The 72,089-nt window shown below is 39.0% G+C and overlaps 1 protein-coding gene across 4 annotated transcripts; it reads left to right on the plus strand.

Moving 5' to 3' along the window:
- Positions 1–579: 579 nt before the first annotated feature.
- Positions 580–38,535, plus strand: LOC124596124 (H/ACA ribonucleoprotein complex non-core subunit NAF1). Of its 4 annotated transcripts, none has more exons than XM_047135142.1 (6): positions 580–745; positions 7,626–8,192; positions 8,297–8,448; positions 18,552–18,798; positions 26,985–27,105; positions 36,612–38,535. In XM_047135142.1, the coding sequence occupies exons 2-6, from the start codon at positions 7,657–7,659 to the stop codon at positions 37,614–37,616; spliced, it is 2,061 nt and encodes a 686-aa protein (XP_046991098.1). In that variant the 5' UTR covers positions 580–745; positions 7,626–7,656; the 3' UTR covers positions 37,617–38,535. The 4 variants fall into 4 exon arrangements, with proteins under 4 accessions (XP_046991098.1, XP_046991100.1, XP_046991097.1 ...); XM_047135144.1 differs by having other exon boundaries at positions 580–739; XM_047135141.1 differs by having other exon boundaries at positions 580–732.
- Positions 38,536–72,089: the final 33,554 nt, after the last annotated feature.

Here is a 72,089-nt window from a genome sequence, read left to right on the forward strand (position 1 = left end):
TGTATCGGACATTTGTAAAGAGGCAGAAACGTAGGTCAATAGGAATTCAAAATTGGTTTCCTGATTCGAAAGTGATTTTCGGAGGTGTTTTCGTTCTCTTCCGATAGTTCTTTTAACGTTGTGTTTAATAGCCACTAATGATTTCTATCAGGAATGTATTTCCGTGTCGAGTATTTTTTGTGGGAGAGGGGAAAGAGAAGTTCTGTCTTGTCTTCATTGACCGTAACGTACATTACATTAATACTTGTTCCATATATCGTGAATACAACATTTCGTAATGATGTGGAACCTGTCAGTTTAACATAAGTTTTCATTACACAATTATTTTTCTTTTTTTTTTCACAGTTACTACTTCACATCTAAAAATTCGTCTATTGAGCAGGCTCTCCAGCTATCAGTGGTCTCACTGTGCTAAGAGAACTTCCAGTTCCGCGTATGGAACTCTTACTGGCCTCCGAAGCGTTTAGTGCGGTGGATGTATGTGCAAGTTTTCGTTGCCTATGGAAACCCAGCTTTTATCCAGCGAACTCTATTCTCGGATTGGATAATCTTTGGCGTTGCGGAGTCGATTTTCATCTTTGATAGGTATTGGGGAAGTGGTAGGCGCTACTGTATGCGCATTTTATGATGTGATTTGGTTATGCGTGCTTTATGTGTAATAGTGTAGCATTGTGCTGCATTTCTTATTAAGTTGGAGAACTGAGACGAGCATTATCGTAATTTGGATGGAAGGCAAGTAGTACGTGTATGTACGCTTGTTTATTCAAATACACATCGATTTGCATCGTAGTGAGGACTGAAAAGAACCGATGCTCTTTAGTGTTTGTTTTTGACAGGGGATTATGAATATTGAAGGAAAATTCATACAATGTCATAGTGTTCTTGCTGTTTCAGTACAGTCCAATTCGGAGAGATTGTTGTTTTTCAGGGTTTCGCATATGTCGCCATTACCGGTTAATACTGAATTAATGTATTGAGCGCATTTCCAAGATTCTTTCCTCGTTTTTTTTTTTTTATATATATATAATTAGTTTTCGGGTCTTGCTGTATGCTATATCTTTTTTTTATGTTTCTTATTTAAGGCCTAATTAACCCGACAAACATATCACTGAAGATCATTCCTGAATAGCAGTGTCTGTGTAATCTCCGTATGGAATAAAAACGCCTAAGCAGAACTTCCCCGCAACTCAAAGATTGTTTTTAAGAGACACTTTCATATTCAACGTTGGCCGTGTTATCTTACGCTTTATGTGCGTAACTCGTACATCATTGCTTATAAGGAAAGAGCCTTTGTCTAATACCTGTTTTGGTTTAGTCCCTGCGATATCTGGATAGTGAGAGATGTGGCGGTATATAGACTTGAGAAAGTTACGCGATGTCTGTTTTATTAAAGTTGAAATTTTTCTGACAACATTCTGAGCTAATTAAAATTTTAATGTTGTGACAGTACAGTTTTTCCATTACTTTTCTACATAACTTGAAGTAGGCCTTATTAGTTATGCCCCCAAGGACAGACTTAGTAAATAAGTAACTGTAATGCTTGTGGGTGCGTTTTGATGTTTGTTAGACTTATGTATGCCATAGCAACATAAAAATGTCAATGGAATGTGTCACTTCATAATTTATATATATTATACAGTATGTCATCAGGTTATTCCCTCAATGGATTTACTCATGCTGATAAGGTGATGTCTTTTGGTCTGTTCTGAAACAAAATATTCAGAGCCATTCCAAACAGTTTTCATGCTGTATCCAAATTCAGCTCTGATATGTAGTTTGATTAAATGGAAAGTGTGAAGGAAGGAAATTGACATTTAATATCTCATCAGAGTATTGTCATTAAACTGTAGATTCGCATTTGACATTCATATTTTCATAATTTGAAATACTGTCGTTCTGTTCAGGTATCAGTTATATTTTATGTAATGAGATTTTTGTGGGCAGCTTACACTGAAAGCCAGAAAGCGAGCTGATGTTCCCAGTTATAGGGCAATAACGAGGATTGATTTTCGTCTAATGCCTTTGTTTTCAGAGGCTTGGGAAAGGAGGTGGGTCACCTTTCAACCTTTCCAGTGTATCACAGGAATCTCAAGTTTGGTATAGTGTCAATGTTCACAGTATAATAGGTGAGAATTACTTGCTCTCCATTACTGATTTATTAGGAGCATTGCTATCCAAATTATTTGGTTCATGCTGTGCAAAGCTAAAGCTGATTTTTGTTTTGAGCACTATATTTTTGTTGCAGTAATTAAGGGTCATTGCATGTGTACACACACACACACACACACACACACACACACACACACAGTCTCAGGCAACTGAAACAACACTGTGTGTGTATGTGTGTGTGTTTGTTGGCAAAGGCCTTAATGGCCAAAAGCTTTATTCGTGACAGTCTTTTTGTTGTGCCTATCTGTGACTCAGCATCTCTGCTCTATGTTGAGTAACAACTTTCCTTTTCATGTAAGTTATAACAAGGAAATTGAGTTCATTTGAAGTGTTTTTAAACAGCTTTCATGTGATATAAAACATAATTAGATGAAATTATATATTCATTCAATAAATAAGAACATTATTATTCAATTTTCTGAAGTTAGAAAAAGCTGTATTTTTAAAATTATCAAATTCTGTTTTCCTGTACATATTCTGAAAGTTTGGACTTGGGATGAGCATGGATCACTATCAAAAGTGATTTTATGTTTAAGCTGGTGCTGTAAAACACCTTCAGAGATTAACTTATTTAAAATATTAGGCCACTTTGTATCAGCTATGTGTTGTTGTAAAACTAATCGAGGACATCAAAATAAAATAGAAGAGGTAGTAAAAAAAAATTGCCTAATCAATGTTGAATTATGAAGTAAAAGTTGCAGGCATTGAAAAATATCAGTACAGCTGGAAATCAGAGATAAACTGAAACTCAGTTATTTATTAGTTCTTGTTGATTATTTAGATGAGTTATATTTGTCCAGTTCATCCCGCCGCCAGTCAGTCAGTTAGTTTGTTACATGTCAGCATTGTTGCATAGCATAATTTATATGTTCACCTTGTAACAGTCTGAGGGTTCAGGATTGCCATTAGTTCCCTGCTACTTATTTAAAAAGTGTCTGCATGACTAAGGAATGTGAAAGATCTGAAGTTCCATGTGTATGCAAGAGGCTAACAGTTATTTATTTTTTCCAACTACAGAGCCTAACCTCAAGTGTCCATTAAATTCACAAGTTGCAGTATATCCTCTGATGTCATCAGACAATATTGGATCACTTCCAAATACACTTTAGTTATTATTTTTCCATGCTTCCAGGAATAATGCTGTGAAGCTTTTGTGTCCCCCAATTGTGCAACATTTCTCAAATCTCCCTGTGAGTTTCAACTCTTCCTTTTGATAATGTTCCATAGTAGTATACTTTGGCGAACACACAGTTATTCGTGTGTCATGATTTGATCGGTGTACAGGTGTTGCAGACTTTCTCGGGCAACCAGTCCTTGACTGTTCCCAACACCACCAGCTCCATTACTATGAGAGGTGGTTGACAAATGCCATTGAGCTTAAATTTGGAAATCATCTTCATGATGGTAAAGGTTGAAGTTCTTTCTATTTTTGTACGAAGATGCCCCTCCATCAGAGAAGTAATATATTTTATGATATTTTATTAAATTTTTGGGTCAGAAAGTCAGTCAAGTAGAACTGGAACAGATGCACATCAACAGTGGCATGTGTGAGGCATTATGATACAACAACAAAGGCTTGTGAGCTCAAGTTTATCTCCATCTTCTTTAAGCTCATTTTCACTCTTTCAAGGATTTAATTCGTCAAAGAAAAGAATCAATCTTGTGTCTGTGTGGTCGGAAAACTTAGGGAAATGATTAAACCACAGTCAGTTTTTTACATCCACAAGCACCATTCACATCTTTCACATTCCCCAGTCATGGAGACAGTCTTTCCATAAACAGAACGGGTCTGAAGACAATCTTGAATTCTCAAACTGCTACCAAGTGAACATATACACCGCATTGAATAGGACTGGTATGACTCGACTAAATACATAACAAGAACTAGTAACTGACTGACTTTAGGCTTACCTCTAGTATTCAGCTGCACTGTTACTTTTAAAAAAAGATTAGCAACTTTTACTTCTAACTCAACACTGATAAGGCAAATTTTTTTTCTGGCTGTCTGTTCAAAGTCCAAAATCCATGTCCACATTTAGCTAGACAATAACATATAGCTGATGAGAAGTAGGCCCCATATTTAAAATAAATTAATTTAATTTTTGAAGATATGTTACAAGACCAGCTTAAACATAAAATTACGTTTGATAGTGATCCCATGCTCATCACAAGCTGAAGCTTTCAGAATATGCAGGGGAAAAAAGAGTATCTTTCACATATATTTTTTTAAGAATTTTAAAAATAGTTTTTCAAAATTCAGAAAATTCAATGAGGATATTTTTATAAAAATGAGTATATAATTTCAGCTAATTATGTTTCATACCATATGAAATCCCTTTAATAAAGCTTTCAAATGAGCTCAGTTTCAGCTTAACTGGAGTGCAAGTTGTGAACAGATCAACATTGTTCCACATGCTGAAAATTTGTGTGGTTTTTTTTTTTCCCACCCATTATTCAGCAACATTTCATCAGAGAAATGTGAAAAAATGTTTTGTGTTACTAGTTACGAATATTACTTGCATACTTAATTTCAAAAGGGTCAGGTTGTAGTACTTGTTGGTTTGAAATCAATTAACCCTTAACATTTATTGAGACAAGCAAGTATTATCATCCAATTAAAAGATTCTGCATATAAATATACTATAAACCACTTGGAACAGTCTCTAAAAGCATTGCTTCAACCTTAATGGTTGTACATAGGGCAGTTTTCAGAAAACCCATTGGGGTATATTCCAACACTGGTGATACTTACCCCAGTAAAAAAGTTCATTTAAAGAAAATACATTACAGTATTGAACGAGAATTTCATGGTATGAATAAGTGGTTTTCTTTTAGATTTGAATAACGTGATGTAAGCTTACAGAATGAAGTATACTAAACTGGAATTGAGTGGAAATTTAAAGCAGAAAAGATGTGTCATTAGAAGTGCTGAGGATCCGAATGAGTCTGTAAAATTCTTTATTTTACAGATTTAAAAAAATTGACTCCTCCAGTTGATCTTAGGCCGAGCTTTCATAATTCAAAACCATCATCGAAAAATGTAATCATTCAAAGTGTAGACCAATAATAGGCCTACAAGCTTTGTGGTTATGTTATCAAAAGTTCAAATATGAACTGTGGACTGACAAACCAGTATCCCAGCTTTCATATGAATTGCAGAACAGTGGGGCTACATCACACAAAGTAGTTGGGATGCAAAGAATGCAACTTTAATTGATGTGTCTAGGCTTTAATTAGACAGCACAAACAGCTCACATTTTGAAAACCTGGAAATACCAGCTCATCTAGAGTAGCAGTTTTTACTGCAGCAAAATCATAGATTCTCCCTGCACCTGCCCACCCCACAATAATGAGAGGTATTCATTCAGTTGATTTTTTAAAGCACCAACTTGGATGAGACAGTAGTCTCAGTCATACTTAAAACACTCAGTGTTTGCTAAGTTGCCTAAAGTTGTATAGATAGAACATGGTTCATTGAAGTGTGAATAATTGTCAGTGGTTTGTGACATGAGTCCCTCTCCCCAGTATTTGTATTTATCAGGTTGACATTCTGTGTTATTTAAGGCACCTGAATGTTGTTTGGTCTTATTCAACAATCCCAGAAGCACATGTATGACCGGCACCTTGTTTCAAAAGTAATAATACCTACATGCAGGCAGTGTTGAAGAAAAGAACCAAGTTAATTGTCTGAGGAACATTACACTCTTGATACAATACTGTGTCCAAGGGAAAATAGTAGATTGTTAATAATGTAGTCTGTCTTCACTCTAGTTGCAGCTCTGGGTATAGGACTATCACGATTATTTTGGAGAGGTCTAAATTAACTTAGCCAACTCTGTTTGCAGTTTTTATCATCAGGTGCTGCATTTTTTACCTACCCATAATGTCATTATTGGGTGTTAAATCAATAAAATACATTTGGGGGATGAAAAACGTTTAAAGGTATCCCATCTATGGAATTATATTTATAAAATACTTTTGGCCAATACAAAAGAGTTTAAAAGTATCCCAACTACTGTTGAAAAGTGTCATCATAGAGATAAAATTTAGCAATTGTATGTGTCAACTGAACTGTTAATTTTGTTCAGTACTTTATTCCTAGCAACAATTTGTATTCTGAAATTTGTTGAAATGTGCCTTCCTCTCTTATTATTTGACATACGGTAAATTGTATTTTTAATATATTGTGTTAAGGAATCTAGTTTTAAATCTGTCAGTAAACTAGTCTTTAATTGGAGAGGGCAGGGTCTAAACAGTAATACTGAAGGTACAAATACCACTGATCTGCATTGAGCCATGTTCTCATCAAAATGATGGACATAAATCACTCCCCAACATCCAGTATGCATAAAATTTGCACCATAACAAGAATTATTAGTTCTTATCATGACACATATGTTGACTTTCCCATTTCAAAACCACACCGTCACCTTTCGATCGTGACTAAACCTTGGACAATGTTGTAGCGCAGTCTGTTGCCTCAATCTGCATTTCCAAAATAATAATATGGACACAGAATAGATATTGTCAGTGTTCTGTTCATGCTTGTACGATATCACACTCTACAAGATCTATATCTAACAGGTCACGTGGTATCATTAGATTCATTTGATCCTTCAAAACGTTACTCTAGCCCATTTTTGTCCCATAGTTTTTAATTTCGCAATGACTATTTACTTTTTTTTGTTTCTCATTAGGATCATTTTAGGTGGATAGTTAGTAGTAGAGCTAATCTCTTATTAAATGGGTGCCAAAATGTAATGCATACAAGTAGCTATGGTGTTGGAGAAAGCTTAAAGGAGGACAAATTCACAAAAATTTGCTGATAAAATGTCAGTTGTTGCTCTGGAGCAATGAACTGCAATACAGATCATTACAATTCTCAAAAGCATTTTATCTTCTGGGTGGAGGTCTGAGTGAAGATGAATCTTTAAGCAAAGAAAATAGTCAAAATATTTCTTGTGTATGCTCTTCTGCAGCCTCAAAAATGTGTGAAATGCATATTATTGTAATAGTAATCTTCCAGGGCTCCTCTTTTTATATTTTATTTACCGCTACTGTGAGTAAAAAGTACACTCAGAACCACTAGCTGTAAATAAAATATGAAGAAAAGCAATCTTGGAAAATTCCTCACAAACTGGAAAGTTTTCAGTAAGACAGCTGAACAGTTGTATTACTTACTGAAAGCTTTAGAAAATAGGTCTTCGTAAATTACTTGTGGTATGAATTGTGGGGACCAGAATTTGAGCCAGTCAAAGAGAAAACTGTAAGCATGTTCTCCTTCTAAATACTGTTATTTCATACACATTTCTTACATCAACTTTCCTTATAATTCTAATTTATGTGTGATTGAGGTAAAGCATTTTGAAACTTGGGGTTTTAAGGGATTAACATGTTTGTCTATGAAATCTTGTTAAAGCTTCAAAGAAAATGCAGTTAAAACTCCTTTGTTACAGGTTACATGTGTGTTGGAAGCATTTAATAAATATGGATTGTGCAATTAAACTTGAACAGTCATCTAGTAGTGAAAGCACTTCAGTGGTCCCCAAAAGTGATGAAATCTCACTGAGCAGTGAGCCTAGCACATCCCTGAAAGAAACTGAAACAACTGATGACACAAATAATCTAAATGAAGGTCAACAGGCAACTGAAAAGAGTGAAACTGACGCATGTGCACAAAATGCAAATGCCACAAATGAGAGTAATACAGAGTCATGCACAAATAATTTGAATGGTGACCAGAATGAGAACAGTCTCGCTGGAAAGCCTGTTAAGAGTGAAAGCTCATGTTCATCTAATGTCATCTGTAATATAGAAGCAGATGTCCTCCCTGTTGTTGATTCCAAGGCTGATTACAGAAGCAAGTGCAGTTTATCAGAAGATTCTGAGGATGATTCGAGTAGTTGGGAAGATGAGGATTCAGACAGCAGCACAAGCAATAGTGATGATAGTGATAGTAGTAGCAGCAGCAGCTCAGTTTCAAGCTCTTCTTTGGCCTCTGGAGAAGATTCAGATTTTGACATGTAAGTGCATTTTCGCATGTGGCATAAATTTCTATATCTGAATTTTCTGTTCATAGATGTTGTACAGTACCACTTCTTTAACTACAAATATATCTTGTTACTAGCTTCAATACTGAGACAACCAGTAAAGGGCCACCAAGAACTAGAGGAGAATTGACATTAGATGATCTCCCACCAATACAGAATCTGCACATTACTGTGCCAAAGAATGAATGCTTGGAAATTGGAACAATAACAAGTATTGTAGAACAGCTAGGTAAGCACTCCATAGAATACTTACATCCAACTATATTGAGGTATCCTTCTGGTTTACATGTGGGTGTTGTGTGTGCCAGCAGTAAAGTGCCAGTCTACAAATCCAATTGGCTTGAGTTCAATTCCTATTCAGTCATAGAAATTTTGTCACTTATCACTTCTTTCAACTCTGAAAGTGAGCACCGGCCACTTAAGATAAATATGGTGCCAAATAAACCAGCCATTTATGCTATTATATAAAGTGTCACTACCACATATGTAAGTGATATATCTTCAAGAGTGATACACACTAAAAAAAAGTCCAAGTTTCAAGATTTATTTTTTGTTTTTACATTAGTTCTTCAGTAAATTACAAATTTTAAAATAATGACAGAAAGTATAATTCTTTTAAAAAAATGAAGTATGAGATGAATTAGACAGATAGCAAGATGTCCATGTATTGTTCTCATATGCAGTGAGTCCAGTTTTTGAGCAGTAGATGGCTTGCATGCAGAGAAAATTGCAGTCCGTCTTGTACTCAGGTGCTGGCTTTTTTAACACAAAGTTGTGGCCAGAGCTGTGACCACAAAGTGTTAATGTTAAAAATGTAATTAAGTGGTTTAGAGTCCATCTCCTCTTGTATCTGGCTTGATGATTGTTTGTCAGTCAGAGAAAGATGAGGGCATACTGCCTCAAGTAAGAGGATCCTGCCTAGTAAAGCATGATTCAAACAAACCTTCTAAGTCGAGGACATTGTTGTCTTTTATGAATTTATAAAGGTAAGTTAATGCCAGTTGCTATAAAAGAAACACTAATATTGTCTTACAGTCATATAAATGTTACAACAATTGAATAATTTGACACATGGAGTAATGATGATGATAATGAAAATTCTTAAGCTATTTAATTTCGGGATACTAATAATGGAAGGAAAGGAGGACAGGCAATGTTATTAGAGCCATGCCAGCAGTTCCTTAGATTGGTTTGAGAGCTGAATAAGATGTAAATAAGTGTCTGGGCCAGAAAATTTTCCTGAGTCCCTATAGTGAAAAATGTATACCTTATATTCCATTTATTTTAGTCAGAGGACAGCACTTACCACTTGGTAATTTGCCAAGTGAAAAATTCTTCAGTGGAGGCTTGAAAATTGTGCTTATCAGTAATGGCTTTCAGCTCGTGTAACAGACCTGTTGAAATTGTGTGCTGCAGAATAAGTTTTCAGAGTGACATTGCGAGTGGTCTGTGGACTATAAAAGGGATGTGGAAAATAAAATTCTCGGTTGCGTCCAGAGATATGAAAGGGCCTATAGAAACAAATTTTTCAGTGTTTCTTAAAACCCGATGAAAAGGTTGTTGGGTGCAAAACTAAACTATACATGGCATTCAGTCCAAATGATACCTTTTTCTTCTTAGATTTCTCTTTCTCACAATAGGATCAACTAGATGCTTTCCACTTTCCTCTATTCTGTGCCTCGTCCTCAGTCTGCTGGCAATTTCATGAACTTTAATGTTGTTCAGCATTTTAAGTCATCTTCCTCTCTTTTTAGATCTTTCCTTCAATTCCTCTTGATTTGCAGAGAGTTTTTTTTCGCAATACATGCCTCAGGCAAGATGTTTTTCCTAATTATTATAATTTGCATATTCTTCCCTGTCCTATTCTTAGAAGCACTTCATTTGTTATTCAGTGATTCCGTTTCACTTTCAGCATTTTTCCATCGTAGCCACACTTCAAAACTGTCGAAGTATTCTTCTCTTTCTTTTTGGCCATCCGTTATTTGCTGTCATATAATACTACACTCGTGACAAAATGCTTGGCAAGCCTTTCTTTTAATTTGATTGGAATTCTTTTTTTGTAAACAGACCATTCACCTTTTCTAAAGTTCTTTTGTCCATAGAGATTCTAATTCTTGTTTCTTACACATTTTCTATCATCAAACTTCCTGAGTACCTAAGATTTGTTGCAAGGTCTTTCATTCCAATGATTTTTTTGTCATGTTTGCTGATTCTTACCACTTTGGTCCCTCCTTCATTTACTCTCACTCCATAATCTTTTTCTGATCCTGTGCATAATAATTGTAGTTCTTCTAATTCTGTTAATGCCACTTTATCATCTGCATACTTAATTTTGTTTATGCCATCTCCTCCTCCTCCTGTTATATTTCTTGCTTTTTATTGAGCATAATCATTGGAAAGTGTGGATGAGAAATAATACCCTTGTCTTAACACCTTTCGCAGTACTTGTCTCACCTGTTTCCTCATTGCCATTCTGTAGTACTATTTGTTTCATTTAGGGTTCCTTTTTTAGGCTTCTATACTGCTAGTCCACACCAGCAGTTTTAAAGGTCTTCCTTCATAAGGGGACTGTAGACAATTCTGTCAAATGACTTTCCCAGTCTGTAAAAGATGTACATATCTCTGTTAATTTTGGCTCTCACCACATCACAAATCTTTGTTTCAGTGTTGTTTTCCTCACATTCCAGGTCTTGCTCCAATGTTCTAGATTCTTTTCTGAACACGCTGTTATTGACATTGACATGAATACTTTGCAATTCACAGATAAGTGCTTGACAGAGGGTTTATCGAACTACCTTCGTTATTATTTCTCAGCTGCTCCTTTCTCTCTCTCTCTCTCTGTCTGTCTCTCTCTCTCTCTCTCTCTCTCTCTGTCTGTCTGTCTCTCTCTCTCTCTCTCTCTCTCTCTCTCTCTCTCTGTGTGTGTGTGTGTGTGTGTGTGTGTGTGTGTGTGTGAAGAAAAGATCATGTACATCTTTCCATGCTAGATTTGATCTCTATTATTCTGTTCGATCATTTCTCCCTATGTAGGTTGTGTCAGCAAAATATTTTTACGTTTGGAGGAGAAAGTTGGCGACTGAAATTTCATTAAAAGATCTTGTTGCAACGAAAGATGTCTTCAATGATTGCCACCCAACTTGCATACCTGTGACTTTCTGTCCCCCCCCCCCCCCCTTTTTTTTTTTTTTTTTTTTTTTTTCAGCAATACAATATGAGCTCTCCTCCTTTGAACCTTTTCTATGTACTGTCAATCCTATTCAGGGGACAGGTGGATGAGCATAGTCTACGCAGTCTCTATAGTAGTTATATTGCATCTTGTGTGTGTTCCAACAATAAAATCCAATCTTTGGTTCACCTATCTTTCCATTTTTATTGAAAACACTCTGTTTGCTAACATTTCTGTGCTCTTTTGTTCAATTCCTAAATCTTCTTTACTTTTTCTAATTTATATTGTTTTATTTTCAGTTAGATTTCCTCACACAATTTTTCGCTTGTTTCTCTCTAGCAGTATTAGTTATCTTCATTGTTCATAATTGTTTATATGGTTTTTTATCTGTAGATTGGCAATTCTTCCATTTCTACGCTACATTCATCCATTTTATGTTATATGATGTAATCCAGTCTTCCCTTCCCCCCCCACCCCCCCACCCCCATTCATTACTTCTCCAATTTCTGCTAAGACTTTCAGAATCGCATATTTAAATCTTATACCAGTTTTATAACGTCTTGGTACTTTTTGTTGAATTGGCCAGTTTTTCTTGGGTGGTTTGAGAGGAGGCATTAATTTTCCAGGATTCAACTTAACCACATCCTACACTGTTACTGGTTGCCTACTTTTCACAAGATTCAGATTATTTGTATTGCTGCCAGCAAGTTATAGTCTGTTTCAGCATTTACTGCAGAGGTTTTATTCCATAGTGTCTTGGCTTTGAATCTTTGGTTAGTTACAATACAGTCTAGTTACTATCTTGCACAATCACAAGGTACTTCCCCTGTATACAAACTTTGACTGCTCTTAAAGCAAGTAAGAGGGGTAATCAAAAAGTAACAGGAATTTTTAATTTCTCAGACTTTGTACGTCCGATTTTCATAATTCTTTTATCTTGTTGATACACATGTTCCTGAAGTTTTACATTTTCAGTTGGTTTGAGTATTTAGTTTATTGTTGGAAGTCTAATGGGGTGTGTGTGGGGGGGGGGGGTGTAACAGTGCTTGATGAATTTTTACGTTTGAAAAAGATAGATCAAAGGATTTGCATTAAATTTTTCATGAAAAAGGCATAAAGTACAGCACTGCATTCAAAATGTTAACTGTGCCTTCTGGCAAATTTACATTTAGAAAGACAAGACTTAACAAATGATATAAACATTTCAGAGATGATTGAGAACAGTGTGGAAGAAGCAAAGATAATGGTTTTGGAAAATTGCCAAACATCCATCAGAGAGGTTGCTGGTGTTATCGGCATATCTTTTGCCTTATGCCAAGCAATTTTTTCAAATGTTTTGGGCATGACATGTCGCAGGAAAGTTTTCTCAGATATTACTGAATTTGGACCAAAAACACCACCACATACACTGCTCAGGAATTGCTGAATGACGTCAAGGATCCAGAACTCCTAAAGGAGGTGATAACAGGTGATGGAATGTGGATATACAAATAAGATGCGGAAACAGAGGCCCAATCGTCCCAAATGGGAACTGCCTGAAGAACCAAGGGCGAAAAACATTAAACAAGTTTGAGCACATGTGAAGGTTCTTCTGTTTCCTTTGATTACAGTGGGATAGTGCATCATGATTTCCTGCCTTATGGTCGTACTGCCCATAAGGAATAGTACCTGGAAGTTATGTGCCGTGTGCGTGACCAATTGAAAGAAAATGATCAAAGTTATGGCAAAACCACTCATGGAAACTGCATCACGATAATGCTCCCAATCACACCTCAATGCTTATTCATGACTTTGACAAAAAACAGAACTGTTATGTTGCCTTAGCCACCATATTCGCCGGGCATTGTCTTATGCGACTTCTTTCTATTCCCGAGGTTGAAGTGAACCATGAAAGGAGGTAGTTTTGTCACCATTGATAATATAAAAACAGATTCACTGAAAGAGCTGAACAGTGTAACAAAAGGTGAGTTCTAGAAGTGCTTCCAAGGTTGGAAAAGGTGCTGGCACAAGTGTGTTATATCTGTGGGGGACTACTTTGAAGGGGACAAAGTTGATGTTGATGAATAAATAAAGATTATTTAAGAAAAACGAAGATCCTTCTGGTTATTTTTGGTCACATGACATATTTGTGATCGTCAGATTAAAGCAATCACAGGAGGCTACTAGTTTTTTGTCCTTACCATTTATGTTGCCAAGTCCATATTCCCCAATGACATTCTTCTGTTTACCTTTCTCTGCTGTGCTATTCCAGTCTCCCATCAATGATCAAAATATGCACAGGGCCACTCAGCATTTGTATTGCTAACAATGGTGTAACTTTCATATTGTTAATATCATATTTCTCTTGCATATCAATCAAACTTTGTGTGCTTTTTCCTATTTTCTTTTTTAATATTATTTTATAGTCTCCTACTTCAAATTATCTTCCTCCTCACTGCATTAGTGTTATTCTGCTGATTGGTAGGATTCTTGCCCAAGCAATTTTATGTGCCATTTAAATTTCTGTTTCATTGGATTTGCGGTTCTTGTCCACTGCAACAGTTGTACTGTTGCCTCTCCTATGAGTTTCTTTCTATATACACCTAAATTCACCCCAAAAATCTCACTGCTGTTTGGATTTGGTTTTAACCAGCTATCTATAGCCAGTATTATGTTATTTCCACTACATTTCACTCTAATCGTGCCACAAAGTGTCTGTCAGTGGCGAGTGACATAAGAGGAAAGTACCCTGTGCTCATGTGCAGCTCAAGTAGTGAAGTCCTAGCAGCAACATCAACTATGCCTAGGGGGCCAACATTGGCAGTTCAGATTGTAGTGTTGACACCAGCCGACAACCACAAGGTATTGTGACCTTTCATGGTCCACGTGTAGTAAGAGAATGCTTTGGTGGTTGATCACTAGGATTTTGATGGTTTCTGTCAGTATTGTTGTTTTGGTCTTCAGTCCAGAGACTGGTTTGATGCAACCTTCCCTGCTACTCTATCCTGCACAAGCTTTTTCATCTCCAAGTAACTATTGCGACCTACATCCTTCTGAATCTGCTTAGTTTATTCATATGTTGGTCTCCCTCTATGGTTTTTACCCTCCACACTGATCCCTTGATGCCTCAGTCTTACACTAATACAATGGTAATTGTATGGACTGTATGGAGTCACCTAATCTAAAAAGAAACCTCATGTGCACCACACACTTAACAGCTATCTGGGTAGCAGCCTCTGATGTTTAGTACATCCCTAAATTGTTTAGCATAATAGTGCAGTTCACAACTTATGCTCCAAGTCTGGGAAGTTGCAGCCTACCACATTACAGATTCTTCAGAGTTTTGGGTTCAAGATTTCAGCTGAGCTCAAAACCAGAAAAGCTACCATCAGTAATGAGGAGACACTACAAATTGTGAACTTCATTGAAATTGTGAGATCAAGGTGGATCTTCTCGACCTCCTCCATGGAATGATCGAAGTAGGGCAGCAGAGCCCAGATAGGTACCACAGATTGCAACATGATTCACAATCAGCAGTTGGTTGCAACCTATTCTCTCTGGTGGTTGGCACAGTTTCTTCAAAAAGTTAATTGCGGCCTCCCGTCATACACAATAAGTGCACAAGGGGATCTGTATCTGTTTATGCCATTTCCTTAAGGGGTACTATTCACCATATGTCTGAACTGCTGACAATTAAGTTCCACTATCCCTTTCCCAGTATAAATCAGGTTTCCGAACAGATGAAATTGGGTGCACTAACTCAGTTTCAGTGGGAGGCTATACTTCAAACTTAGAGTCTAGGGGATGGGGTGTAGTACCCAGAGTCTTCTCTGGCCCCTGCCTCCCACGCACATGGTTTCTTGGCCTAACATTGGCATGCTGCCCACATTAGAATCGACGAGTGGTGATAGGTCCTGTATGTCCTAGAGGGAGACAGTATTCACAGGAGCGTAGTGTATGTGAGGTACATTTGGTGTATTTGCTATGTAGCTCCCAGTAACCCACACAATGCCATTCTTTCTCTCCTGTTTTGCATTTGCAGTCTCGTTAGGGAGCAGATATAGAATATCACTGTAAGAATCCCCATTTTCAAACTAGTTGTCTGTGAGTAACGCCACATATTATCCGAATTGAATGTTTGACAAAAATATGTGTATGGAGCAATTTGTTGCAAAGTATTATGTCATATGAAATCAGGGTAAGCATAGTAACCTGCCAGAGTCTATTGTCGTTAACAGTGGAAAAATATTGTGAATGGTTAGGGTAGCTGTATTTAACTTCTGTAAGTGACACAAATATGCATGTTTAGTTAGCTTCCCACCTATCCTCAGTTACAAAATTTTCCGCTTCCATTATGTTGCCCCCACTGTAATAGACTAGCATATTTATTTGCTGCATTCGTTTTAAGAATTAAATGTATTGTTGTATTCTGGTTGTGAATTTGCCAGCTGTGAATGAGGGACTGATTCCTATCAGGCACATTATTTGCTTTATTAGTTAATTACTGATATGAATCTTAAGTTTTGTTTTTATCTTCTACAAATAATATTCTTGGGTCTCCTGACAAGTCAGTTCCAGTTTTACTCCAAATACTTAATTACTGATGTAGTTTTTGGGTGCTGTGTGCAGTATTGTGTGTGCTTTCATGTGGAGTGCAACCAGACTGAGGTATTGCCGGTACCATGAACCTACTTATTGGAGATTTAAATGTCTAGCACCTGCCAATACATTTTTATATGTATATCATTTTATCCCTCTGGTCCTTAGTTCTGTGAAATGTAGATCCACTCTGGTGTTTCCCATCTCTGACTGGTAATATTGATGCCAGGATCTTACTTAAGATATCCAAACCTTAACTTAATTAAATTCTCATTTTCTGTTTACTTTGTTTACCAACAAACTTATTTTGCAGGAATTTGGAGTCTGCATCGTAATTCTGGTCTTGTCATATTTCATGATTATATTATAGGCTGTGCTCAGTGACTTAAGATTTGTGTGCATTTTAAGTTAGTGTTTAGGCGCTTCAAAAATTAGTGAAGTTTTATTAGTGTTGCCATGTACTCACAGTACACTTGTTGAAGAATTGTGTTTTTTTATTTTTTGTTGGTGTAGCGTACAGTACTATCATCAAATAATTGCATCAGTAAATAACAACAGTTTGCCATCATAAATTTCATCTACATATCATAGAAAAGATAGTGTAAAAAAACTGATAAATACGAGGCAGAATTTCAGCCAATTGTTATCTTCAGATGGCAAAATGTTTAGTGCTGCCAATCCACACACAAAGGTAAAAGTGATGACATTATCCCAGCTTTCAGAACTATTAGTTCCTTCCTTGGTGAGAAGAGGGGAATAGTGGGAAGGCAGGTCACTCTGACCCCAGGATAAGAAGACTCTAAGGGGGCTACTTGTAAGCAAGTGTGGTTTTCCAGATGCTTTCGTGTGGTTTCTCGTAAATGCCAGATTTTTCTGCATCACATGTGTTGCGTAAGACTTCATGGCAACTGTCGTTGTAGGAAAGCTCGATAGGAGAAGAAATAATGAGTGAACAAGTTAGCACAACAAACAGAAGATTAATTTAATTTGTACTTCTCCAAACGTATGAAGACTCAGTACAAATAGTGCAGCAAGAAACAGAATCCAGCTATTACAACAGCAACAGTGAAGTGACAGAGCAGCGTCTGCATGGCATTCCATAGAGATGTGGTTCTGAGCATGAGTGGTACAAGTCGCTGCTGCCGGCTGTCCTATATTGTGGCAGCAGAGGCTCCTGTAAGTATGGAGGCGTGGCTCGGTGGGCATGCACAATTGGGTCCACCAGGTCCTTCACGAGTACTACCAGCATCAGGTGGAATCTTGCAATTTCATTGTTATGTTGTCCACGGGGTGATATCGATATGCCCGTGGGGTGGTGATCAACAACAAGATTCATGTGTTACATAAGAGCTTTGTGTAAAAACAACTCATCCAAGCTGTCTGTCATAAAATTAAGGATAATTAGGAATGCGCGATCAAGACATGAAATAATATTATGCTATACATGATGACAGAAGTCCTATCAAATAAATATTCAACAGATCTGATGACACAGAGTAAACATGGTGGCTACAAAGATATTCGTTAACCATAAAGACAGTGGGTTAGGCATACTGCGTGATTTTTGATTTCGATAATTTTAGTATAACTGAAAATAATCAGGATGTAAAAAAATTAAAATGAGAAAACTGGCATTAACTAGAACATTTGCTCTTCAGTAGTGCATTTTTTTACATTTTAAATCTGATGTTGTTATGTGGAAACATTGTTTTATCATATTTGCAAATACATATTCATTTTTCATCATGCAGGTATGACTGTTTCAATATTGATGAGATGTGTGCTGTAACTTTTTCCTACTGGTATCTGCCTATTTTATATACCTTCATTAGGTAGTATTGTATTGGTAGCAGTACGAAGACTGTGGTCTGCTATCATCAGTATTGTAGCACAGTAGCAGCAAATGTACAGCTGTTATGCTGTGTGTTGTTTATTGTACTGCAGTTAAGAATATTCTTTTGTGGGGAGGACTAATGAAGCTCAATGGAAGCATCATATCAGTGGTTGGCAATGAAAACCTTGTAACTCCATTTTGTGAAATTTTGCAGGTGAATCAAAATCAGTTTCTTAAAAAATAATGCAAAGTGATACAGAAAGTTACTACATGTGTAACTGAGTAGTAGAAGCATAGTTATAGATAGATAAGGGAAATGCATGCACATGCAAATCTCTCTTTGATTATAGAGTTAATGGTTACGGTAATTGAGAGTTTTCAGACAGATGGGAGTTAAGAGGTTTTTCATTGCCTACTATCGATATGTTGTTAAAAATACTACATGAGCAACTTGATGACGTAAGACTTTTTTTGCTTCTCAGTTCTTCTTGAGGATACATGGACTTACTTGCTACTCCGCACGTTTCTAGAAATGACAAAATTTTAACAGTATCTAATGTTAATTTTTATGCTTTGATTGTCAAGTAGTTTTTCATCAGTTGATATACTAGTTTATTTTGTCATATATCTGTTGGCACACACCGTTATTGTATCGCTTTACCTTCTACATTGGATATGCATTAGAGATTTATGACATACATAATTTATTTATTTAAAAATATTGCTGCATTTTATTGATTTTGCTTTTTAATAGTTGTTATACAGGCATACAAGGACACCCCTGCCCTAGATCTGGACAGTGTGCTATTTCTGAAGGAAGGAGACCTGATGTTGGGCCACATTTTTGATGTCTTTGGCCCAGTGAAGGAACCATGTTACTGTGTGAGATTCAATTCTCCACAGCACATTATAGATCATGGTGTGAAAGTTGGCATGAAAGTGTATTGTGCCCCAAGTAGGCAAGAACACTCCCGCTTTGTATTCCTCACTGAACTGTTGCGGTATGTAGAATGTTTATTAAGAATCTATCAATTAGTCACAGCTTGGTAGCTCAATTCATTAACTTTGATTGGTGATCTCGAATTCTATCATCATTTCGTTCTTTGATTTATGTATCCTTGTGGTGCACGATAGGAGCGGGGATCATCATGATAACATAATTTGTATATGGTACTCATGCAAGTAGTCTGCGGAATGTGTGGTGTAATTGAATTTTCACTGTGATGATTGTATGTATAGAATACAGTGATAAAATGGAAGTGTGTGTAAATTAAAATGGTGAGTGGTTATCCACTGAAGGTAATTCATTGCCAGTATTAAAATGATGATGTGTATGGGGCAATCACTGTCTGGTGAAAAAGTACAAGCACAGTTGTGAACAAAAACAAAAATTTACAAAATTGTAAGGAAGCAACATTGTGAACAACGTCCAGTTCACCCACAGAAGCATAACTGTGTGATGCAATAGAGAAGGTACATATCTCTAAGAGAACATATAATTATTTCATCAAGAGTAGCAACAAATCATCCTCTACATCCACATACGAGGGTTGGAACTTAAATAGTGGCAACTGTTTATTCAGAGCTGATACAAAAGAGTCACATGTTTGCACCTGTTACTGTCGTTTAAAGTAGTCACCAGCATTGTGTAGAATCCATTGCCAGTGATGTGGAAGGTGTAGTATACCGTTAGCAGAGCCTGTTCTGCTGATGGTCCGAATGGAGCGGTCTAAAGTTATGGTGATTCTCTTGTACGACTGTGATGGTGTTATCCTAATGCATTATGTTCCTCCACAGCAGACCGTCAGCGCACAGTATTGCTGTTCATTTTTGGACCATCACCTGTGACCAGCTTTGCGAAAGAAGCAGCGACACTTTCTGTGCAACCCACCCATAATTTTGCACAGCAGTGAGCGGCCGCATACAGCGCAAGCTGTGACTGCTCAGTTCGGTCAATGGGACTGGAACCTCCACCATACTACCCGGACTTAAGTCCTTGTGACTTCGATTTGATTCCGAAGATGAAGGCACCACTTCGTGACATTCGCTTCAGAATTGTTCCAGAGATACGATAGGAAGTAGACCACCATCAACAGAACAGGCTCTGCTGGCGGTATGCTACACATTCCACATCGCTAGCAATGGGTTCTACACAGTAGTGATGACTACTTTGAAGGACAGTAACAGGTGAAAACATGTAACTCTTTTGTATCTGTTGTGAGTAAATAGTTGCCACTATTTAAGTTCGAACCCTCACACATATTCCAAAAGTGCTGTAGGATGCATACAACTTGACATGATTGAGTGTTAGAGATGGCCAACACAATAGGGGCCAAAGAATTTACAGCTTCTCATAGTTGGATTAGTCACTTCCAAAGATCACATAAAATTGTGGCAAGAAAAATAACAAAATTTGTAACGAGAAACAGATCAGAGGATGAAATGATTCAAACCTAAATGATAGCTTTTATTACGAATACAAAGCATAAGATAATTACTTTTAGTGAATCTTACATTTTCAGTGCAAACAAGTCCAGTTTTCAAGAAGAAATACATGCTAAAAGAACACCATCATTCAAAGGGGGGGAAAATGTAGAGGAAACTGCACAGTCCACAACTATACTCGCACATTCATACACTATAATGCCCATAATTAGTTTGGATGGTTCATTGCTGCCTAAATTATATGTATGTCTTCAAGCATCAACTGGACATTTTGGACCGCATGTCAAAAGAACAATGTTCTATGCGAACAATTTTGTGTTAGACCCATTGAAGTTGGGAAAAGTGGGGAAATAAAAATATTACAGTTGTCGTGCATCATCCTTTTCTTCTGTTCTGTGGGAACAACTCTCTTCTAGGGTTGTGATCAGGTCATGCAAGTTCTGAGTCTTTAAAAGCTGTATTTTGAGCTCTCACCCTGAAAAAGAAGTAGAGATAATTCAAATTCTAACCTAGACAACGAATGTAATTCAACCATTAGAAAGAGGATTTCTCTGTCAGTGGAAGGCATTTTACAGGAAACTAAAAGAGAAAGTTGTGTGCAGATCACTACAGTTTCCAATCTACCACAGTGATGATATTCTCAAGTTGCAATTAGTTGTAAATTAGCAGTTTTTCCCACCACGGTTTCAAAATTTGATTAAATAAGTGTGACACTTCTCAAAATATACTGATGTTAGGCCTGATTCATTTCTAACACTGGCCCAGTTTTGTCCAATGACATCTAATAATGTCTATGACTCACAGGGCTATTATATGTCATCTTTGCACGTTCTTCGTGCATAAAAAAAATGTATGTTGGGAATATTGCATCAATATCTGACATTTTTGCGGTAGTTACAAGGAATGAAATTAATGTTGACATGTTCTGAACCATGTATTTTTTACTCCATAGCAATTTGGAAATACTGTTGTAGACAACATATCAGTTGTACTTGTTAATGAATGTTTAATTATTGTGCAATTGCTTTCACCGGGCGAATAATCTATTACATTGCTGTGGCAAAAGAGCAGCACATAGTTAACTCCACCTTGACCCTATACGTCATTGGCATAACAAAGCAAGGGAGATCATGACTGTACAGTAGGCAGTTAAAAGCATGGAAAATGTGCAACAAATGTCTTACTTCATAAAGGTGTTTTTTTTTTTTTTTTTTTTACGTCCAGGTTATGTCTGCAGCTAAAATATTGTGTACTTATTTTTTTCAACGTTAACTCAGTGGTTAAAAAAAAGCAACACAGATTTCATCATGGCAAGTCTGACCGTTCCCTTGGAAGTCATCTTGTCTCCTCCCACAGTCACTGGATGATGACTCTCTCCCTGATGCCCCAGCACCCTTGGCAAACAACTGCAGATTGCTGCCCTCCCCACCCACCAGATCATCTGCGTTTATAGGAAACAATAATTGTTCCATCAAACTTCCTTGGGGCACACTTGATGATACCCTTGTCTCTGGTGAACACTTGTCATTGAGGACAACATGCTGTGTTGTATTACTTAAGAAGTCCTCGAGCCACTCGCATACCTGGGAACATATTCCATATGCTTGTACCTATGTTAATGGTCTGCAGTGGAGCTCCATATAAAATGGTTTTTGAAAATCTAGGCACAAAGAATCTGCCTGTTGCCCTCCATCCATAGTTGGCAGAGTATCACATGAGAAAAGGGCAAGAGCCAAGTTTTGCACAAGCAGTGCTTTCTACAACAGTGCTTATTGAGGGTCAGAAGCTTTTGGATCTCAAAGAAATTTATGATATTTGAACTCAGAATATAGTCAAGAATTAATATTGATGAATTGCCGTGTGTGTGTGTGTGTGTGTGTGTGTGTGTGTGTGTGTGTGTGTGTGTGTGTGTTGTTTTTTTTTTTTCATTAACAGAATGGCAACTTGCACATTGCACAGTGTAGTAACTACAGCAACGGGACAGTTATATAATGAAAATTGTCAGTGTGAAAGTGTCCCAGGCTGACTTCAGTATGCTGTGGGCGAGCCGTTTCACAGTAAGGAAGATAAAATTAAACCATGTACCTGCTGTATTTACTACTCCATAATATTTCTTTTGCATGGTGGATAGCAGTGTATTTGTTCCATGTCAATCACATAGCAACATGCACTCGTAATTTAAAGCCGTCTTGTATGGTATAGCGCATAGTTCTATTTCATTTTTTCATTTCTGAATGGTATAAATGATCTTCCACATGTGTTGTCAGAAGATGTGAATTTTGTTGTTATTGCAGAGAAGAGTATGTGGATACAAAACAATACCTATGGATGCAAAATAATACTGGTCTTTTTTACTGAATAGATGGCTATTGAAAAATTAGAAAACATCAACAGATGATTTATAGACTAATGTATTATTAATAAATTTTGGTAAGAATTAGTACATACAATTCTGTACCTCATACAAATTCCAAATGTACTACAAACAGTTTACTTGTACTATGAACTACTAGTAGCAGTGGTTAGATTTTGGGATTATAGGTAGCCAAAACCCTTAATTCGTTTAGCCCAGAAGTAATGAAGTATCTGTGTTCATACCACATCTAAATGATTTCAGGCAGAGGACAATGCTTCGGCTGGTTGGTGCGGGGTTTCAGCTTTAGCTAACCTTTGTTCAGTTACATTAACAGTATGCTTGTTTAAGGTTAATAGATGATATGAAAATAAATAAATAAAATTAGTTGTTCTGTCTTTATCCAGTGCCTGATGAGTTAGTCATATATGAAGAGATAAGGCTTACAGGGATAATATATTTAGAATACATGTTACAAGAATTGCGCATTGCATTACTTCTAGGACAACCACTTCAAGAAATTTCAGAGTTTGATAACTGTTGCATAATAGCTGTATTCGTTAATGTCTTTTGTCATTAGCTCTATTTCCCTTTCTTCAAAAAGTAATGAAAACCATGAATATAATATGAGGACCAAAATGTTTGCCAAGACTTCGTGGGTTTAACATTGAAACAGAATGTAACCTAATGCACAAGTCCACATATACACTGTATGACAAACAAGTAAAGCACCCAGACAAAAAAAGTGAACAACCCAGAAGGGGAAGAAGAAGTGAAATTAAACTTCACTGGTTAGAAGGGTAGGTGACTGTATTTCAGTGATTATAGAATAGCAAAATTTACAACGAACTTGGCAGTACCGGCGTACTTGTCAGTATAATGTTGCACCTTCTCTGATCTATACACATGCACTGGCCTGGTTGTGAAGGACATCATATAGTTATTGTATCCTGTCCTGCTGAAAACTGGCCCACAACTCTTGTAACTGGTTCATATCATCCTGTGTACTGGCACTGACAGAGTTGACATCCGAGGTGGTCCCACGTTTGTTCTTTTGGGGACGGATCTGGGGATCTTGCTGGCCATGGGAATAGCCATCTCTCTGGCACTTCACAAAGAAGTGTTGTGTGTGAATGAGTATTGTCCTGTTGAAAAACAGCACCATAATACTGCCACATGAGAGGTAACACATGAGGACGCAGAATGTTAGTGGTATACAGTTGTGCCATTATTTTCCTCAATTACAGCTGACCTGAACTTTTACCCAATGGCTCCCCATACCATGATGCCCAGGAGTAACACTGCTGTGCCTCTCTAAAACATCAGGAGAATGGGACATCTCCCAGTTCACTGCTGTACTCGATGACAGTGGTCATCTGGGGTTCTGAGAAACAGCAATTAGACACTGAACACAGTGGTGCCATTCATCAGCAGTTTGAGCTTCCTGCTCATGGCCCCACTCCAAATGAAGCTGTTTGTGTTGTTGTGTTAAAGGCAGCCAACACATGGGACGGTAATTCCCGTGTCCAGCTGCTGATAGTCTCCAAAAAATGGTGCAGGGAGACACATAATGTTGCAGGGATCCATTATTTATTCTCGGATTACAGGCGTAGGTGTGAAATAATTATGATATCCTTGGTGCCCCATACAATGATCCTCCCTTGCAGGGGAGCAAACGTGTTCGACTGGAACCTCAACGATTAGTATGTTTGCCCTCACATTTTCCCGTGCAGTTAAGTGTAATGCCACTCTCATGTCCGAATGCCCCACAAATCTGGATATTGCACAATTCAATGAGCTGTTCGAACGTAGACTGCCAGGTGCTAGTAATCCTGTCCTTCAGGAGCATGCAGCATCTTCATATATCTCAGTGATCACTCAGCATCTGATGCTTTTCCTGCATCTTACATACCATACCAGGTCTATTAACACTAAACACAGAAAACGATAATACAATCTGGTGACCATTATGTCACACAATATTGCAACTTGAATCATGTTCATGCCTATCAATGTATATGAAGTTATGTAGGCACCCGATTGTCTTCTGGGTGCTTCACTTTTTTGTCAGGCAATGTACTGGGTGTTCCATTTATCTGATAACCACTGTGCAGTGCAGTAGATGCGAGCAGCGAGCTCTCCTTTGCCCAGCAATCAGATGCCGTGTCACCCGTCTGCTGCTGCAGTACGACATGACTACATTTAAAATATAACCAAATAAATTTTGTACTCACCCATGTCACACAAGGAGATGCTGGAACTGCCTGCCATTATTTTTCATGCATTTCTGAATCTTCTCAAGAAATTATCAATTACATGATGTAATTCTCTCTGAGATGTTGGATTAATTGATTTGTGGATATTGTCCTTGAGTTCCTCTACCATGTGAAGATTTGTTGTGTACACTTTGTCCTTCAGTACTTTCCACAAATAAAAATTGTCTGGACTTAAATCAGGACCTCAAGGGTCCAGATATTTTTACAACCCTTTCATCAAACACACCATGAATTCTCTGCAAAGAAACATTGACCACGTGAGTCCTTGCCAAATCCTGTTGAAAGAATGTGAAGCTTCATTCTCTGTCACTCAGTTCATTAAAAATGGTTGCAAAGTGTTTGGCATGCATCTTTCACTAGTAACTATGTCATTAAAAATAAAATGGGCCTATTCTGTCACCAATAACTGCACACCACACCCCTATTTTCTGATTGTGAAGGCATTCTTCACAAAACACAACAGGTCTATCTGTGCTCCAGTGTTGACAGTTCTGGAAATTAACATACCCGTGTGAATGAAACCAAGCTTTGTTTGAAAACAGAATGAGATAAGGATCCATTTCACCATGTACTTGCTTTAAACCAATTTGCAAAACTTAACTGTGTGTGCAGGATCACCAGGTCAAAGTTATTGTATTAATGATACTTCATAGGGCCTTACCCCAAGCAGCTTAGCATCTCTTTGTATAGAGGTGCACAGTATTTGTTTGCTGCGAAAAATGTCTAAGAGACTTTATAGGGGAATTTTCCAGGCAGTATGCAATTTCATCAAGATGAGATTCTGTGAGCACTGTACGTCATCATTTATGCTGCTTGTCTTCAACACTTCCCATTCCACACAATTTATTCACTAGTTTATGAACTGCCTCATGACTCGTAACTTCAACACCTCGAAATTTCTGTTCAAACAATCTCCGGACAGTACGAGCGGACTCAGTATGCACATACGAATCATAAATGAGCACTCGTTGTAGAGTTGAATAATTTGCTCGTGCCATTATTGTGTTCGCAAATTTCACTGTTACACTTTTGATGCCTGTTTCACCGGTTGAATGACACTGGCCAACAAGGCGCGTCCCATGGGACCCATTCGACCGGCTGGTGCGGCTTCCATGGCTGGCCTGCAATACCCAGGTAGGGGTCATCAGATAAAAGGAACACCCTGTATATCAGTACCCTGCTAAAACGTACTAAGTGTCCTGTAGGTAATACGGTTTGCCAGAATGAAAGAACTCCCTTTTGGTTAACTACTCCTATTCTGTTGAAGAGTATCTTCACAGAAAATCTTAAAATTACTGCTTTTATTATTACAGTGCTAATAGTTACAACAACTTAAACACTTACAAAATAGTTACTTCATTATATTTCACAGCAATAAAAGGTACACCATAGAATGTGGGTATGTAACTCAATGACATAACCACTAAGTTTTCTTACTAATTTTGGCTGAGAAGTTATTTTACTTGGAACAACAAATGGGAAGACTTCTTAATTTCGTTATCAGTGAATTAACAAGTATTTCAGGAAATATGCACATAAGAACATATTCCCTAACTTTTCATGTGCTGTAATCAGAATTGTCAAATTATGAACTTCGCTTTCATACCTGTTAAAGTAACACTGGCCTACTACCTGATTTGTAGCCTAAAACTTACCGTTTTGGTGTAGTTTCCCTTGCAGGCTGTTGAGGTAGCATGGTTGAAGTTGCACAGTGTGACACCATTTCTCAAATTTAGACTCCAGATGTTTTTTGTATGTAATTTTTGCTAAGTACATTGTCATATCTACAACTGCTTCAAGTGGTAATTAGATCAAAAGAAATATAATGACATACAGATTTACAAGGCAGTTCTGTATTGACACCATCAGTTATACAACTTTGGATTTTTTTGGTTAATGTTTGTTAGACAACATGAAAGCTTTGCATTTTTATGCGTGAGTTGCATAATTTGTAAAAATTGAGGACAGGCAAGCACTTGTCTGCAGGTGAATGAGGAGTGGCACACACAGGTAAGTGGTTGCTTACCTTCAGTTACTGTTTACATGTTCAAATTTCTATTGTCACAATTATATAGTGCATGTAGTGAAGTAACAGCGAACATAAAATTTACAGGCAAAAGGGTTGTGACGCTTCATGGGAACATAACAATGAACCACCTCCAAATGTTATGGAGTATTCAGATGATGAAGAGGAAAGGAAGGCTAGAAGAATGGCAAAAGAGCAAAGGAACCAGGTAGGTAAAAAAGTTGATTGTTGCAAAGTTGGAAATATTTGTGTGGTAAACTTTGCTCTGATGTGGAAAATACTTTTTTCTATATATTAGGATAACAAGGTAATTGATTGCAAATTGAAATAGCGATAGTCATAATAAGCATAAGAGGTACAAATTATGATTTTGCTTCATGAAGTTCCACACACTAAATCTAAGAGTGTTTGCTACATTAGTAGTATCCATAATTAAGTGCTGAATTTCCAGTTTGTTGAACAGTGTATATTGTCTTATGAAAAATAAATGTGTTAGAGGTAAAAGATAAAAATTTCAAGAAGTGATAAAGGAAAAGTTTGTAAAAATAGTTACCAGGTAAGGTAAAACATAGTAACACACGAGTTATACATGTTCAGGAATTTAGTAGCTCATTATTACAGGAAAAAAGCACAAGAAAAAGATGGGATTTGCAGAAAAAATGAGTCAAAGCAAGTTAAGGAACTTAGAATTATGTAAATAATATAATAAGAAACCTTAAAAGAAAGAAAGGAAGAAACCAAGAACAAACACGATAGTTGCAAAGAATTGAAAATGAGAGTTGTAATACGTGACCCGATTGGAAATTAATTCTTGAATCAGGCTGAAAGCAGCTTGGCAGTGTTCCTGAAATACAAATTGGCAGCTGCCCACTAGGTTACTGCTGACAGACATTAAATAACAGAACAAGACACTAAGAAAAAGACATATGCTACACATCAAGCAACAAACCTACTGTAAGGTATAATGATTGTAGGCATGGTGCACTTTACAGAAGATTTAAGCATAAAAATTAAATGCAAGTGGCTACTAGATGGACACATCACACAAATAAGCATCAGATGTCGCATAAATCATGATAGCTGATCATTTGGTGTGCTTAACCGGACATTTAATTTCTTGCACAGCCACACTGACTTGCCGTGTGTGGTTCCAACAGGTATAGCAGAAAAATATTTAACAGCTTAAGCAGCTCCACATATGGCCTGATAGCGCAAGGCACACATTACAAAGAAGCTAGAAAGCAAGACACTTTGGGGAATTGGCAGAAATCTTCAGATAATGCCAAACTCGATGCTCCTAGGTAACATTTGCACTGCTTTGAGAAAATAATTCTATGCTGTGGTTAGTGCCGCAAAAATGTAAGGTGCTGACTGCAACAAACACGAGGCAGGCCAATCACTTCCTTCGCACTCAGCTGTGCACAGCCAAGGAAAAACCACTGCGGCTAACATGACTCACCAGCAGTACTGAGTGCCTCTAGTCAGACAGTTCAATTGCCTGCCCAAACCAGTGAGCGCACAGCCTTAAATCACAGCATGACCATTTACCAGCCTGCCACCTCGTGGATAGTATGGTCTCGTTCCTAGGCAATGGCCAAAGATATGCAAAGCAGTGCTGCAGCTATCAATATTTGATGTGTATGACAAAGTGGCATGTGCATGACTGATTTGTGACCTGTAGAATATTGAATTAAGATTTTTTCAGTTGTAATTTTTTTTGGGTGACGTTGTGATACCTAAGGGTCAACTGAAGGAAATCATGCTAAGGTTCCCTTTAATGGCTGGTAAATGCTATTGCCCAGTCTGGTTTTTGAAGGAGAGTTTGTTTTAGTATAGTTCAGACATGTTTGGTAACAACATTGTTGATGTAATAGCTAATTACAGAATGTATTATTCGGAAGAAAAAATGGGGCTAGCTATTATTGAAACTATAATTTCTGTGGAACTGTACATTTGACTTGAATGTTTGGTAGCTGTACTTTTGAATTATCTCGAGACATTGCTGTTTCGAGATAGTGTGTTCCAAGGAACTATTTGGTATGTCAGATGGAATTTGACATTTTGCTTTGCCCAGGAATGTGTCTGAATGCAGTTTGTTCTCTATGGCCATCCAATCAATGGTATTGGAGAATGGTGTTGTTAATGTTACCTAGTGATCAGTACGAGTCAGGTGTCAGTGTCCAATCATATCTAGAACACATTAGTTGGAGGACATGGGTGCAGCATATATTTTTCTCTCCCCCCTCGCAGAAACAGAGGACTCTTAGTATGAGGACATGTTGATTAAAGGGGTACCATAATGCACAATAGTGACTGAAACTATAATTATGTGATAAAATTCGAACCTGTGTCTGGCCGTCCTGATTTAGGTTTTCCGTGATTTCCCTAAATCGCATCAGGCAAATGTCGGGATAGTTCGTTTGCCAGGCCACAGCAGACTTCCTTCCCCGTCCTTCCCTAATCCAATGAGACTGATGACCTTGCTGTTTGGACCCCTTCCCTGAATCAACCAACCAATCAAATTTGTGGTATCATTTAGACATATTGAAGGCAATTTCAGCGAACTGTATTTAATGAAATTTGGTTGTATTTCTTACAACCTGAGAGCAAGAACAATCAGAACAGACAATTTCTCATTGTGAACATCTACCTGAGAAAGGGGATACTGTTCCATCAGCTGGAGTCATTTTTTGATTGATTTTGTGTGATATTTAGATTACCTAGAAGTGCAGGAATATTATTGTAGATCAGAATTGTTTCTTTTTAATTGCATTAATTTTATAGTAAATTATTAAAAAGTTACTGTTGAAGATATTTTTTCAACAGGACAGTGCCTCTGTTTAGCCCTTTAAGTTTCCTTTTGTTGGTTTCGTAGTGGTAAGACACCAAACCTGGATTTAGACAATGGCTATCCACATTGTTTTCTGTGGTTTCCCTAACAATTTAAAGGCAAATGCTTGGATGATTACCTTGAAAAGGACAAGTGTGATGTCTTTCTCCATCTAGTTCTTGTGCTGTTATATACTCTTCAACAATTGTTTAATTGCATTGAATTTTGCACTGCTACCTCACGCACTTCTGCACCAACATGGTGAATTAGGTCAATTCAGTGGAAGACATTGTGATAAAAGTTCATATTTTTCAGTGCTCAGTACACATCTTTTGCAGAAGGCTTAAAGATTCAAGAAAAGTTGTGGTCAAAAAAGTTACTGGTGTTATTGCCACCTTGAAATGAAGGTGATGTTGAGACAGTGAGTGGAATAAGCAACAACAAAACTGGAGAGTGTAGAGGATGCTGCTGCTGATTGTAATTATAATGATGTTGAATGCCAGAGCACTGGCTCTAGGAGGCACATTGCACCTCGTTCCAGGAAAGGAAAAAAATCCCAAACAGTACCAGGAGTGGAATCCAGTCCTCTGCAAAGCAGCCAGACACACTGACTACAAAAGGACCATCACCTTACAGTGCTCTTCCAATGCTGTAACAAGATGCTTCTGAAATAATTGGTGCTATAAAGTTTTGTATAGAACAGAGTGCAATTGCCATATTGGGCTTGGGGATATTTCGACCAGGAGAACGCAAACTAAAAGATCACATCAAGCTGTGGTATGCAAGACTGACTCTGGGAATAATGCTGTGGGGCTAACATGATTTTATATTTATTGTGTTTAGGGTGTACCAAACAGTGCAGAATTAATCTGGGCAATCATCTGGCCCATTATGTTGCTTTTCTTAAGAGATGGAAATGTGCTCTTTCAATAGGACAGTGCCTATACACAAACTTCTCTGAATCTCTTAAGATTTTGGGCAATTTAATGTGTTTTGAAAACTTTATTGAAGTTGTCAGCAATCCTATTATAATCTTCAAAAATAATAACAGCAGTCTAGATCACAAACACACTTATTCAGAGTGACCAATTTCATTCGTTACATGATAATCTTCAGACCTAGCCATTTTGATGGACAATGACTGTGCGTGTAGCAGGAACCTCAGAATGATGGTAATCAACTGCTACCCTGTCATTCTGAGGTTCCTGCTCCATACACAACTATTGTCCATCAAAATGGCTAGGTCTGAAGATGATCGTGCAACGATCTAAACCAGTCACCTTTGAATTAATGTGTTTACTACCTAGACTGTTAAGGAAACAACCTTGTCATGGACTTTTCATAAAGACTGGAAGGTGTGTGTGTTTGTCAAACATGGATGATTAAGGTAGCTTTAGATACTTAAATTTTGAGTGCTTTTACAAAGTAATTTCCATATGTGTAAGCACTAAAGATCTGTAGTGTAATGATGCGAACAAATGAAACTTGTCCGTGCGAGGTAGCCGAGCGGTCTGAGGTGTCTTGTCACGGTCCGCATGGCTTCCCCCATCAGAGGTTCGAATTCTCCCTCGGGCATGGGTGTGTGTGTGTGTGTGTGTGTGTGTGTGTGTGTGTGTGTGTGTGTTGACCTTAGTGTAAGTTAACTTAAGTTAGCTTAAGTAATTTGTAAGCTTAGGGACTGATAGCCTCAGAAGTTTGGTCCCATATTGTTAGTTGTGTGGATGCCAGTGCTCATTTAGAGGCTTAGCATGTATGGACATGTGAAGATCAGTCTCTGCATAAATGAATAGACTGATTGTAGGTTATGGCCAGCAAGAAAACTGAATGCCTAATGTGTACTTTGTCTGAATAATGCAAATAAGATGACCTAAATAGATTCTTGAATCCATGGTTGACTTCCCGAGGCTGTGTTTTGATAGGGTCATTCCATATCAAATCACCCAATAAAAAATAAATTTTACACCCACCTCCTTATATTTTCATGAAATTTGGCTCAAATGGTTCTAATACCATCCTGACAACACCTGCAAATTTTTTTTGCTGTATCTCTTACAGTTTTATTTTTATAAATTTTTAAAGTTTTTATGTTTTGCGTTTTCTGAACCTTCGGAAACGGTCAGTTTAATTTGTATTCAAAACTTTAAATTTGCTTATCTTAAAAACTCTTTTAGATAACATCATGAATTTTTGCAGCAAGTTTATTTATTATACATATTTGAAGATAAAAATGATGCTATTAAAATATATTAATATTTTCTATGAAAAATATATATATATATGTATTTTTTTCTTTTTTTTAACGGATGTTTTGTTTTATAAGAATTGCAATATCTCGAGTCTCAGACCTGATAGAATGCTCAAATTTGTTTTAATTTACTCTTAAACATATAGGCTACTTGATAAAACAAAAATAATGATGGCTTTTTAACATGTTTATTAATTATAGTAGATTACATTAGAATTATGTACAAAGATATTGTACTTACGACACTTATGTATAACCCAACTGATTGCTTGAAACATTGAATTTTTTGAGTAATTTTGTCTTTTTAATACACATTAATGCTGATTCAACTTGTTTTTCCACTTCATCCAAGAGCTTTCAGTTCTTTTGATACAGTCTTTTTTGAAGTAATACATTCTCCCAGTGCTGCTTGATTGAGGTGCGTCTACTACACAGAATATGTGCTCCAAAGGCACTATGCAGGAATCTTCTCTTTCAGGCCAATAAAATGATGCAGCGGGTCCTGAAGGATGTAGAAATAGAATTTCTGCATCTTCTTCATCATTGAATATTGTTTTTACCAGTCCAAAGTACCAGTTACCATCATAATTTGCAGCCACATAGCAATTTATGGGTGGTTCAACACGAACCCAATCAGAAGATGAATGGAAAGAAAAGACTAAGGAGGGTTTTACACTATCTGTAGTCCATCTAATTTCAAGGTTGTTTGTTGGAAGTGGTTTGAAGTTATGAAAACTTCTAGTTCCAGGAATGGTTCAGGTTGCTGAAAAACGTTTTTCTAGTTTTAACCGTAGCAAATCAGCTTCTTTTTTGTCAATAAAGTAAAAATGAATGTTTTCAATATTTTTTCACAAAACTTATACACATCGATTGCTGTCATTATTTGTTCTTTGTCTGAAATCTGTACACTGGCTTTCCTTAAAATTCTTTTAATAGTTCCTCCTAGGCCATCACAAATTGACTTCCCGTGACTTGTTGCAAAAAAAAAGTGTTGGGCCTTCAAATTAAAGTCTCTCAAGTGTTCAGTCAAATTTTTAAAATTGTTTCTATTTTTGTACTGCCCAGCACAACCATCTGTAAAGTAGTGAACTGTATCAATGTCAGTATGATGTAATGACAGCCACTTTGTAATTTCTTTTTGTACAAAGTTAACAAAACCAGTGTCATGTTCTTGGTCATCACTAATAAAACAGTGGTTGGAAACAAAAACATTGTTTTCCTCATTTCTTAGAAAAACTCCAACTGGGTGTAGAGTACAACCACCTCTATTCCAGTGGTAACTTTGGATGTCATTTTGTATAACAAAGGAATAATTTTCACTGAAATCCATCACAATAATTGCTGTTTTGGGTGGTGGGTCTTTTAATCTTTTAAAGGCTGCTGATTGGGATTTTGCTATAAACGAGTGTGGGGTGAGTTTTTCCAATGACCTAACCAATAAAGAAATGTAGTCTTCAACACTGATAGACTGTTTGATCATTTCTGCCCCGTCTGTGTTAACCCACTGACTGATTACAATTTTTTCTTCTAAATCATAATCTTCACTTAGTTTTTCAGTTAAGCACTCTGTTAGTGCTGTATTTGCAGGACAGCTGTTGCAATGATGTAGCATGCAGTTTTGGTTTTCTGTGTTGCACACAAGCATCTTAATTAGGTCTTTATAAGATTCTTCAATTTTCACAGCATCCAGTAATAGTTTAACATTCTGCTGGATACTGCATACACATACAGTGTGTGTGCCTGCAGCACCAGCAAGGATACACCATTTAGGTCTCAAGAAACAAAATTTTGAAAATCCTACTTCTACCTCAGGATTCTCCCATTTGAAAGAATAATAGAGTTCTCTCAAGTTACACAAAATGAGTCTTTTTTGCATGTACACATTTTTTTGAACACTTGCTTTGTCTTTTGTTCCAGGTAGCACTCTGGAACTTTCATCCTTTTCATAAAAATCTGTTACAAGTCTTACAGTATTTTCAGAAAGAGTTTTACCTTTTTTTGGACCAGGAGTTTCCAAAATACCATTTTCAGGTTTTAGCTTTCTAGCTAGTCGCACCATGTACTCACTTACATTAAATTCTTTCATCACTTTATTTCGAGTCCAAGAATCTGGAGCCAAGGTCAGAATCTAGATTTTTCTAGACCTCCCAACAGATGAAATCTTCTCTTTCATAAGAGAAATCATTACATCAATATCCTTTGCTTTCTCAATCACACTTGTATCTTCTTCGTCATCATCAGAACTTGGTGCATCATATTTTAATGCTTTTGAAACCGCCTTTTTTGCAGTCTTTTCAATACTGCTAACCTTCCTTTTAAAATAAGACCCTTTACTTTGTTCTGACAAGCCATGAAGCTTTATCGGTGTTAAACCTAAATAATCAAGAGCAATGTTTGTTTGTACGAGGGATTCATTTCTGGATTCCAATGATTCTAATTCAACCATGACTTCATCATCTGTTTCACTTTCATTGACTTCAACTCTTAATTTTTCCTCACAAAAGGTGTGTAGGTTGTTTGGAAACAGTCAGATTTTTTATATAACCCTACACTACAGGTTTGAATATCTGACATACTGATTTCACTTTTGGTCTGATTACTGTTCTGGTTACTTTTGTAGGATATTGGAAAAGAATCTCTGTAAACTAAGCAACAGTACTTACTGAGAGTTCGAATAAACTTAATAAAATACTATCCAAGCACTATTTAACACTTTAATAACTTTTTACTTCAAAACACAGGAGTAACAATACAAAATCCAAGTGTACATTGTTACTCCAAGAAGACGAAAACTTATTTTCGGTGTCTAAGTCACTTGGCATTTTTTATTTTTAAAATATAATTATTATTTTAAAAATTAGATAACTATTAAACAGGTTAAAAAGCCAACATAATTTTTCTTTTATCTAATAGCCTATACAATTAAGAGTATTTTAAAACAAATTTGAGCTTTCTATCAGGTCTGAGACTTTAGATATTGCAGTTTTTGTAAAACTAAACATCCGTTAGCTAAAAAAATAAAAAACTTATAAATTTTTTTCATTTGGAAGAATTTAATATATCTTTATGGTAATTTTTTTAACATTTAGATATAATACACAAACTTATTCCAAAATTTCATACTGATATCTTGAGTATTTTTTAATATACAAATTTTTTTAGTTGTGAGGACACGTTTAAGTTACAATTTCCAACTGCTGAAACAAAGCCAAATCTAAAAACTTTAAAAATTTATAAAAAAAACTATAAGAGATAGAGCAAAAAAATTTTACAAGTGCTTTCAAGGTGATAAAAGAAGTAATTGTACCAAGTTTCATCAAAATCTGACATGGTTGGTGTCAAGGCCTGGGTGACTTGACATGGAATGACCCGATATGGTTGTATTTGGACTGAGTTAGTTATTTTTCTGTTATTGTGTAAAGATCACTGTTTGCCAGAATTAAGAGGTGTTTTTTAATCCCTTTTTCTTAGTGTGTTTATGAAAAGGGAAATTGAAACCAGCAATAATCTTAATATTTCAAAGTACATTACTTGCAGTAGTTCATCTTTCTCTTTTCATTCCTGCCTTGATATTTTTAAAGCAAATTTTAGTGTTTGATAACTCTATATTTTTGAAACATTTTTGTAACCACTATTTTGGCAGAAGTGTTTTTCACCTGTGTGATGGCTGGAATTAATTATATGTGATGACTAAGAACATTTTAAAAGAAAGTGTTACAAGAAAACGAGGAAATGCAGTGTTAGGCATAGAAAAGCATTGAGCTACTTGTTTTAAATTTTCTACAGAAAGCAGTGGAGAAATGTTGATATGGCAATGGTCTGATGGTTACAAAAGGGAGTTGGGATATCAGTTTGAGTATGTGAGTGAAAGTTAGCAGAGGTTTCTAATTAGAGAGATGTTTGGCAATTAAATCTGTTTAAAGTGATGTCTTCTAAACGGCTGTAAAGGAAGCTAGTGAGCTACATATAATAGCTATCATCCATCCCCCAGGCTGCAAATTATGTAATTGATACACATTTTATACAGGTAATTAGCACCCAAATATTTACTGTAGATTAGTGCACCGTGTATTATAAAAGTCTTTCTGACTTTACCTTGTACTTTTAATTATTCATAACAGAGTGCCTTAAGTATGGGGCAAACATAAACCTTGGACTGTGCTACACATCAATCTTTTATGACAACATTTATTTTGCATTCATATTCTTGATTTCACCAAATCGCACCCATATTGTCACATTCCAGTCAGGGGTAACATTATCACAATTCAGGAAGCAGCTCCTGGGTCACATAAGTTTAGTTCATAATTTATGAATCAGAAAGGAGATCACCATTTCATAAGTCCCCTTATAGAGGAAAAAAATTGATATTTGTAACAAGTAAAAAAGTAAAGTTGTATACATGGATACAGTGATTTCCTGTGTATGTTGTTAGTGTTAGTTCGGCAAAAAATGTTGATCTGCTATTAATGAAGAGCATTAGTTTCCTACATGTGCTTTAATGGCTGTAAATAAACATATTGATTGGCAGAAGAACCTGTATGTTTCTGTTTTCCAAATTATATTAATTCAGGTGTTCTCAGTTACAGGCTTAATACAGGTACACTTATACTGTGTTAATAATACATTTTTTATACAGGAGAAAGGTGAACCAGATGAGAAACTTAATAGGAAACATCAAACATACGAACAAAGAATGAATGCTCGTAATCTAAGGATGTCTGAGAAGCATTGGAATCGTCCCTTCAAGACACAACAACCTACAACAGCTTCCATTTCACAAGCTTCAGCAGCACATCATCAAATACAGAGGCCTGGAAAGTTCCAAGGATCAGTGGATGGGGTTCGTCCAGGATTTCAAAATAACTTTAGGCCATGGGGGCCAGGTCCTGGTCAGGTGAAGCCCCAGTGCAAGACCTGGGGCAATGCACATCATCATGCTCCTATGCAGTCTCCAAATATTCACCTGCATCTGCAGTCGCCAAATATCCAACCACATCCATCTAGTTTTGTTAGGCCACCAACCTTTAGCATGCCAAAGTACATGCAAAGCCCTCCACCACCTTTCGTTCCATTCCCAACAACCCTTATCCAGAATTCCCAGAACCAACAGCCCATTTTTGATAGTAGCATGCCACCACCACCAGTTCCACAGTCCCCTTGTAATGTCGATACTGGTATTCGTTTATTTCCTGAGCCCAGTCATATGGCTCAGTCTAATCTCGGTCGTTGTGGATCTGTTCCACAAGGGTTGCACTTAACAGCTGCAAGTGGTGTCCATCATGGTAGCACTCACACACCTCCTACACCTCCACCTCTGAACAGAAGCGAATCAATGCCCTCGGTTTTTCCTACATTGCAACCACCAAATGCTTTTGTAAGACCAGACACAACAAAACCACCACCCCCTGTGAACAGCCCCCTGTCATACCAGTTTGGCAGCACAACATTCGGAAATCCTGTAGCGTTCTCAAATACACAAGCTTGCCCTACAAGGCCTATGTACCAAACACCCCCTCCAGTACTTTCCCCTTGGCTGCTGCCACCACCACCCCCACCACCACCAGCAGCAGCAGAAGCTGTTTCTCAGTACCCTCCTCAACAGATACAACAAAACCAAACTAATTACAGTTATGGAATGTAGTTTCCTATTACTAATTATTGGTTTATTTCCACACAAAGTGCCAAGTTACAATGTATTTTTATTTTGAATTTAGTTTATATTGTGTAGAGATTTTTGTTGTGCTCTGTTATCTGCGTAATTGTGTGCATTTTCAGCTTATCAGTAAGCTGAAGTATTTGGAGTCTTTATTCCAGACTTTTTTATCTGTTGGTCTTGCATGTTTTTTTGTTGTGAAGATGTCAATTTAACTGTTTATCTGATGAAATATTATGCACCATGTTCATTAATATTAACAGATAAATTTATACAAGATATCAGAAGTGTCATTTGTCTGTTTCGTTCGAACCAGAAGTAGTTTAATGAAGAACCACAACTGCAATTTGGTAGTCAGTTTGCTGTCTCTCATTCATAATATACTGTGGCATTCTAACTGGTTCTGCAGTCTTTGTTTTGTGTAACAGAAAATAAGGGAAATATTATAAATAGCAGAATTCATTTCATGAGATTGAAACAGTCATTATTTTCTCATGTATTGTACACTGTTAATTCTAAGTACCTGTTAAGATAGCCAAATGTATTTGTTCCTAATTAAAAAAATCACATTAAATTATCAAAATTTAGATTGTAACTTTGCGGTCATATATTTTTCAGGCTCTATTTAAAACAAATGTACTTTAATTGTACAGATAGTACAAACTAACTATTGTGTGTCAGTAAAATGAGCTTTTATCTTCCTGGCTGCTGATGAAAGACTGAAAAATTAATCATGTTGATTTCTTGTAAATGTTGAAGGCACTGGTCTTACCCATGCAGTTACATTTCATGTTATCATTATAAGGTTCATGAATTGTATCAAAAATATGTAACTGTGGACATACTTGGTTGTAAATATGTATGTAATATGCAGATGCTTTATTAAAGAGGATTACTTGCAATTCAATTTACAGTGTTTAAAAACTGAGTCCTTTCCTCTATCCAGTCTAGAGTATCATTGTCTCACTGGATTTTCCATAGTTTGATTCTCACACTAGTTAAATATATAAGTTAGGCCATGAAATAAAAGGAGAAATTTACAAAGAAGTTTAAATTTAAACAATAGTTACTTTCCCATAATAACCTTTCTAGGAACTTTCCAGGCACTTTCACCAAGTAAAGTCGATCCCTGGAATTACTCGGTCGAGGCTGTTTTTCCTGCAGCACAGTCTTTAACTTCCATTATTTACAGTAATAAAAATGTGTATTAATTGATAGATATTACATTAGACATTTATTAATGGAAGACAGCTCTGACTGCAATTCGTAGAGCAAAACTTGTATATTGTATCAGGTTGTTGTGGCAGCAAGAAAAATTGGTGTTTAAGTGAAAGATTGTCAGTACTATTCATCAACATCTGCATTGTGGATATAAATCTGCTTGAACAAATTGAACTGATAGCATGAAATTTACAAACTATCTTCTGTTCAGTAACAGGTTGCACAGGGCTTGGAGAGATAAATTTGTCTTAAGATTCATTGTCACCCACTTCAGATTACCTATGTTATTTGTGACTTCATTTCATACCGTTGTATATTTCAAATGTGAAACAAGCCAGCGAAACTCGACCTAGCACATAAAAAAGATGAGTTCTTTCTCTGATAGTAATTGACCTGCCTTGTTTCATTGACCTGCCCATCTGTTTTCAGTCCACTATAGACAGTTGACAAGCTTCCTTCATTTCCAAAACCTCTTTTGAAGCCAGTCAAGAGAAGGATATTGAAGGAGTGGTTTAAGATGTTATTGACTCAATTGTGAATGGTGCCAAAGGAATAGGGCGTTGCTTTACCCTACTCCCCCCCCCCCCCCCTCCTCCCCCAGTGTGCCAGAAACCTGTGCCATGGTGATTTCAAAAAATATCTGCAGCTGTCAGAGCGCATAGAAGGGCACTTCAATGGCACAATACCCTCCTTCAATGGAACATTTAACAGCATTCAAGAGACGTAAGGGAAGGCACAGCTTTTAATAAAAAGGAGAAATCGGGAGTGTTGGAAATAATATGGATTGTCTATGAGAGCTTACCTCCATTGTCTCAAGTATGGACTTTGCTGCATATTCAGCCACCAACTATACACAGTAGCTCCCGGTGTCTCCCTCAACGGGTAACATTGCTCTGATCCCATCATCTTCACTGAATGTTTCGCAGCACATTTCACTGAAATATCTGCATGCAAGTAGCTACCATCCTAATTTGGTGGAAGAGTATTATTATCTTCTTCTTTCCTTTCACAGACCTTAGGTCTGGTTAAAAAAGGAAAGTGACGCAAACCTTGATCAAGCGTGACTTACTTTTAACTGTACAGCATATGTTGCATTTAGGAACTTTCGGGTAATTGAACGTGTATCAATAATTACAGATTACTGTAGATGTATATATACGTTTGGATGTAGCCGTATTTAGTTGATGTACTCGTGGATATTGTGTGGTATGACTCCTGTAGTTGATAGTATAATTGGTATAATGTCAACTTTATCCTGATGCCACATGTCCTTGACTTCCTCAGCCAGTTGGATGTATTTTTCAATTTTTTCTCCTGTTTTCTTTTGTATATTTGTTGTATTGGGTATGGATATTTCGATTAGTTGTGTTAATTTCTTCTTTTTACTGGTGAGTATGATGTCAGGTTTGTTATGTGGTGGTGTTTTATCTGTTATAATGGTTCTGTTCCATTATAATTTGTATTCATCATTCTCCAGTACAATTTGTGGTGCATACTTGTATGTGGGAACATGTTGTTTTATTAGTTCATGTTTTGTTGATGTATTATTTTTGCTACATTGTCATGTCTTCTGGGGTATTCTGTATTTGCTAGTATTGTACAGCCTCTTGTTATGTGATCTACTGTTTCTATTTGTTGTTTGCAAAGTCTGCATTTATCTGTTGTAGTATTGGGATCTTTAATAATATGCTTGCTGTAATATCTGGTGTTTGTTTGATCCTGTATTGCAATCATGAATCCTTCCGTCTCACTCTATATATTGCCTTTTGTTAGCCATGTGTTGGACGCGTCTTGATCGATGTGTGGCTGTGTTAGATGATACGGGTGCTTGCCATGTAGTGTTTTCTTTTTCCAATTTACTTTCTTCATATCTGTTCATGTTATGTGACCTAAAGGGTTGTAGAAGTGGTTATGAAATTGCAGAGGTGTAGCCGATGTATTTATATGAGTGATTGCTTTGTGTATTTTGCTAGTTTCTGCTTGTTCTAGAAAGAATTTTCTTAAATTGTCTACCTGTCCATGATGTAGGTTTTTTATGTCTATAAATCCCCTTCCTCCTTCCTTTCTGCTTAATGTGAATCTTTCTGTTGCTGAATGTATGTGATGTATTCTATATTTGTGGCATTGTGATCGTGTAAGTGTATTGAGTGCTTCTAGGTCTGTGTTACTCCATTCCACTACTCCAAATGAGTATGTCAATATTGGTATAGCATAAGTATTTATAGCTTTTGTCTTGTTTCTTGCTGTCAATTCTGTTTTCAGTATTTTTGTTAGTCTTTGTCTATATTTTTCTTTTAGTTCTTCTTTAATATTTGTGTTATCTATTCCTGTTTTTTGTCTGTATCCTAGATATTTATAGGCATCTGTTTTTTCCATCGCTTCTATGCAGTCGCTGTGGTTATCCAATATGTAATCTTCCTGTTTAGTGTGTTTCCCCTTGACTATGCTATTTTTCTTACATTTGTCTGTTCCAAAAGCCATATTTATATCATTGCTGAATACTTCTGTTATCTTTAGTAATTGGTTGGGTTGTTGATTTGAGGCTGCCAGTAGTTTTAGGTCATCCATGTATAGCAAATGTGTGATTTTGTGTTGGTATGTTCCAGTAATATTGTATCCATAATTTGTATTATTTAGCATGTTGGATAGTGGGTTCAGAGTAAGGCAGAACCAGAAAGGACTTTGAGTCCTCTTGGTATATTCCACGCTTAATCTGTATTGGCTGTGATGTGATATTATTTACATTTGTTTGGATATTAAGTGTTGTTTTCCAATTTTTCATTACTATGCTTAGGAACTGTATCAATTTAGGATCTACTTTGTATATTTCCAGTATTTGTAGTAATCATGAATGGGGTACACTATCAAAAGCTTTTTGGTAATCAATGTATGCGTAGTGTAGCGACCTTTGTTTAGTTTTAGCTTGATATGTCATTTCTGCATCTATTATCAGTTGCTCTTTACGTCCTCGTGCTCCTTTTCAACAGCCTTTTTGTTCTTCATTTATAATTTTGTTCTGTGTTGCATGTGTCATTAATTTCTGTGTAATGACTGGAGTTACTATATTGTATATTGTTGGTAGGCATGTTATGGGGTGATATTTTGCTGGGTTTGCTGTGTCTGCTTGATCTTTAGGTTTCAGATAGGTTATTCCATGTGTAAGTGTATCAGGGAATGTGTATGGGTCTGCAATGTAACTGTTAAATAATTTATATCTAAAAACAAAGATGATGTGACTTACCAAATGAAAGTGCTGGCAGGTCGACAGACACACAAACATACACACAAAATTCAAGCTTTCGCAACAAACTGTTGCCTCATCAGGAAAGAGGGAAGGAGAGGGAAAGACGAAAGGATGTGGGTTTTGAGGGAGAGGGTAAGGAGTCATTCCAATCCCGGGAGTGGAAAGACTTACCTTAGGGGGAAAAAAAGGACGGGTATACACTCGCTCGCGCGCACACACACACTTATCCATCCCCACATATACAGACACAAGCAGACATATTTAAAGACAAAGAGTTAGATGTGAATGTGTTGAGGTGAACTTTAGCCAGAAATTTGCTATTTTATCTTCTCCAGGGGCTTTCCAATTGTGCGTAGAATTAATTGCTCGGGTGGCTTCATGTTGCAAAATTACCACTTCAGGCATTTGTGGTATCATCTTGTATGTCTGTTTCTGCTGATATCCACCGTGCATGTCTGTTATGTTGTACCGGGTTTGACCATATGTTGCTCCAGAAGTGTTCCATGTCTGTTATGTTTGGTGGATTGTCTATTTTAATGTGTGTGTTATCTATTGTCTGGTAAAATTTCTTTTGGTTTGTGTTGAATGTTTGGTTTTGTTTCCTTCTATTTTCACTTTTTTTGTATCTTCTAAGTCGTTTGGCCAATGCTTGTAATTTTTGCTTCTTTTCATCTAATTGCTCTGTCGCTTCTTTTTGTGAGATTTTACCTAACCTTTTTCGTTTCTTGTCTGATATTTCATTTCTTATAAACTGTGTTAGCTGTCCAATGTCTTTTCTAAGTTTTTCTATTCTGATCTGTAGCCTGTGTTGCCATGCTGGTTTTGTGGGTTTCTTCTGTGTGTTGGTTGGTTCTGATTTCTGCCTAGTGTGTATATTTAATGTAGTGAGTGATCCTATATAAACCAGTAGTTGTAACTCTTCCATAGTTGTGTTTTCATTTATTTTGTTGTGTATGATTGTGTTGATAGTTGTTATTGTTGTTTCGACTTGTGGGTTATTTGGTGGTCTATGCAAGAATGGTCTAATGTCTGTATTTGTGTCTTTGTATTCTATGTGTCAGCTGAAATTTTTCTTCTATATCTAACATGTGTGTCACTTCGTGTTCTATTTGTGCTTGTTCTGGTGGCTATCTTAAGATTTTGTTTTCCTCTGATTTAATTGATGCGTGTTGTTCTTGGTTTGTTTGCTCTGGGATGTTTGAGTCCATTATTGTATTTTCTTCTTCTTCTGACTGTACAGTATTTTGTTCCAGTATTTGTTGTACTCGTTGTTTGATGTTTTCTAATTCTGTTTGGGGTATCCTGTTATTATTGATTATTTCATGGATCTGATCAGCTAGTTGTTCTGTTAAAAATTTTAATTCTGGGTATCTGGTAATAAATGTTGTGTATACTTGTGATCTGTATCCAGTTGTGTTGGTTCCTAAGTTTGTTGCTTGGTAATAACAGAACATGAGGTGTCGGTTAACTTCATCAGACCATCTCATCCTCTGTCTTTGTTTTCCTTCTAGGGTGGTTGCAGGAAGCATGTCCTGCAAAACACCTCTATTTAAATTTAAATCATTTTCCGTGTGGCTAGCAGTGTCGTTACCATTGTGGACGGGCATAGGGTTCAAGCATCGTCCCCAACCATGACAGCGCTTGTCCGAGGCTCCATTAGTTCTGTCCTGAACCAACTAATCGCACTAAAAGGGGTGTTAGCCCTATTAGTGGTTTGTTCTTTTCGTCACCTTTTACGATTGGCAGAACATACCGGAGGCCTATTCTTTCCCCGGGCCTCTCCGGGGTTTATTATTATTATTATTATTATTATTATTCCTATCCCAAAACCAGGAAAAACACAAACAAATTTTGGGTAATTATCAACCAATCCTTCTAACAAATGGGTTGAATAAACTGAGAGAGTGATCAACCAACTACTGTTTTGGTGCCTGGATGCCAGAGGACATTTATCACAATTTCAAAATTGCTTCCAGGCACTCCGGTCCACCACAGACCAATTGATACTTCTGGAATCTGCAGTGCACAATGTTTTTATGCATTACCAATGCAATGCAGTATCACCAATGATACTGTGAACACAGCAAGTCCCACGGTCTCATAATCACTGCCTGTGGACAAACTTTGCATGTATTACAGTTCTATATCATTGTGCACTATAAGGCACTACCTTCAGGGTATGATAAATAAAGTACAAAACTGGGACCTAAATATTGGATATCAGTTTCCTCATGTAAAAATTCATGTCATCCATTTTATCAACTGAGAACTGTGCATCCTCACCCAGAACTTTACTTTGGTAACCAGTTACTTGAAGCAGTTGAAAATTTCTAATTTTTAAGTTTTTTATTTGACAGTAAGTTAACCATTTTATCACATAGCCATCAGCTAAAGGCAAATAGTCCTCTAATTTAATAATAAGCTAACATTGTCATCACATGTACACAAGCTAAAGGCAAATCCCATGAAGGAAGTTTCGCAGCATAATGTCTGGAGGTGCAGACCACACAGTTCTGCAATTCTTCTAAGCTCTGATTTTATCCTGCCTAGACTATGGATGTGTTGTCTACAGGTTGATAGCACCATCAGTACTGGGCTTGTTAGATCAATTGCTGTTGGCAACTGGAGTCTTCCATACAAGTCCCATAGATAGCCTCGTGGTGAAAGTTGGTATCCAATCACCAAACACCAGCACCTCCTGGCAAACTATGCAGTCACCATCTGTCAGACGCCTACCCATCCTTGTTACTTGACTCCATTTCACAGGTAATAATTCAGTCAGTACAAAACACCAAATTGTGTAGACTAGCGCAGGTATGATTGAAGGCTTCATGCCAGCACCACCAACAGCCCCCTCTAGTCTCAGTACCTAGGTTTCCCTCTGGGCACCCTTTTGGTGTGTACCCAGTCCTCAAATTTGGATAGATCTCTTCTGCAGCTCTAAGGAAAATACAGATTCCACCATTCTCTGAAGCCTATTTCATTCAGTTCTCCGTGACTACCCCAAATGAAAATCCATCTGCATAGGTGGATCGTAAGTCAGTAACAGGCTTAGTTATGCTTTTGCACACCCAGGGGGCATGAGAAGCATTCTCTGCCAAGTGCTTGCAGTATATAAACTGTAGATTTGGTAGCCATATCACAGGCTCTGCAATACACTGAGATGACAAAAGTCATGGGATTCTTCCCAATATGGTGTCAGAGCTCCTTTTGCCCAGCGTAGTGCTGCAACTGGATGTGGCATGGACTCATCAAAGTCATTAGAAGCCCCCTGCAGCAATACTGAGCAATGCCGCCCACCTCTATAGCGGTCCATAATTCTGAAAGTGTTGCTGGTGCAGAATTTTGTGCACAAACTGACCTCTTGCTTATGTCCCGTAAATGTTCGATGAGATTTATGTCTGATCTGGGTGGCCAAATCATTTGCTCGAGTTGTCCAGAATGTTCAAACCAATTGCAAACAATTGTGGCTCAGTGACAGGGCACATTATCATCCCTTAAAAATTCCATTCTTGTTTGGGAAAATGAACACTGAATGGCTGCAAATGGTCTCAATTTAGCTAAAAGTAACCATTTTTCAGTCAATGATCAGTTCAGAGGACCACCAGCTTGCACAGTGCCTTGTTGACAGCTTGGTCCATGGCTTCATAGTGTCTGCACAACACCCAGGCCCTGCCATCAGCTCTTACCAACTGAAATCAGGTCTCATCTGACCAGGCCACAGTTTTACATTCATTTGGGGTCCAACAGATATGTTCACAAACCCAGGAAAGGCACTGCAGGCGATTTCATGCTCTCAGCAAAAGCACTTGTCAGTCATCTGCTGCCACAGCCTATTAGCGTCAAATTTTGCTACACTGTCGTAACAGATATGTTTGTCATATGTGCCACACTGATTTCTGTGGTTATTTCACGCATTGTTGCTTTTTTGGTAACTCTGACAATTCTATGCAAACCTCGATGCTCATATTCATTAAGTGGAGGTGGTCGGCCACTGCATTGTTTGTGGTGAGAGGTAAGGCCTGAAATTTGGTATTTTCAGCACATTCTTGACACTGTGGATCTCGGAACATTGAATTCCCTAACAGTTTCTGAAATGGAATGTCCTATGCACCTGACTCCAACTATCATACTGTGTTCAAAGTCTGTTAATTCACGCTGTGTGGCCATAATCACGTTGGAAACCTTTTCATCTGATAACAAACGAAGCTCTGCCAATGCATTGCTCTTTTATACCTTATGTACACATACTACTGCCATATTTTCACAGTGTGTGCACTGCTGGCCGATCTGAGATGAGCAGTCAACCTGTCTAGCTTCCTAATCCAGATACTTTCAGTTAATGAAATAACAGTTGACAAAGTCATACATTTCCTGAGCGAAAGTGGATATTATAACAAAATGTAATGCACCATTGTCTTGTAATGACATGGGGGGCAGCATTTCTCACTGCAGCATGTGCCCTCTTTCTCCCTCCGCACTGTCATGAATTTTAAAATTTTTATGTACATATTTTATCTAATTATTTAAGCTAATTAGCTCTTTAGTCTGTACATTCTTCATTTTCTTGCCCCATTGTAGTTGTACTGAATATGATATCCCTTCTTGTATCTTTCAGTAGTGTTTTTATGGAACAGAAGTGGGGGCACCCTTTCCACCAGAGGTATCTTGTGTAGGGAGCTCCAGCTGTGGTCACTTCCACTCCAACATCTGTTTCCCATGACTGGCTGCAGTTTCTATGTGCTTAACCGTATGATTTAAGCTACTGCCACATGGATTTCTAACTGTGACAAAAAGGTCACAGACCCTGAAGCTGACCAATTTCATTTCATATCAGTGAAAAGAGGGGCCGATAACTAAGATGTTTAGTCCCTTTAAACCTGTAACCACCATTGTGCCCCAGCATGTTACAAAAAAAACAACCTTTTTCATTCTTGGGCAGCATCTAATACTTCTTTGTTTTTTAAAAAAGAGGAATACAGCAAGTAGGTTCAAATGGCTGGAGGTTGCAGTAGTTATTCAGAGATGAAGAGGCTTACTCAGGATGCAGTAGCGTAGAGCTGCAGCGAACCATTCTTTGGACTGAAGACCACAATAACAACAACAACAACAAAAACAGTAGCTTCTTAAAGCAAATCTTCCATTTTATTGGTCCTGTGGCCCAGTTACTGGCACAACACTGTAGTAGTCTTCCTTTCATTGTGCTAAAAGCCTTAAGGTCCCTATGCAGGATCCATTTTGAAAAGTTGAAAATATTTGAAATATAAAAATAATTATATTTTATGGAAATATGTCCAAGCCACACCAAATAGTTCCCAAGAAATGAAAGAATTAGTGGCTTTATGAGAATTAATGGTAACACATTCACCCATGTGTGTAAATCTCTTTATGCAAATGTGACTGCTTTCAGGGACACACTGCACCATCATCAGGGCCTTCTTTTAGTAAAAATTGGAACTATGACTAACTTTCCATACTACCATAACAGGGGATAAAAATCAAACTTAACATTTGCCGACCTACTCATGCATAAAGTGCACGCTACACACATCAGACAGTTAATTGTTTGAGTTCTCATATAATGACCAGATATTGTTTCTTTCTCCAAAAGAAACAAAGATGGATATAGGAAACTTGGTGATCTTAATCTGTCTGCAGATATAATTCATGGAGAAAAGTTTTGCAAAGGAACTGTAGTTCCTTTTTTTTTTTCTTTCTTCTTCTTCTTCTTCTTCCTGCCCTCCTCCCCAAGCCCACCCCCTTCTAAAGGTCGTGCTTTTCTCATTAAATGGGCATTTCCAATTTCCCCTCTACAATACAGTGAGACGTCCTTTACATTGTCAATAAAAGGTTAGGTACATATCCAAGTTACAATTTAGACAAAATCCAAGAGAAATGATCATAAAAAGAACGTTATATTACACTTTTTTAAGATAGTGAAGTTGTTTTATTGTCCATCCACTGAACTTTGGTCTAGCAGTGACTGTCACCTGCTCATGAAACTACCAGGTAACACTCTGCTGGGTTCCTTCCAAAATGGAAGATACATTTAGAGCCAACCACTGGAGGCTGAAATACTACATAACTTCTGCACCATCCTCAGTCTATGAGGGAACGTAGCTGACAGTAGCAGCCTGATTTCATTTTATGTGTAGGGACCAAAATATGCTAAAGGATAATACGTGGGAGTAAAGTTGCACTGTCACTATTTATTGACATGTATCACAAAAATGAAATCGCTACTTCCTTTAACCTTCTGTCGGGCGCAGCTGTTCAAATTGATACACCTCGAAGTTTACTGTAAATTATTTGTCAACGAGTGGCAACACTGACGCCTACTCGCTAGTAGCTAGCCTTTTCCGAACGCTTGTCATTTTTGTGTGCTTCAGTGTCGATACGACTGCTTTGTTGTCGATATATGTGCTGACTGATCAGTTTGATACACTGCGCCCGTTCGTGTTGCATTTCAACAATTCATTTCTTTGGCTATCAACATAACTTAGTAAGTAGTACAATGTTAATACACAATGTGTAATATACTTATTTTCTTTTTGGACCGTTTAATTGTCAGTTACGAATGTTTGAGTATCAGGTATCAAATTGATACACTGTGCCTGACTGCGTTATTTTATAGGAATTTTATCACTTTAGGTGTGAGACATTTGATCGTGGCAGGCTACAGTAAGACGTACAACCTCCTTGACCCAAATCATGTTGCAGAAATACAAAAAAATGTTGTTAGAAGAGGACAATGATGAAGTTCAAGAGGATTTTGAGGATGAAGTAGACACAGATTGTGATGACACAGTTGAAGTTTGGCAGGAAGATTCAGAAACAGAGGAAAACGACAGTGAAAATGATGATGAAGTACTTGAAGAAAGCCAGCATTATTATACTGGAAGGGACAAAAAGACAAAATGGAATAAAGTTCCACCATCGCAGAGAGTACGTTTCAAGGCCCACAATATTATTCGAAAGTTACCTGGTTCTATAGGTGAAGCGAAAGCATTGAGAATGCCTTTGGAATGTTGGAATTGCCTCATAGATGACAACATTTTGTCGATTATAGTTCTGTATACCAATCAGGATATTGAGAGCATCAAAGCTTCTTTTCAGCGAGAGAGAGAGAGAGAGAGAGAGAGAGAGACACAGGCGTAAACCCTATAGATATTATTGAATTAAAAGCTTTCATTGGTCTTCTGTTTTTGGCTGGTGTTAACAAAAGTAACAGACAAAGCTTAGAAGATCTGTGGGGAAGTGATGGGGATGGAATTGAAAAATTTCCTGTCATTATGAACATAAAACGTTTCAAATTCATCATGCTGTGTCTTAGATTTGACAATCATGTAACTCGCGATGAAAGGAGAAAATTAGACAAGATAACAGCGATTTGGGAAATATTTTCTCTGTTTGTACAGAATTGCCAGAAATCCTACACCCTAGGAGAAAACGTTACAGTAGATGAGAAACTTGAAGGATTCCGTGGAAAGTGCAGTTTTTGCCAATAGATACCTAGCAAACCAAACAAATATGGAATTAAGATATATGCTCTTGTGGATTCCCTAGTATTTTATCTCTATAATCTGGAAATATACGCTGGGCTGCAGCCAGGAGGATTGTACCACGTTAGCAATAAATCTTCAGATGTTGTTCTGCGACTATGTGAACCAATTTATCAGTCAGGTCGAAATGTGACAGCAGACAATTGGTTTACTAGTATTTGTTTGATAGAAGAGCTAAGAAGAAAAAAAATCTTTCTTTTGTTGAGACGATGAAGGAAAAAAAAGCGTGAGATTCCTCTGCAGTTTGCTACCAGTAAAGGCAGGGCTGTCCATAGTTCACTTTTTGGCTTCAAGAAAGGCTGTACTCTAGTTTCCTACGTAAAAGGGAAGTTTGTTACCTTGGCATCAAGTTTGCATGAAGATAATTCAGTACATGCTGACACTGGAGATAAAGAGGCCATCCATTGTAACATTTTACAATGGCACCAAAGGTGGAGTCGACACTACAGATAAGTTGATTGCTTCATACAATGTAGCAAGAAATGTGTGCCGTTGGCCCATGGTCATATTTTTTGCAATGATCAATATGAGTGGAATCAATTAACAAGTAATTTACTATGGCAACAACAAGAATTTTATCCGAAGAAAAGGATTCCTGAAGCAACTCTCACAGGCGTTAGTTCCACCTCACTTGGTTCGTAGATGCTTGTACACCTCAGGAATTCACAGAGATTTTCAACTGCGGCTACAACAATATAGGCCAATGTGTGAAGAAGAAGTGGAAGAGACAAGCAGAAACGAAGAAGGAACTGGGATCAAGAGGAAAAGGTGTAATACCTGCACAGAAAAAAAGACTGTCAAAATATTGTTGCAAAATGTGTCAGAAGCCTATCTGTTTGATACACATTGAACCTTTTTGCTCTGAATGTGGAAAAATTCCGCATTTGTTACCACAGTCAAAAAGTGATGATGAAACAAATGAATGAGTTGTAATACCATTGTTGTTCTGCTCCAGTGTCATAATAGCATTTCTGTAAAGGTAATTGTCATTTGTAATGTGTTTTATTAGTGAAATATAATAAAGAAGCAAATGAAAAAGTGACGTTTTTATCATTTGTTACTAAAGCCCAACATTGACGATAAGACATCTGAATGATAATTATTTCTACTGCAGTTGTGCTTGTATGTCATCTTTGTCTTTCTTTAAATATATTTGGCACTTATAATATGTTTTGGGAGCAGAATTTAATAAATGATCACGTGAATAAACGGTGTGATCAATTTGATACACCACGCCCGATCTCGCTGCGACAAACACTGCGCCCGACAGAAGGTTAAAAAGCCTATGCCCCAAAGTGACAAATCACAGAGCTTAATCAGTAGTGATTTCATCTACATACATAAGTTCAATTGCATCCAACAGAGCCCTGGTACAAAGTACATTACAAGAGGCTGCTTTTTTGTTTGTTTTTTTTTTTTTTTTTTTTTTTTTTTTTTTTTTTTTTTTTTTTTCTCTCTTTCTTTCTTTAACAGTGCTACCAATGTACAATTGTTTCACTATGAGCAATTATTAAATAACTGTACTCTTTGGAAATTACAGTTCTTGCCAACAGACATTCCTGCCAACAAGAGGTAAGAGTTAAGTGACTGCTGCTCCTCCTCTGTGCCCCCTACCCTGCCATCCTTCCCTACTCCTATTCTTCTTCCTCTCCGTCCTCCTCTTCTCTCATACTACTTGTCAATGAGTCTGCAGGACAACTGATGCCAGAGATAGTCTTTGTTCAATGGACAGTATTACTTTTACTCCTTGTCTCATGGTGCTGCAACAGCCAAGACACAAACTGTGGATCACAGGACGGCAAAAATATTTCTGAAACATATGAGAAAAGCAGAACAAACAACAGTAGCTAGTGTTGGGACCTTCATCTATGATAGTTACACAAATATTGGTTTCATAGACCTAAAGGTATAATTACAAAAAAGGTGATGAGTGGTTGAGTCATAACAGTATTATTATTTGAATTTGCTAAATCTGGCACTCCATAAGCTCCTTGAGGTTTGTCTTATGAAAAATATAAGAAAATTCATAAAGTACTTTAAAAATTTCAAAGAAAAGGTAAATTAGTTTTTCTTTCTCTTGCAGTATTCTTTACATCCAAATATTAATTGTATTCTCCATTCGTGTTTGGAAGAACAAACAGTGAAATACCATCTTGATCTTGTGGAGCATTTTTACTAACTCACTAAATGTTTTTTGGCTCCTTAGGCCAGTGCTAGGTGTCAAATGACTTTTTAATTGCAGGTAAAGTAAAACTGGATAGGTAGGTGTTACGTGATAAATAAATTAAGAGATTTAAAATTTTGGTAAAATTAATCTTAACATGTACATGCTGTGTGTGGGGTATGCTGCAAAGACGGCGATTTGGCAACAGTTTATGACAGTGGGTGAGCCACAGGGTGGTCATTGGAGGCCCCGGTATTTTCTGTGTACTAGGAGATGGTGTCCAACGTCCCACAAGTGTCGGCCCAGCATACTCTACTGCCACTGGTAGTGGATGGGCAACCAGTTGAGTGTCAGGTAAACATGGGAGCGACGATCATCCTCATTAACTTAGATATGTACCAGCTCTTATGCTGCCCTGCGATGCAGTGGCCACTTGTCTCATTGAGACTTATGTTAAATAATATATTCCTTTGAATGGACAATTCTCCATTTGTGCATATTATAAGAATGTGGTATGGTGACTTACTGTTAGTGATTAATTCACCTTAAGCACAAAATATTTTTAGGTTAGACACCTTTTTTGTTTTTGGCTTCCAGACTGTGGACAAGATACATTCATTGTCTCAGTCCCCTTCCAATATGAAGGTTAAAGGTTCCATACGACTAATTGTTTAGAATATGTCTCAATGCACACATCTCCCTTAAGCATTGTGCAATACTTAAATTTTGTTGCCCCTGCCCTATTCCATTCACCATATGTGACAAGTTCAAGACTGAGCTGCAACACTGGCAGAGCCTCAATGGTGTTTCTCCTATTTTGTAAAGTCAGTGGGTCACCACGTTGGTGGTGGTGCAAAAGCCTTTGTGATGATTTTAAGCAGATAGTCAGTGTACAATGTGTTGCGGCTTCATATCCAATTCCAGGACTAGAAGCGTTAATGAAGCTATAGGGGGCCAGTATTTCTTACACTCTGTACGACACATACCTGCAGTTGCTGTTGGGCGCCGTTTCTAGGAATTTGTTAGAGCACAATAGCCCCTTTGGGCTTCATCAGTTTAATCACATTTGGAATCTTTTATACCTGGAATTTATCAACAGTATTTGGAGCAGTTGATTCGGAACATTCCTTGTTGCATAAACTACCTCACTGACATCTGGGTCAGGGCTCCATGTGAAAGGACTAACTACGGACTCTGCAAGTGATGTTCCAGCATATTCTGAAGAATGGCCTTCATTGAAAATTGAAAAAAAATGAAGCTTTTTTTCCAAAAGTTTTTTTAGCTCATGGTCAGCATAGATAGTTTCTGTTGAGCGTGTCAAATCCATCGTCAACTTGCTGCGGCCCATGAACCTGAGGGAACTCCAGTTTCAGGCAGAATTTTGTATTATGCTAAGTTCATTCTGCAGGCTGCACACATCTGCTATCCTCTTAACCAGCTTTGTCAAAAGGGCATCAGATTTGTTTGGTCTGTGGATTGTCAGTGGTGTTTTCAGTCCCTCAAACAATGTTTATGATCCAGTCCTTGTGTGGCTTCTTTTACGCCAGGTAAACCTTTAACCTTCACCCTAATATGGCATTGGTGCAGTCCTTGTCACATTGGAACCCAGGTGGTTCTGAGCAGCCCATTTCTTACACATCAAAGATGCTTTCCATTGCACAATGTAGTTATTCACAGGTGAAAAAGAAGGCAATGGCTATCCTTTTCAGAATTAAAAAGTACCTCATTTTCTTGTAATGGGACAAAGTTCCTACTCATCACAACCACAAGCTGCAGGTTTCCTTATTTGGCCCTACTCCAAGCTGGCTGACAGGACTGCCCACCAATTATTGCAGAGGGGGGCACTCTTCCTCAGTAATTTCAATTATGACATTTGATGCCAGCCCGCCAACCAGCATGGAAATGCAGACACAGTATCGCAATTGCCAGAGGAACCAGATCCAGGGTTCGACTGACTGGAGGCTCTCGTTTTCACCTTGGATGATTCCTTGCAGCAGACTTCACTGGATTTTTCTTTGACATCACAGAAGGTTGTGGCTGTTGTGTACGACTTCAATACACAATGGTAAGGAGAGGTGGGCTACAGAGTGGTGTGGCAACTGTCACTGTAGGAAAGCTGGACAGGAGCAGAAATGCTTAGCGAATAGGATAACACAACAAACTGTAGATTTACTTTACCTATAAATATTGCAGCAAGAAATAGAATCCAGCTCTCAGTGTCATCAAGGAAGAGGCTCATGGTACTAAGCATAGACGATGGTGTCATAGCAAAGAGGCTCCAAGTGCAAGTGGGCTGTGAGGCTGCCACCGGCCATCCTATATTAAGACAGCAGAGGGAGCTCAAGGCATGGCTCAGTGGGCATGCACCATTCGGTCTGCCAGATCCTGCACGACCACTATTAGCATCTGATGAAAACTAGCAATGCTGTTGTCAACTTCGTGATGCCCATGGGTGTTATCGATAAGTGGTACCACAGAGCGGCCTGAGCTGGCGAGGCGAGCGCATCGCTGCCGTTGCGTGCTTCGCTTACTCGGCCGTTGAGAGCTCGTGAAGAAGTTTTCTGTGCTGTCGGTGCCGCGGAGAGCAAATTGTCATGCGTTGTTTTTACAACGCGTGCAAATTGTCATGTTCCGCGCCTCGCAGCATGGGAAAGAAGGGTGCGCAGAGGAAACCTGCCGCTACGAAGGGTCCTTCGGTTGGGCAACTCACCGAGTCTGCCGACCGTGCAAGGAACTCCCGAGAACATGAGTCGCGGCCTGTCCCCCCTTTGTATGTCAAGTGCAAAGGCGGGTGGACAGCGCTGTTCGACACCATGACGAATTGCGCTCGGAACAAGGTGGTCTAAGAGTCTGTCGATACACACTCGCTGATCTGCGTTCGAGCCGCAAACGTGGCCGACCACAGGGCGATCAAGGTCGCAGTGGCCGACCACATCGTCGATGCGCCGCCTGCGCGTGAGAAGGCACCTTCCGTAGGAAGGATGAAGACGACTAAGGCACTCCTCAGGGGGCTACCTTGGTGCTGTGATGAGGCAGCGGTCCGGGAAGGGCTGCTGTGAGCCGGGTTTGGTAATGCAGCCGCAAGGTTGCACAACCGGACCAACAGGAAGAGGGCGCCGCTCTATGCCGTGACCGTGCAAACGGTCGACGGCGGGAGCGACATCTTCGACTTGCGGAAGTTGCTGGGCTTCCCGGTTACGACGGAGGCTCTCCCGACCGCCATGGACCCTCAGCCCCAGTGCTTCAGGTGCCAGGGCGAGGGCCATGTTGCGAAGTATTGCCGCAACGCGGCGCGGTGCGTCAAGTGCTCAGGTGAGCACGACAGCCGCGCCTGCGACCGCGGCAGCAACGCTCTGCCGACTTGTGTCCGGTGTGGCGGCCCGCACGTCGCCAGTTGGCGCGAATGTGCAGCTTTCTCAAGCCGCAACCGTGCCGGGGGCGGCGAAGCGCCCGCGGCCGCACCGACGCAGCAGTAGAAGAGAAGACGACGCCGGAAACGGCATAGGGCGCAGAACAGCCCGGCGCAGCTGAGGAACGGCGCAGCAGCAGATCCACCTGCCAGGGGCGGGGACGGCCGCTCGGAAACGGGCAGCCAGGACGCAGCTCGCTCTCCCGTGAAGAGATGTGACCTCGAACTCGGCACCACCGTGAAGGAGGCCACAGCAGCCCTCAAAGCCATCATGACGGCGGAGAGGGCTGCCTTCGCAGCCGCCGTGGCTGCAGAGAAGGTAGAAGCCCAGAGGCAACTGTGAGCAGTCTTCGCCCAAGGCCTCAGTGCAGTCGTACCCGCGAACACTCCTCCTGCGACCTCGCAGAAGGACGTTCGTGCGCCTATCCCAGCGGTTGTCCCAGCAGCACCGCAGGTGAGAGGCGCAAAGAAGACAACCGCCGCCCCAGCGGAACCGGTGGCGACGCCGACCGCTGCGGGAGAGTCCATCATCGCGACAGCGAGAGCAAACGGCATACATTTCTCCGACGCTGAAGCGGCGCAGCTCACTGAACAAGTGGAGCGGCTCGAAGCTGCAATGCAGAAGTCCTGCACCGTGCAGTAGAGGAGGACGCTGAATGGTAGCCGATCGCCGCCGTTCTGCACCAGCCTGATGAAGCTGCACCAAGTCACTGACGACAAGGCACAGCAGAGGGCCTAACAGCAATGCATGCGTTGCCGCACCGGACTCTTTATGTTACAGGGAAGAAGCCACTGCGGTTGGCCCAGGAGACTACAAGCGAGCCCAGCCGCAGCACCCGGACTGACCCAGCTAACGACCACGCAACACATAGGTAACGATGCACGATACCTCATGCTGAGGTAACGATGCACGATTCCTCATGCTAACCTTCCCTAACCTTGCATGCTCTGTCGCAGCTAGCAAGCCGCTACTGCCCTTACTACCCGTCCTACTGTCGCAGAGGTTTTTTTCGCTTGGCGCTGGCCTTGGCACTTTTTTTCCTCTGCTCTTACAACCGCTACCCTTCGATCGTTTTCGACCACTTCTATCTCCTGATGGACCATGTTAATGAGTAATCTTACCCAGACGCATGGATAACATCACAGCCTGCATCCTGTGATGCCTGATTCAAAAACTAACATGTTTACGGAGGTGACAGTAGAACTTTTGGTTTGGTCACCATGTTGGTGCGGGCGTGGAGGGGCCCCATCCTTTCCTTTATTTGGTACCACTGTGGTCACCACATCTGCTCACCCACTCTTCTGGAAAATCATTTCAGCTGTTCAGGTGGGGCAGTCAGATCACACTCTTTCAGGAGCATACATTGTTTGTCATACATGTTCAATTTGGTGTTGTCCAGAGTGTCCTCATGCTTCCAAAAGAGGGGCGGAGCTGTTAAGTGGTCATCCCTCCAGCATTGCATCCATGCATACCTCCAGCTGCTTTATGCATTGCACTGGGATATGACACGTATGAAGACTTTGGCAGGTCATTTTGTCCATTCGCAAATGATTGACTGCAGTATTCAACATCTAGTATGTGCTCGCACAGCCAGTGCACAAAACCAGGCTGCAGTGCTACTTCAGTTTTCCCATTGGCCCGTCCCAAAGCACTCTAGGGAAAGAGTCCATATTGACTTCTTAGCGGGCCCTTTTTTTGGAAGTAAGTCATTGTTGATGGTCGGCGCATTGTCAAATTTCCTGCACATTACCAATTTGTCCTCCAAGACTTCGATGGCAACTGTTGGTCTGTGAAATATTGTGATCTAGGGCTCCCCCCAGATCCAATAATGGTTGGCAATTTTTGTCGTATGAATTTGAAGATTTTTACATTCACAGTGGTATCCAGCATCTGCCTACCACCCCATCTCAAAATTGGCACCTGACTTGAAAGTGAATCACTTCATGCATATATTCAAAACCCAGATGAACGACTCACGCCCCGTCCTCACAGCTTTACTTCTGCCAGTACCTCGTCTCCTACCTTCCAAACTTTACAGAAGCTCTTCCTGGCAGAAGTAAAGCTGTGAGGATGGGGCGTGAGTCGTGCTTGGGTAGCTCAGTTGGTAGAGCACTTACCCGCGAAAGGCAAAGGTCCCGAGTTCGAGTATCGGTCCGGCACACAGTTTTAATCTGCCAGGAAGTTTCATATCAGCACACACTCCGCTGCAGAGTGAAAATCTTTTGATTTGTATGGCTATGTCTTGGGTGGTGTAAATTAATGGGTGTAGCCTGGCATGATGTTTGCTTGACCACCAGCTGTCGGGTCTTTTGGATTTGTTGCATCCCAATCACCTTCCCTGGACTGTCACAGCTTCAGGGATCTGCCATTTGGGCCTAGCCTTTCAGTCGGCAGCAACTGTGTCTGCCAGGTGTAGTGGTGGACCACAAAGGTCAGCATTTGGATGATGGTCAGGAGCAGCTGATCCATGATTCCAGTCAGTTGTGGCCATGTCCTGTTGGACTTACAGCACTGCCATCTCCAAAAGAGCATAGCAGCAGGGTCGGTTCCAGTGTTTGGAAGGGAGTGTAGTTTAATATGGGGTATTCTAGAGAATGACATACGTTTCACTGAAGAGGCTCATGCTGGTGAAAGATGGTTGTGCCTTTTATGAAAATTTATGCACGGGAAAAATCCATTGTGTGTATCTTGATCTTTGATCTGTGCAGATGGTACCTGTGCAGTGGCATAACACAGCAGGGGCAAGGCGCGTCGTGGTGAACACAGTAGCACTCGCTGGATGTGGACATTTGTGCCTTGGTGCTACCCCTTGAAGGTGTCATGAACGCTGTAGGGACAACAGATATACTACAATGTAAATGTCAAAACAAGTAAAGATTGTAAATCTTAGATCTTTAAGTTGAGCTCAGCATGGTCAGACATACTGAAGATGTATTAAAAGTTGTAAGTTATTGATAATTAGATATGTCTTCACAATTAAAGTAAATTGTTGAAACAATACAGCAGATTATCATCAAAGCTGTGTTGATCATTCAGTAGCTGAAAGTAGCAAGACACTCTCTTGCAGCATTGTCCTGCCTGGAGGCTATGTTGAGAAGTATAAGTCTGCACATGGCCGTGGTACGGAGTAGCTGGACCATGAGAACAAAACAAAAATGTGACCATATATGAAGAAGAACATTAAAAGGTGTTCCCTACTCATGATGTTACAGACAAATTGCCATACACACACGTGAATGGGAAACACTGCAAGGTCTCTCAATGACAGCATGGTCACCCGTAGCCGACCCCACTGCACCCTCCACCATTCTACCTCCAACTGCAGACTAGGGTGACAATGCACACACCACTGTGGAGCCACCAGAATTTGGATCTATGCCCTCTTTTTTCCTGCTTGCCAGTGGCAGAGTCATCACCTCTGCCCAGGCCAGTGCCACCTGTCACGGGACCAATCACCTAGTAGTTTTGTCCCTCTCCCCCCCCCCCCCCCCTCTATTAAACTAACCAACCAACCATTAACCCAATCTCCACACTCTTCTACCCCTTCAGTGGAAGTAGCATCTGTGCTGTCTCCTTTGGTGGTCAGTCCAGTAACTGAGACATCTCACGCACTCTTCAGTTTTGTGATGGAGGTCACAACACAAATTGGGCTACCTTTGGCTCTACATGGCCTTTTCAGTAAGGAGGGATTTCTTTCGTCACCAGTGGATATCGAGGTAGATGCAGAGGGTGTGGTAGTCACAGTGAAGTAGTACAGAATGATATCACAGAAGACATGAGTGAAGCATGGCATGGGCAGGGCCACTGACCAAGGTGTTTAACTGCCAGCAGCAGCAGGCCTTGCCTATCAGTTCTAATGCTGATTTCAATTCCCACAAATCAAACATTTGTTTTGTGCTGTGCTCTGTTTCTATGTGTTGGGTTGTCAGTCACTCATAGTTACATGTTGTGCTTTCCTCTGTGGTCACTCTCTATGTGGTGTTCAGATTCTATGCTTCCCCATGGATTGACTCTCACATCGAGTTTTGTTCCCCCTACCAAGGTTCAGCTCATGATTTCTTGTCAAACCACCATCAGCTCAAACAGTTTACATTTATGCCAACAGTGATGGTTACTAGCATTGTGACAGCCTATGGAGGTCAGAGGAAGAGCATGTAATTTAAATTTTCCACTGGATAAAAAATATTATATGTCTTTTAGTTGTGGAAGTGATAATTAGGCACAGTCTTCTGCATATACACTACGTGATCAAAAGTATCTGGACACCTGGGTGAAAGCGACTTACAAGTTCATGGCGCCCTCAATCCTAGAAATCAATATGGTGTTGGCCCACCCTTAGCCGTGATGACAGCTTCCACTCTCGCAGGCAAACATTCAATCAGGTGCTGTAAGGTTTCTTGGGTAATTTTCAGCCCAATATTCATGGAGTGCTGCACTGAGGAGAGGTATCAATGTTGGTCGGTGAGGCCTGGCATGAAGTCGGCATTCCAAAATATCCCAAAGGTGTTCTGTAGGATTCAGGTCAGGACTCTGTGCAGGTCAGTACATTGCAGGGACATTATTATCATGTAACCATTCTGCCTCAGTCCTTGCATTATGAACAAGTGCTTGATCATATGGAAAGATACAATCACCATCCCCGAATTGCTCTTCAGCAGTGGGAAGCAAGAAGGTGCTTAAAACATCAATGTAGGCCTGAGCTGTGATAGTATCACACAAAACAATAAGGGGTGCAAACCTCCTCCATGAAAAACATGACCACACCATAACACCACCGCCTCCGAGTTTTACTGTTGGCACGACACGCTGGCAGATAACCTTCACCGGACATTTGCCATACCCACACCATGTCATCAGATCACCACATTTTGTACCATGATTCGTCACTCCACACAATGTTTTTCCACTGTACAATCATCCAATGTTTATGCTCCTTACACCAAGCCGAGGCGTCGTTTGGCATTTACCGGCGGGATGTGTGGCTTATGAGCAGCCGCTCGACCATGAAATCCAGGTTTTCTCACCTCCCGCCTAATTGTCATAGTACTTGCAGTGGATCCTGATGCAGTTTGGAATTCATGTGTGATGGTCTGGATACATGTCTGCCTATTACACATTACAATCCTCTTCAACTGTCGGCAGTCTCTTGTCAGTCAACAGACGAGGTTGGCCTGTACGCTTTTATGCTGTATGTGTTCCTTCATGTTTCCACTTCACTATCACATCGGAAACAGTGGACCTATGGATGTTTAGACGTATTACACGTGTGACACCCAATCACCTGACCACGTTCGAAGTCCGTGAGTTCTGCAGAGCGCCCCATTCTGCTCTCTCTCAATATCTGATGACTACTGAGGTTGCTGATATGGAGTACCAGGCAGTAGGTGGCAGCACAATGCACCTAATATGAAAAATATATGTTTTTGGGGGTGTCCGAATAATTTTGATCACATACTGCAGTGTCGTTCGTGTCATCTTATTTCCTGGCTTGTGTCACACTACAAAAGGGTAGTGGTTTATTGCATTCCATAAGGTTATGCAGTGTGCACACAGTAATGGAGCAATTCAGCTACTTTTAATATTAAAGCCGTTACACCATTTGAAACAAGTGCCACAGACACTTGGCTGCCAGTGTTGTATTTTCATACAACAATGCTCAGCCACAGTCTACCTGACAAACACAAGCATTCTTGTCTCAGTTCCAGTTTGACGTTACTGAAGATCTGCCTTACAGCTCAGACCTGGCTCCAAGTAGTTTCCATCTGGTATGTATGTACCAGGTGAATATGAGTAGAGAGGTAATACAAAGGTGTAGTTTTGAGATTTTTCTAATAACTTTTCTGTAACTGTTCCAGTAATTCATTTTGAGCCTAATGGAGATTACTTTCCGGATAGCCCTAGTAATTCTTCAGTTGCCCTCATGTTGCTGAGCTGATCCAATACCAGCCTTCCCACATCTGGAAAATGCTTAGCTGTCCCAGTGCTCAGATGAGCTAAGATAAACATTTCTGTAAACATTTCAGGCCTCATTAAACAATTAGAACTATTGCAAATAGTAATAATGTCTCCTCTACCCCCATCCATCCACCAAACAAATAATATTTCCTCTACCCTCATCCCTCCCTCCACCCCACCCACCCACACCTCTCTTACCACGCCCCCCTCCCCCCCCCCCCTCTCTCTCTCTCTCTCTCTCTCTCTCTCTCTCTCTCTCTCACACACACACACACACACACACACACACACACACAAACAGATGCATCAACATAGTCACCTACCTGAAATTCCATATACTGTGATCTTATGGCAGTGTAATGTATTGTTAGTCCATGCACAGCCATTTAAACTCGGCTGAACAATTTACTATATGCTGTGTCATCATTAATAATTAACCTGATGCAAAAGTCATTGAAAGATTGCGCTAGGTAGGCCAGTTGTTAGTACCCTGGACTCACATTTGAGAAGAGAGGATTGCTCCTTGAGAAAGGCCGCAATGGATTTCATTCCCAACCTTGTGTAATCCAAGTTTGTAAATATCTAGGTAATCAAGTAAATATTACTCTACCAATAGAAGATAAACGGCTGTTACTAAATGTGACTGAGGAGGTACCTTCCTTTTTCAAAGTATGGACTTTTTTCTAATTTACTATATTAGCTGGTGTAAATGCAAACCATACTACAGCAATAGTTTCTTGTTAATGTAGTTTACAGTTTAAGTTTTCATGATTTTATAGTCTTTTGTTAATCTTTACCTTGACTCATACCACATCTCTGAAGGTTCTCCTCCTTTAAAAGGATGTATGGAACATGATAAATGAATGGATGCCAAGAACCTGATAGTGGCTGCTGACCCAATTTTGTGTTGATCAGCACTTTGAGGTTTGTGCATGTGAACTTCAGCTAGATGATGTAGTACTGATATTAGCAACAGTGTGCAGGTCCCCATTAGGAGACTGGGAGCTATTCATAAAAAAGTATGACTCCGTATTATTCTGTCTGTTAGACAAAAAGAAGGAGCTATTAATCTGTGGTGATTTCAGTGTAAACTTTCTAAGTAATTCTGATAGGAAAAGTGAACTAGAAGTATTAAAAACATATAAATTAGAATCAGTGGTCAATTTCCCTACACATATAGCTCAAGACAGTAGCACTCTAATAGATAATGTATTTGTACAGAAAGAGTATGTAAAACAAACATATGCTTTCCCTGTGGTAAATGGATTGTCAGACAATGATGCACAACTAATTAACTTACAAAACGTAACAGGGTGTACAGTTCAGAAACCATTAAGTAAAAGTGTGAGGTTGCTCAACCCGGTATTTATAAAGCACTTCAGAGAAAGTTTAAGAAATGTTAATTGGGGAGATATATATGCTAATGATAAATGCAACATACTTCTTGATAAATTTATATCCCTTTTTTAACATTGTTTCCCAAAGAAGATTACTAAATGTAACACCACACACTTTTCAAAGAAACCTTGGATTACTACAGGTATTAAAGTGTCTTCAGAAAGAAAACAAAAACTGTATGAGACAGCAAGAACTAGTAAAGATCCAGAAGAACTGTAAAAATTATTGTAACACATTGAGAAAGTTGTAAGGAAATCAAGAAATATGTATGTTAGGGAATAAATTAACAACTCTAGCAATAAAATAAAATCAATATGGAATGTTGTTAGAAGGGAGACACGTAAGTAACCACTGGGGTAGGTAGTGTTACTATTACAGAGAACAAGACAATCCTAACCAACAGTACACAAGTATCTAATGTGTTTAGTGGTTAGACACTGGACTCACATTCGGGAGGACGACGGTTCAATCCCGCGTCCGGCCATCCTGATTTAGGTTTTCTGTGATTTCCCAGGCAAATGCCGGGATGGTTCCTTGAAAGGGCACAGCCGACTTCCTTCCCCATCCTTCCCTAATCTGATGAGACCGATGACCTCGCTGTCTGGTCTCCTTCCCCAAACAACCCAACCCCTCTAATGTATTTAACAACCATTTTGTAAGTGTAGGAGAAACAGTTGGTGAGAATAGTTCAAAATAAAAAGCCAGGCAGTACATGGAAGAGTCAGTTTTGAAAAATTTTAGTCACATTAAGTTTCACCTAACAACCTCTTGTGAAATAAGTAAAATTATTAAATCTTTGAAAAATAAATGTTCTGTTGGAGTAGATGACATCCCTAACAAGATATTAAAACAATGTGGAGCAATTACAGCTGATGTTCTGAGTCTCATATGTAATCCATCACTAACTAGAGGTATTTTCCCAGACAAATTAAAACATGCCATTGTCAGGCCTCTCTACAAAAAGGGGGACACCACAAATGTCAATAATTACTGGCCAATATCCTTGCTTACAGCATTTTCATATATCTGTAGAAAATAATGTACTCAAGATTGGTTAGCCAACTTAACGGTAATGGGATACTTAGTAAATCACAGTTCGGATTTCAAAAATGCTGTTCCACTGAGACACCAATATACAATTTCACTGTCCACATAATATAGTCTTTAAATAGTAAAATGTCACCAATAGGGATTTCCTGTGACTTTTCCAAAGTGTTTGATTGTGTGAACCATGACATTATGTTACAGAAATTACAATTCTATGGTATAAATGGAATAGCATATGAGTGGTTTAAGGCATACCTACAGAACAGGAAACAAAAAGTTTCTTTATGTGGGTCAAGTGATTTAAATAAGTTTGATAAGTTTGCCACTTCATCTAACTGGGGCGAAATTACATTCCACAGGGTTCAATCACGGGTCCCCTTCTGTTCTTGATATATGTGAACGGCCTCCCTTCTTATCCAAAACAAGAAACTGAACTGACACTGTTTGCTGATGATACAAGCATCATTATTAATCCAGTAAAAGAAACTCCAATTGAAAATGATACAAATAAGGTCTTTGGAAAAGTCATTAACCGGTTTTCTGCAAATGGGCTTGCTCTAAACTTTGAAAATATGCAGTACATCCAATTTTCTGCTGCAAAAGGTACAGTTCCTTCAATAAATATAATACATCAACAGAAGTCAGTAGACAGGGTAGAGCATACTAAGCTTTTGAATGTACATATAGATGAGAATCTTAATTGGAAAATTCCTATTTTGGATCTTCTAAAACAACTAGGTTCAGAAACTTTTGCAATCAGAATAACTGACAGTTTTGACGATATAGAAATGAGTAAGCTAACATACTTGGCATGCTTTCACTCTCTGATGTCAAGTGGAATAATATTTTGGGGTAACTCAACATTTAGACAAAAAGTATTCACTGCTCAAAAGAAAGTGGTTAGAATAATGTGTGGGGTTCATAGTCACACATCTTGTAGGCATCTTTTTAAAAGATTAGGAATTCTTGCAACAACCACGCACTGCATTACGAAATTTGTTCTCAACAACATGGACCAGTTCAAAAAGAACAGTGACATTCATGATTATAATACCAGAAAAAAGGAAGACCTACAGTATCCTTTACTCAACCTATGTTTGGCACAGACAGGGGTAAAATATGCTGTTATAAAATTTTTTGACAAATTATTAGATGAAATGAAATGTGTGACAGACAGCAGTATTAGCTTCAAAAATAAATTGAAATTATATCTCCTTGACAATTCCTTCTATACCATACATGTATTCTTGAATAGGAATAAATAAATCTATAAATACAGTTTATGCATGTTGTGCCATTTAACGGAATGGGGTAAATAATAGAAATATTAATCTTTAACACAATGAATGGAAAAACTAGTAGAAGCCAACCTCGGGGAAGATCAGTTTGGATTCTGTAGAAATATTGGAACACGTGAGGCAATACTGACCGTACAACTTACCTTGGAAGCTAGATTAAGGAAAGGCAAACCTATGTTTCTAGCATTTGTAGACTTAGAGAAAGCTTTTGACAATGTTGACTGGAATACTCTCTTTCCAATTCTGAAGGTGGCAGGGGTAAAATAGAGAGAGCGAAAGGCTATTTACAATTTGTACAGAAACCAAATGGCAGTTGTAAGACTTGAGGGACATGAAAGGGAAGCAGTGGTTCGGAAGGGAGTGAGACAGGGTTGTAGCCTCTCCCTGATGTTATTCAATCTGTATATTAAGCAAGCAATGAAGGAAACAAAAGAAAAATTTGGAGTAGGTATTGAAATCCATGGAGAAGAAATAAAAACCTTGAGGTTCGCCGATGACATTGTAATTCTGTCAGAGACAGCAAAGGACTTGGAAGAGCAGTTGAACAGAATGGATAGCGTCTTGAAAGGAGAATATAACATGAACATCAACAAATGAAAAATGAGGATAATGGAATGTAGTCGAACTAAGTCAGGAGATGCTGAGGGTATTAGATTAGGAAATGAGACACTTAAAATAGCAAAGGAGTTTTGCTATCTGGGGAGCAAAATAACTGATGATGGTCGAAGTAGAGAGGATATAAAATGTAGACTGGCAATAGCATGGAAAGCGTTTCTGAAGAAGAGAAATTTGTAAACATCGAGTATAGATTTAAGTGTCAGGAAGTCATTTCTGAAAGTATTCGTATGGAGTGTAGCCATGTATGGAAGTGAAACATGGACGATAAATAGTTTGGACAAGAAGAGAATAGAAGCTTTTGAAATGTGGTGCTACAGAAGAATGCTGAAGATTAGATGGGTAGATCACATAACTAATGAGGAGGTATTGAATAGAATTGGGGAGAAGAGGAGCTTGTGGCACAACTTGACTAGAAGAAGGGATCGATTGGTAGGACATGTTCTGAGGCATCAAGGGATCACCAATTTAGCATTGGAGGGCAGTGTGGGGGGTAAAAATCATAGAGGGAGACCAAGAGATGAATACACCAAGCAGATTCAGAAGGATGTAGGTTGCAGGAGGTACTGGGAGATGAAGAAGCTTGCACAGGATAGAGTAGCATGGAGAGCTGCATCAAACTAGTCTCAGGACTGAAGACCACAACAACAAACAACACTGTACTATATATATTTAAAAATCTTGTTTCATATGTGTATTTCTTGTGCACTTGACATGTTTCATATCATAACGGCTTCCGTATCATGCGATTAATCAATGGATCATGCAACTAACTAACTAACTAATCTGATGGTGGTGGTGGTTAGTGTTTAACGTCCTGTCGACAACGAGGTCATTAGAGACGGAGCGCAAGCTCGGGTTAGGGAAGGATTGGGAAGGAAATCGGCCGTGCCCTTTCAAAGGAACCATCCCAGCATTTGCCTGAAATGATTTAGGAAAATCACGGAAAACTTAAATCAGGATGGCTGGAGACGGGATTATACCGTCGTCCTCCCGAATGCGAGTCCAGTGTGCTAACCACTGCGCCACCTCTCTCGGTACTAATCTGATGAATTGCTTATGTACACTGAATACACAAGCAGTTCCATTATGCTTCTATGAGACACATTTAGTGTTACTTTTTTCTGTTGGACATCTAGGGAGCCAATGTTATTTTTGTACAAACGGCGTTCAAAAAGTTTTGCACAGTCATCTCTAATTTTTTTATATTTTGCAGGAGATGAATGAATTTTTTGTGAACACACTTGGAACATTTAGCTATACATCGAGCCTACTCAATGTATCCTCCATCAGCTGTGACACATCTGGCCCAACATTCTTTCCATGATGTAAATGCACTTTGGTAATATTCCGGAGATTGACTTTTACACCATCCCTTGACGCAGGAAATAAGGTCTTTCTCACTAGCAAATGTTTTAACATGCAGGTGGGCCTTCAGACAACCAAAGAGGAAAAAATCAGATGTAGTCAAGTCCGGAACAATTTTCCAACCCATTTTCCTGATTTTCTCCTCCGTCATAAGGGCTGTGTGGGGTTTGGCATTGTCATGGTGTAATCTGATGAGCTGACCCTGAATCTGTGGTCTGCGAGTCTTGATGGCACACCACAGCTTGTCCAATGACAAACAGTAATGGTCCCAGTTAATTGTGGAGACAAGTTCCAAAAAGTCAATGAAAGTGACACCACACTGATCCCAGAAGAAGGAGGCCATCACCTTTTGGCCTGCTGTTCATGAAAGTCTTGGTTTCTTCTTCCAAGGGGAACCCAGATGACGCCACTCCATGGATTGGATTTTGCTCTCAGGTTCAGACAAAAACAACCACGTTTCATCCTGGGTAATGACGCCGTCAAAACACTGTTCCACTCTTCAGTAAAGATCCATGGGACCCTTGCAGACATTCTTCCTCATCATTTTCATTTCTCTTGTCAATAATCTAGGCACTGAACATGCACAGATTTTTCTGTACCCTAGTGACTGCACCAGTGATACCACACTACCCAGTAACAAATGAGTCATTTCAGCAAGCTGTTGTGTTGCCACACATCTGTCATTTTGGACAATTTGATCAATTGTTTCCTTATTCACATCACTCACTGCCATCAATGGTGTACCGCATTGTGGGTTGTCCAGTACAGAGAAATCACCATATTTAAACCTCTACAACCACCACTGGATACTGCTGCGATCCACTGTGTCCTCCCCATAAACAAGAAGCAACTTCCTGTGAATCGATGTGGCATGGTCATCGCTGAGCTTGAAGAGGAACTCCATCAACGACCACTGTCACAACCTGACATGTGCTTCACAGTCCATTATGGCTCACCTGTAAATAAAAGGAAATACTTTCATACAGGGTGAGTCACCTAACATTATCGCTGGATATATTTCGTAAACCACACCAAATACTGACGAATTCGATTCCACAGACCGAACGTGAGGAGAGGGGCTAGTGTAATTGGTTAATACAAACCATAAAAAAATGCACGGAAGTATGTTTTTTAACACAAACCTACATTTTTTTAAATGGAACCCCGTTAGTTTTGTTAGAACATCTGAACATATAAACAAATACGTAATCAGTGCCATTGTTGCATTGTAAAATGTTAATTACATCCAGAGATATTGTAACCTGAAGTTGACGCTTGAGTACTAATCCTCCACTGTTCGATCGTGTGTATCGGAGAGCACTGAATTACGTAGGGATCCAAAGGGAACGGTGATGGACCTTAGGTACAGAAGAGACTGGAACAGCACATTACGTCCACATGCTAACACCTTTTTATTGGTCTTTTTCACTGACGCACATGTACATTACCATGAGGGGTGAGGTACATGTACACACGTGGTTTCCGTTTTCAATTACGGAGTGGAATAGAGAGTGTCCCGACATGTCAGGCCAATAGATGTTCAATGTGGTGGCATCATTTGCTGCACACAATTGCAATCTCTGGCGTAATGAATGTCATACACGCCGAAGTACATCTGGTGTAATGTCACCGCAGAATGCCACAATATGTTGTTTCATATCCTCTGGGGTTGTAGGCACATCACGGTACACATTCTCCTTTAACGTACCCCACAGAAAGAAGTCCAGAGGTGTAAGATCAGGAGAACGGGCTGGCAAATTTATGCGTCCTCCACGTCCTATGAAACGCCCGTCGAACATCCTGTCAAGGGTCAGCCTAGTGTTAATTGCGGAATGTGCAGGTGCAGGTGCACCATCATGCTGATACCACATAGGTCAACGCGTTTCCAGTGGGACATTTTCGAGCAACGTTGGCAGATCGTTCTGTAGAAACGCGATGTATGTTGCAGCTGTTTGGGCCCCTGCAATGAAGTGAGGACCAATGAGGTGGTCGCCAATGATTCCGCACCTTACATTTACAGTCCACGGTCGCTGTTGCTCTACCTGTCTGAGCCAGCGTGGATTGTCCACGGACCAGTAATGCATGGTCCGTAGATTCACTGCCCCATGGTTTGTGAAACCCGCTTCATTGGTAAACAGGTAGAACAGCAACGCATTGTGAAAGCGGTGATGATGCAGTATGCGCATGACACTACTTTGACTCAGTCCTCCGGCTCTCACAATGTCCCGTGTACTCATGTGTGGGTTCATGGCAACAGCAGCTAACACACCAACTGCACCCGCTTCTCCTGTGGCGGGCCTGTTACGGACCCATTTGCGTGCTACGACCATACCTGTTGCATACAGTTGGCGGTAGATGTTTTGCAATGTGCGGCACGTTGGATGCTCTCTGTCCAGGTACCGTTCTGCATACACCCTGCAGGCTTCAGCTGTATTTCGTCGACACTCACCATAGATGAGTATCATCTCCGCCTTTTCAGAGTTCAAATACACCATGGTCACAGTTCCTACAACACTACACTATCACAGACGTCTGGTAACACGGTGTACTACAGTTGGTCTGCGTGCAGAGAGGAATGCAGAATAACAATAGCAGCAAGCGCTACATGCGGACACTGCGACAGCTAGACCAAACCACAACAGTACACTACAGCCACACTCGTAAACACGGTTGTCATCGTAAACATGTCCCTGCAGATGCTGCTCGTCGACCATGGCCCGTGTTTGTTACAACACGCAACTGAACGTCGGAGGTTTCAAGCGTCAACTTTAGGGTACAATATCTCCGGATGTAATTAACATTTTACAATGCAACAAACGGCACGGATTACGTATTTGTTTATATGTTCAGATGTGCTAACAAAACTAACATGGTTCCATTTTAAAAAACGTAGGTTTGTGTTAAAATACATACTTCCATGCATTTTTGTATGATTTGTATTAAACAATTACACTAGCCTCTCTCCTCACGTTCAGTCTGTGGAATCGGTATGTCAGTATTTGATGTGGTTTACGAAATATATCCAGCGGTAACGTTAGATGACTCACCCTGTATAACAACTTATAGCTAAATGTTCCAAGTAAGTTCTCAAAAAATTTCATTCTCATCTTGCAAAAAATAAAAAAAATAGAGACTGTGCAAAACTTTTTGAACGCCCTTTGTATGATCAAATTTTGGTTATCAGTCAGTAATGTATGTGTTGTTTCTCCTATTTGAAAGGTGAGATTAATTATCTGTCTACTCCCATATTGTTTTATTTCCACTACAAAGTAATAAGGCTACGCAGATGTGAAGAGAAATGTTGCTGAACGACAGAATTATGTTATAAGTAGGGGATTAACCTTGTATCAATTGCTTTGAAAACTGTTACACTGGGTTGGTGCATAAGTTCATAGCATTTTCCCATAAGTTTCATAATCACAACAGGTACATATAACAGAAGCTTTAGTCATCAACAATATATAGCTGTTCACTATTTACAACAGTCTGTGAATGCTGGTGGAACTTTTTGATTTTGTGATTGTAAAAATCGTGTGATTTTGAGGCAAATAACTCTTCGAGCCATGTTTGGGCACATTTTCATTCAGAAAGGAAGTTTGTTGAAGGTTGTTCAGTAGAGAGCAGAAAAGGTGAAAATCTGAGGGCTCGAGATCAAGTGAATAAGATGGGTGTGGAATGATTTCCCAATCCATCTCCTGTACAGTGCTTTTTGTCAGTTTAGCAGAATGCAGGCACGTGTTATTTTGGAGTAGCATCACTTCGAGCATTGTACCATTTGTTGTTCTTGAACTGCATCTACAAGACATCTCAGTTGTTGGCAATAAATGTTGGCAGTGATGGTTACACCTTGTGGAAACAATTCGTATTACAGCACATCATCACTGTTCCACCAGATGCATAACATAATCTTTTGCGGATGCACTCAGGTCTTTGTACAAGGAGTTACCGTTTTGTTTGGGCTCAACTATTCGTTTCTTTTCCTTATGTTAACATAAAGACACCATATCTTATCACCAGTAATGATACAGGATAGGAATAGTTGATGTTGTTCACAATTTAGTTGATGAGAAGCAAGTAGAGATGAACATATGGCCACCCGCTGATTTTTGTGACTTTGGCTTAGAGCATTTGGTACCCATACACAGGATTTTTGAACCTTCCCCACTGCATACAAACGTCACACAATAGTGGAATGATCACAGTTCATCACATTTACCAGGTCTCAAGTACACTGACATGGATAATTGTGAATTAATGCATTTGAACAATCTTCATCAAACCCCAAAAGTCTTCCTGAACATGGAGAGTCATCAATGTCAAAATGATCCTCCTTCAAATGAGAAAACCATTTTCTTACCATGCTCTGGCCAATGGGCATTATCCCTATACATGGTGCAAATGTTTCTGGCTGCCTTTGTTGCTGTCACCGCTCTGTCGAACTCAAACAGAAGAATTTGACGGAAATGTTCCAATTTCTCCACTTAGTAGTCTATTTTCTAGTGTTCACAGTTCCACTCACTATCTCCAAATGACAAAATGTAAACTCAAATAGCAATAATGAATTACAAATATAAAATGACAATCAATAAATAAACCCATAGCAATTGAATACCAACATGCAAAATAAACCCATTATGAACTTATGCATCAGCCTAATAGTAAGAATAAAATGCCACCATACAATAATCTGAAATGCTTGGGGAAGAAATATCTGACCTCATCAGTCTGTGTGGTGACAGCCAGATAAATTCGTTCAAGTAAATTAGATAGAAAGTTGCTACTTTAAGCATTCTAAGAATTATCTAGTCCAAGTCAGGCAAAACTTCCAACAGGGGTCCCATACACAGGATTTTTGAACCTTCCCCACTGCATACAAACGTCGCACAATGGTGGAATGACCACAGTTCATCACATTTACCAGGTCTCAAGTACACTGACATGGATAATTGTGAATTAATGCATTTGAACAATCGTCATCAAACCCCAAAGGTCTGAACATGCAGAGTCATTAATGTTCTCCACTTGGACACGTTACTCGAATATCTCCATGTTACTGATGAGAACAATGAATCGTGGTAAAACATATTTCACCCACACTGTGAAACATTTCCTTGTACACATAATGCATCTCATTCAATTAATTTAAGCAATAAATTCAACAAAGAATTTAATCTGGCAG

This window comes from Schistocerca americana, chromosome 2, assembly GCF_021461395.2.
Source record: "Schistocerca americana isolate TAMUIC-IGC-003095 chromosome 2, iqSchAmer2.1, whole genome shotgun sequence".
Taxonomy (NCBI): Eukaryota; Metazoa; Arthropoda; class Insecta; order Orthoptera; family Acrididae; genus Schistocerca; species Schistocerca americana.

Excerpts from the sequence above, each read along its gene's own strand:
- LOC124596124 (XM_047135142.1), top strand. The coding sequence starts at position 7,657 with ATGGATTGTGCAATTAAACTTGAACAGTCATCTAGTAGTGAAAGCACT. Across the intron at positions 8,449-18,551 it reads AAGTATTGTAGAACAGCTAG|TTGTTATACAGGCATACAAG; the intron begins GTAAGCACTCCA and ends GCTTTTTAATAG. Across the intron at positions 27,106-36,611 it reads CAAAAGAGCAAAGGAACCAG|GAGAAAGGTGAACCAGATGA; the intron begins GTAGGTAAAAAA and ends TTTTTTATACAG.